The sequence below is a fragment of the Dasypus novemcinctus genome, chromosome 7, assembly GCF_030445035.2.
Source record: "Dasypus novemcinctus isolate mDasNov1 chromosome 7, mDasNov1.1.hap2, whole genome shotgun sequence".
NCBI lineage: Eukaryota > Metazoa > Chordata > Mammalia > Cingulata > Dasypodidae > Dasypus > Dasypus novemcinctus.
Window position 1 is genome coordinate 127,813,203 of NC_080679.1, and position 71,885 is coordinate 127,885,087.

At 42.9% G+C, this 71,885-nt stretch overlaps 2 protein-coding genes and 1 long non-coding RNA gene across 3 annotated transcripts in view; 1 reads left to right on the top strand and 2 right to left on the bottom strand.

Annotated features, from left to right (window-relative positions):
* Positions 1–6,547, bottom strand: part of NIFK (nucleolar protein interacting with the FHA domain of MKI67) — a 9,914-nt gene extending 3,367 nt beyond the window's left edge. The window contains exons 1-6 of the mRNA XM_004460741.4: positions 6,368–6,547; positions 5,228–5,356; positions 2,473–2,581; positions 1,032–1,243; positions 129–191; positions 1–9 (exon numbers count right to left, since the gene is read on the bottom strand). The exon at positions 1–9 is cut by the window's left edge and continues 63 nt beyond it. Of these exons, the coding sequence (XP_004460798.2) occupies positions 1–9; positions 129–191; positions 1,032–1,243; positions 2,473–2,581; positions 5,228–5,356; positions 6,368–6,472 (627 nt within the window). The 5' untranslated portion in view covers positions 6,473–6,547. The remainder of the gene's footprint in view (positions 10–128; positions 192–1,031; positions 1,244–2,472; positions 2,582–5,227; positions 5,357–6,367) is intronic.
* A 31,257-nt stretch (positions 6,548–37,804) lies between these two features.
* Positions 37,805–38,159, bottom strand: LOC139439329 (uncharacterized). Its single transcript, XR_011649299.1, has 2 exons — positions 38,036–38,159; positions 37,805–37,885 (listed from the first exon to the last, which is right to left on the bottom strand). It is a non-coding gene; the product is annotated as an uncharacterized lncRNA (long non-coding RNA).
* A 241-nt stretch (positions 38,160–38,400) lies between these two features.
* Positions 38,401–48,277, top strand: TSN (translin). The gene is made up of 6 exons (XM_004460742.3): positions 38,401–38,807; positions 39,887–39,980; positions 41,386–41,482; positions 43,327–43,442; positions 44,303–44,382; positions 46,227–48,277. Exons 1-6 carry the CDS (start codon positions 38,742–38,744, stop codon positions 46,458–46,460), a joined length of 687 nt encoding a protein of 228 aa, XP_004460799.1. The 5' UTR covers positions 38,401–38,741; the 3' UTR covers positions 46,461–48,277.
* Positions 48,278–71,885: the final 23,608 nt, after the last annotated feature.

Sequence of the window (71,885 nt, forward strand, 5' to 3'; positions counted from 1 at the left end):
TGGGAAAAGCTGCAATAAATTTAAAAAGACTTAGGACTCTGCGCATGTATTAGTTATGGTAGTCTTGAAGAGACTTTACTATTTCTTTCTCCAACACCTGGTATGTAATATGATAGAAGAAATTTTACCTGGCCTTTCGTAGATTTCTGAAGAACAGTGTTTGAAGCATTTTTCTTCTCTTTCCGTAAAATCTTAAACAAACATAAAGAAATTATAAACCTATAGTCTCAAATCTTTCCTTTTCTAACGTACCATTATATCCTTATACATTCCAGTAAAGTCTCCCTAATGACTGATCATTTCCAATTTAAAAGCAAAACTCAAAAATACAATGAATGGTCTTAATAAAGGAAAAAAAAGGGGGGGGGGAGGGGCAGCTGAGGAACTGGCAGAAGCTGTTCAGGTTGAGAAGGTCAAAACCTGGAGCTTGTCATACAGAATCCTGGATGAGGAAGGTGGAAATAGATGTAGAAAATGTGAAAAGGCAGGCCCTGGATAAGTCCTGTCCTGGTTAAGCTCAGGACTGTGGCAGTGAAGCAGGCCTGTTTTTCCTGAAAGTAACAGGCCACAGGAAAAGCACTTCTCGAACGCGTTTCCAAGCTTCACCGTCTCAGCTCCTGAATGGTTCATGAATAACTGTCTTCTCGGAACCCTAATGAGCTGCACTCCGGGTTTTCAGTAAGAGCTGCAAACAGCTTTCCATTAATTCTGGCAGTCATATCTTAACACAGCAATCTGGGAGCATTGTGGTTTTTGGTTGAATCAGATCGTGGAAGTTTTACAAATCAGGTAACCTCTTTAAGGAGTTTCCTCTTTTGCATAATGGTGATAACAGGACCTGCTCTGACAGCTTTTAGGAAAAACCTAAAATGCAGTGTTTTGTTTAAAAAATTTAGTAAAAACCTAGCACTGGCCATATTCTTTACATACAACCATAACAAGATGTAGATTACATGTAATATCTAGTGAGGTAAAACCCCATTCTCTATCAAAATAAACCCACAAAAAATATTTTCTGAGGGAATATTTACCAATGAAGGAAAATCATAGTTTATTCCTTTTTGAGCTAATTTCTTCCTCAGTAGTTTTTCTTTGTTTTTAAATCGCTTTTCCATCTGTAGCTTTTCTATTAGTGTCCGTTTCTTATTATATCGTTTCACTGCTGGATGTGATGGCTTTGCAAATGGAACATCCCAGTCTTTAAAAAGTTCTTCGTGTACTTTTTCAGAAGGCATAAACTCACCTGTATTTTTAAGAAGTAATAATAATAAAAAAGAAAAAAATTATATCCAATTGGGAGGAAAGGGATTTTATTAACTTTAGAATTCACCAAATATCATTTGTTCCCCAGAGATCATTATTAAGATGATATGGCTGATCTCTTATTAGTGTGATAATAAAGGAGCCAATTCTTACCTGCAGTTAGTTAATGCTTTAGGGCAAAGTACCAAAACCCACAAATTTGGAACCAATTTTGCTGTTTTTCTAAAGTCACCTACACCTAGCATTCATCTTTCACATGGCTGATCCTTTGAGGCCACCTACCCAGCCCGTTCCTTCCTGGCAGGAGGCAGGTTTTAATGTATGATGACCCCAGCCGGGCTCCTCAGATTCTTGCTCATGAAATGCATGGGAACTGGGCAGCTGCGTGAGCAGATCCACATGAGCTGGGCATCTTGGATGGCCATACCCTGCCATGGCACAAGGAGGACAGAAACGGAGCTCTGCCTCCTGAGGCCTGAGGGTCCAGTGAGAATGCTGCTGATACCCTCTGGCAATGCAGAGTTGGTGGCTCTTCCTTCTGCAGGGCTGACTTCTAATTTGGTGTTATCACTCCTCCTTGATTCCTTACAAGCAGCTTCTCTGTTTGTGTAACAGCAACAGCCAATATCATTCAGATACCACTGGCTCTGAAATGTGAACTCCCTTCCTTTAGTGTTATCCTATCTAGAACCTATAAATGTTCCTTACAGCCCTCAGGATAAATTCTAAACACCTTAACCTAAATCATAAGACCTTTAATAATCTGACCTACTGCTTACATCTTCTGTCTGTCTCTTGCTACTAGCCTCAAATTCCTCACAGGCAAATACTGTTAATCACCTCTGGCTTGGCACTTGTTGTTCACTGAAGTCATGACTATTCTCAATCTTCAGCCCCACCCCCTTTACCTGGCTCATGCCTATTTAATCTTAAAGTTTCAACCAAAATACTTAATATGGCAAGCCTTCCATGTGTCATTAAGAGTGGTGTAGCCACTCTTCCTAAGTCCCAAAGTAATTTGCCCTGATTGTGTCTTGGATTTAAAAAATTTCCAATTAGACTCTGTCTGAAAAATGCGCTGAAATCCTTGTACCGTTCCTTAAGGGAACCATCCCAGAGATGAAGTAGGATGCCCAGGCAGCAGAGCACAGCCACCTAGCAAGCAGCAGGGGGCATCCCTGCAATCCTGCCGTAAGACAGATTACTTACACTTCAAGAGCCTTTCACCGAAAAGGTAGTTGTTCATTGTTTCAGCAACTATCTTGGCGACATCATCAGACTCGAACTCCACAAAGGCATAACCTTTGCTATTTCCAGTCTGTAATGGAAAATCCACAAGTGGGCCAATTAAATTCTCATGCACCATTAAAATCCTTACTAAAAGGTCATTATCTTAAATACTATAAATTAATTCAATTATCAAATGACATGACAACTTTAATTTCAATTTCAACTCACAGATTGGAACCTGGTATGAGAAAAGACCCCAAATAGCCGATGTCACTATCAGATTATTTATATATTCCAAATACCCAGGAAATCGTTTGATGGTGCACAAAGAATTAGGCAATAAAATTCCCATCTGTTACATAAGAGCTGAGAAGAAACTAACTCCTCAGTACTTGCCGGCTCATCAGAAAAACACTGCACATTTTCACGTTTATCAGCAACTGGCCTCCTTCATAGGTCCTGCCTGGCCTCAGCACTCCTTACCAAATGAATTTTCTCATGATCTCAGTAACAAGTGTGTGGGTACTGAAGTTCCAATGCCCAGATTCTCAGACTGAGAAGTAATGTTTATGCTCTTTAAACCTCGGTTTTTCACTCTACATAAAATAACTACTGCCATAGGGCTGTTATGAAGATATGAAATAATCATAAGAATTCAACATGACGTCTACTAAGTAATTAATGTTACCTATTAATAGTGATGATAACTAGAAATATTCTAGTCTTGCATTAAAGAAGAAAATTGTGACTACAGATCAAAATCGATGACGTGATTCTGGAGAAAAGAAACCACTTCAAAGGGGTTACACAGATTACAGAATCTAATTCCTGGCGCACCAGGAGCATCCAGCTCAGACATTCAAGGAAACATTAAATTGCTTATTAAAAAAAAAAGTGACAGAGATGGATGAATTGGGAGCCAGGAGGCTCATTCCTAACTCCAGCTACGGCACCAACTGGTAACTTGGATATGCCTGAGTCTACTTATCTGTAAGAGGAAGATTTTGATAAAAATGAAATTGCCTCAAAAACCACTCCACAATCACAACTTTTTTTTTTTAAAGACTTATTTGTATTTATTCCTCTCCCTTCCCCACCCCACTGTCTGCTCGCTGTGTCTGTTTGCTGTGTGTTCTTCTGCGTCTGCTTGCATTATCCTATGGCACTGGGAAACTGTCTCTCTTTTTTGTTGTGTCATCTTGCTGTGTCAGCTCTCCGTGTGTGCGGCATCACTCCTGGGTGGGCTGTGCTTTTTTCACGCAGGGCGGCTCCCTTTGCAGGGCGCACTCCTTGTGCGTGGGGCACCACTACACAGGAACACCCCTGCGTGGCACAGCACTCCTTGCGAGCGGCAGCAGCACTGCACATGGGCCAGTTTACCACACCGATCAGAAGGCCCTGGGGATTGAACCCTGGACCCTCCATATGGTAGACGGACACTCTTATCAGTTGAGCCATGTCTGCTTCCCAATCTCAACTCTTAACAGAAAGGAAAGATGGAGGTGTGGAAGGAAGGCACTGTAAAATCCAACCCAGTCTACCACCACTGTGAACCGACGTGAATCTTTTGAAAAGGGATTTGTAAATACATAATTAAGTGTTAAAAAAGTATTAACACTTTTACCCAGCAATTCCAAGATAGTGGAAATACCAAGCAAATAGTCAAAATTCAGATGGGGTGGAGAAGGTAGCTAAATTTCCTATCCAATAGTGCTGAAAATGGTAAATTTTATGCCTCTTCTCAATGAGAGAACTTTCTAGAAGGCAACGGGGCCCGAACTCTTCAAAAAAGCCAAAATCAAGAAAAACAAAAAGGTTAGGGAAAGAATTCTAAAAATAGCTATAGACATTTTTTGGGACAAGTGGGAAACGTCAAGATGGGCAGTATATTAATTTGTGGTTCTATAGCCCATCTTTTTTCTTAGAAAGTTTATGATAAAGTATCTAGGGGCAAACTATCATAACTGCCCTGTTCTTTCAAATGGTTCAACAAAACAGAAAAAAAGTGTGTCTGTGTTTATATAGCTGCGCAGAAAGATGAAGCCAACAGTGTCAGGACGGTAACAAGAATCCAAGGGAGAGGGGCATAGGGGCGCTCATGATACTCTTTTTGCAACTTTGCTGTAGACATGAACAGTTTCAAAATACAAAGCTGGTGGTGGGGAGGGAGCAACGGTTGCATATGGAAAAACGTTTACAAAATAATGCCCCACAAAAGATAAAAGACAACAACAATAACAAAAACGGACAAAATATTTGAGGAGCCAATTCACAGAAGAGGGCATTCCAATGGCCAATAAATAACAGACTCTCGATCTTGAGTAAGAACAAGGCGGACGTAAAGACCACGGCTCTCTCTGCTCAGTGCTCCTGAGTCTATGCTGTAAAGCAGTGTATTTTACACTCACTCAGATTTGACTTTTGGAGGATGAAAACACCAATTTAGTAGATCAGAAATTTCTCTAGGGTAGTACTTTGCAAACTTCCGACTCACAATAAGAAATTTTATAGCACAAGGCAGCACATATATATACTGTGGAATTATAACTGAAATAAAAGTTATGAAATAATACTTGATCTTATATTGTGTGATACACTTTTTCTATTCTATTCAATTAAAAAAAATACCTTTACAAACTGATGAGCAATAAAAACGCATGAAAATGCTCTGTAAATTGTCAAGGATTAAACACATTTGAAAAACAAGAGAATAATGCAATTACAGAAATTTTACCTTTTTACTTCTGGACAGTCTGAGTCTTGTAACAGTACCAAACTGGGAGAAATACTCCCGGAGCTGGGGTTCGAAAAGGCCTCGAGGTATGTGGCCCACATAGACTACTCCAGGAGTAAGTTTTTCTTGCTAAAGATATAAAGAGCAAGTAAATAAATATCTTTTAAATTAAAGCATTGTAATAAAACTGGCAAAACTCCCAGCTCTAGGTTTACCTCAGCTTTTAAGTTCAAAGAGGCCAAGAACCTACTTTGTCTTTCCCCTTATTGCAGCTGTAATTTAAAAACTAGCTGGTTCACGTCCACCTCCCCAACAGGACAATCCTCAAAGTGACAATGATCTTCCCAGCCTTAAATACCAACACGAACATAATCTAAAAACTCAGTAACTGTATACTTAAATCTTTGAAAGTGTCATTTTAAATATAAGGCCCAGAGAACTCCATATACATGTACCGCGCTTTGTTCCCTTCAATCTTTCACGTAGCTCACTGCTCACTCGCATCTAACCAAACAATTTCAAGAAGTCTTTCCCAACACAGACCTTTCAGCCTCTCAGCCACTGGGCCCTCACTTCCTGGAATAACTGTTTTCCAAGAGTGCATTTTATGCTAAAAATCAAATTATAAACTTGATGCCAGGGGCCCTAGTAAGCAAGAAGGACTTGGTAAACACTCTTTTAAGATCTCCAAAATCAACAACTGGCCGTCCAAACCTTTCGAACGGTGAACGGCATGTCTGAGGCTCCCATTTTCAGGGACAAGCCTGAGGCGTGAGAGCTCTAAACCTGGGTTTATCTGCGGTAAGGAGGGCCATTCCCACCAGCTGGCTCCCTTTTTCCTTCTCTTGCGTCAGCCCCAAACCTGCCTCTATTTCCACACGCCGGGCCCTAGCCCGCTGCGCGCAAACACCACCACTTCCGACGAGCGTCACCTCCACGCCTAGGCGAAGCCTTGACCTCCACCTCGAGCTGGAAGCCTCGGCCCACAAGCTCACGAGGTGGGTCCCGCGCACGGCACAGTGCCCAGCGGGACACCCGGGCAGGGGCCGAGGCGTGAGCGGAGCCAGGCGCTCTCGGCCGGGGACCGCGCGGCGCCCCCTCAGTCGCCTCCCCTAGCATTTCGGCCGCGGGGCCGCTCACCTGGGTCGCACGCTGGCGGACCTGCGCCACCTGCTTCTGAAACTGCGCCTGACCCCGCGGGTCGAGCGACAGGAGCGGCTTGGCCGGGCCGGAAAACTCCGCCATATCCAAATCGTCAGGGCCACGCGGCCCTCCCGGAAGCGCGGCGCCAGCAGCCGCCCTCAGCGGAAGTGGAGCCTGCGGGGCGGGGCGGGGAGGGGCGGGGCGGCGCGGGGCGGGGCGCGGCGGGCTCGGGCGCCCCCTGCCGGCGCGGCGGCCCCCGCTGGTGCTCTCACCGTTTCCATCCGCCCAAATTGGCAGAGGGTCACGCCTCCTTTTTGCCCGCCAATTTCAAAGGTGCATTAAAAAGAATCTCCGGAACAATACCCGTGCCCTCGAGGTGGGCTACGTTGTTCTTTCCTTCTCTCGTTTGGTTTTGGAGCCCCGCAAACGTGTCCCGGCTGCTACCCTTGGGGGATTACAGACCCGGGGTGCGGCCTGGAGGGAGAGCGCGGGCTGAGGACGCGACACCTCCCGGGGAGGGACACGTGGTGGCCAAGCAGGGCCTCCCAGGAGACAAACGAACTGGGCCTGGAGGCTGCGGGAAGCCCAGTGTGAGGAGCTGGAAGCCAAGCCCAGGCAGAGGGGACAGCGCGGGGGGGCGGGGAGAGCGCGGGGGGGGCAGCCCGGGCGGGGGAGAGCGCGGGGGGGGGGCAGCGCAGGCGGGGGAGAGCGCGGGGGGGGGGAGGACAGCGCGGGGGGGAGGACAGCGCGGGGGGGGGGGACAGCGCGGGCGGGGGACAGCGCGGGGGGGGGGAGGACAGCGGGGGGGGGGACAGTTCAGAGGGGACAGTATAGGTGGAGGGAGGCGGTGCAGGAGGCGGGGACAGTGCGGGCGGGGGCACCGCATGGGGGGGGACAGCGCCTCAAGCAGGAGCTGCAGTGCGGTGGGCGAGGGTGGGCGGCGGGCAGGCCGGGGCTCCAGGGCTGCGTGTCGGTGAAAGCTGGGGTTTTCTTTCAGTGCTGGGGCCCCAGAGGGCGCTGAGCCGGGCTTCCTGACCTAGGGTGCTCCAAGCCGCGCTAGTGAGGGTGCAGGGCGGGCAGCGGCCCCGAGAGCCAGGCAGGTGGCCTGGGCACAGCGCTGTCTCCTGCGCCTGGACCAGGGAGGATGGCCTTGGGCGCCGGGGGGGGGGGGGGGGGGGGGTTGTGTGTGCAGGGGCGCGTGCCTGGGGGCCTGTGCAGGGGGCGGGGCTCCCACCCTGCGGCCACCCCCAGGGCTCAGTTCTAGTCACCCCTCCAGGAAGCCTCCTGGCCTGCGGTGAACTGAGCTCTTGCGTGGACTGTCCCTCCTGCCCTGTCTTCATGCACTAGCTGGACGTTCAGGAGGCCAGGAACAGCCACCTGATTGGCCCCGGACTGCGCCCCCTGGGCTTCTCCCTGCTCCGGGATGAACTCTTAAGGCGAGCTCATGGCTCTTCCTACGGCTCCTCAGGTATTTGCAAATCTGGTGGCCCAAATTCAAGGTCAGAAGTCTCCCTTCCCAGCTGGGGCCATCCTGGTTGGTGGCACCCCCCAAGGGGCTATCGTAGATGTGGAGAAAGGTTCAATTATTTGTAAATGGAAAGGCCAGGACTCAGTAATAATTTTGGGAAGGAAAAAAAAGAATTTATTTATTTATTTATTTTTAAAGATTTATTTATTTATTTATTTCTCTCCCCCCCCCCCCACCACGGTTGTCTGCTCTCTGTGTCTATTTGCTGCGTCTTGTTTCTTTGTCCGCTTCTGTTGTTGTCAGCGGCAAGGGAATCTCTGTCTCTTTTTGTTGCGTCATCTTGTTGTTGCTGTGTCAGCTCTCCATGTGTGCGGCACCACTCCTGGGCAGGCTGCACTTTCTTTTGTGCTGGGTGGCTCTCCTTAGGGGGCGCACTCCTTGCACGTGGGGCTCCCCTACTTGGGGACACCCCTGCGTGGCAGGGCACTCCTTGCGCGCATCAGCACTGCGCATGGGCCAGCTCCACACGGGTCAAGGAGGCCCGGGGTTTGAACTGCGGACCTCCCATGTGGTAGATGGATGCCCTAACCACTGGGCCAAGTCCGCCTCCCATTTATTTATTTATATTTATTTATTTTTTTCTCTCTTTATTATTATTTTTTAATGTTACATTCAAAAAATATAAGAGGTCCCCATATACCCCCCACCCCCCTCACCCCACTCCTCCCACATCAACAACCTCTTTCATCATAATGGGACATTCATTGCATTTGGTGAATACATCTTGGAGCACTGCTGCACTGCATGGATTATGGTTTACATTGTAGTTTACTCTCTCCCCTAGTCCACCCAGTGGGCCATGGCAGGACATACAATGTCCTGCATCTGTCTCTGCAGCACCACCCAGGACAACTCCAAGTCAGATGTGACCTTTCTACACATGCCTCTTCTGCCACTTTCACAGGACCTGTGGTTGGCACTGTGGTTGGTGTATACTCAGGAGACCTGAATCTCTGGACTGTCCATGTGACAGCCAGGCCCTGGGCCTCAGCAGACTTGTGGCTCCTACCCTCTGGTTTACTGGACTTACCCTGGCCAGCTAACAGGGAGGCGAAGGTCAACCACCATACCAGGGAGCCAAGAGTGCCTGCAACTGCAAGCAGGAGAATTGGATCCATCATCCATGTGGAATCTAAGCCCCCTCTAGATATAGAAGTGGAGTGGACATAACCATCCCAAGGTCCACAGGATGGAGGAATAGAGTATGGATTAGAGTGGACTTACTCATATTCTACTATGGAACTATTGTGATTAGTAATGGAAGAAATTGTAGCAGTGATGTGGAGAAAGTGGCCATGGTAGCTGCTGAGGGTAGGGAAAGGGAAGAAGAAAAAGAATTTATTTACGACTGGCTGGGCTCAGGAGCTTTCTGTTCAAAACCCGAGCCGCGAATAAGATTTTTGAGTTCTTTTTATACAGAGGAAGAGTTAAATGGTCCTTTGTTTCAGTGCTCAATAAGTTTGAATTAACACATATGCCCCACATTCTAGGTAAGCTTTTAGCATGAATGTCATACATTCCATTAAGCTTTTAACACATTTGGTTTGCATTTTCCCTGAATATTTAAAGTTTATAGAGTTTACGTTGCTTAATTGTTTTTCTGGCACTGGAGTTGTTGCCATGGTTACCAAGGGCAGGGCTGCAGCTCTCACCATCGGACACACACAGCTCAGGTTATCTACAAAGAGACGAACAGCCCCCACCCATAGCTTATACCAGGGCCACCATCCATGTTGTGGTTTTCCAGGCTTATCCTCTCCCCTGTGCCCAGCCGGGCAGGCCCTGGAGAGCCCAGGAAGGGCCAGGAAGGGCATGCGGTGGCGGCGGCCCTTCCGGGCACTGGCTCTTGCCCACCTGGCTCTCTGGAGCTCCCTTGGAGTGCTGCCTGGGCCTCGGCCCCCTGCCCCCTGCCAGGGCTCCCACCGCCTGCGGAGAGCCCTGCAGCCACCTGGTCATTCGGGAACGGCCACACCTTTGGGCTACCATGTGGGTGGAAGATGCCTTTCTCTCCTTGTGCTGCTGCAGGCAGTCCTGGTGGCCCCAGTTAGGCGGTCCTGGTTCCTGTGGCCCCAAAGCCCAGAGGGCACGGGCCAGGCTCGCTGGTTCTCTGAAGGCCCCTCCCTGCAGACAGGATGGAATTGTGACAGACCCCAGAGCTCCTGGGGGAGGAGAGGAGCAGGGCAGAAAGACAGCAAGCTGCCAGTTCTTTCCCAGAAGTCCTCCCTCCAATCCCTCCACCCCATGATTCGTGACCTGGCCTTATACCCTGTGATGGGGAGGCTAACGTGTCAACCCGGCCAGGTAACTGTGTCCAGTTGTTTGGTCAAGCAAGGACTGGGCTAATGGTAATACAAGGACGTTTATGGACTTGAGGCACCATTGACTTTACTACAGTGGTAAATCATAGATAGCTGATTACAATTACATCAGGGCAATTGCCATCAGCAGTGAGTGATGCTTTATCCAATCAGTTGAAGTGATTCCAGCATTGGGAGGGAATTTCCCAGCGCGTCTTTGGACAGCCAGTGTCTCCCAGAACTCGTCAAGAACCTTCACTGGACTTTCATTGCAGCACCTGGTTGCTCCTGTCTGCGGAACCTGGACTTGTGCATCCCCATGGCTGCGTGAGAGACTTATAGAATCATGTACTATTGACAGATATCCCTTGTTGATTCTGTTTCCCTAGAGAGCCCTGACAAATGCACACTCCCTAGGTGAGTGGAGCCCCAAAGCCGCCTGCCTGCTTGCTCTCCCACAGCACAGCACTTCCTCCTGGTTAGGGGAAGTGGATTTGGCTCAACGGATAAGGCGTCCACCTACCACATGGGAAGTCCAAGGTTCAAACCCAGGGCCTCCTTGACCTGTGGTGAGCTGGCCCATGTGCAGCGTTGATGTGCGCAAGGAGTGCTGCGCCACGCAGGGAAATCCCATGTGCAAGGAGTGCGCCCCATAAGGAGAGCCGCCCAGCGCGAAAGAAAGTGCAGACTGCCCAGGAATGGCACTACACACATGGAGAGCTGGCACAACAAGATGGTGCAACAAAAAGAAACACAGATTCCTGGTGCCCCTGATAAAGTTAGAAGTGGTCACAGAAGAACACACAGTGAATGGACACAGAGAGCAGCAACTGAGGGGAGGGGGGAAGGGGACAGAAAGAAATAAAAAATAAATCATTTAAAAAAAGTCTGTGTTTCAAAAATGATTGAACAAATTGTAAAGCAAACTGAGAAAATGTTAATTTTTATGTGACAAGGGTTATTAGAAATGAATAAATAAACCCTTTAATGGAAAAATGTGCAAAAACCCAATAGAGAATCCCCCAAAGAGGTTTCATGCACATAAGAAAAATCATTCATGGGAAGTAGACTTGGCCCAGTGGTTAGGGCATCCATCTACCACATGGGAGGTCCGCGGTTCAAACCCCGGGCCTCCTTGACCCGTGTGGAGCTGGCCCACGCGCAGTGCTGATGCGCGCAAGGAGTGCCCTGCCACACAGAGGTGTCCCCTGCGTAGGGGAACCCCACGTGCAAGGAGCGCGCCCCGTAAGGAGAGCCGCCCAGCGGGAAAGAAAGTGCAGCCTGCCCAGGAATGGCGCCGCACACACTTCCCGTGCCGCTGGCGACAACAGAAGCGGACAAAGAAACAAGACGCAGCAAATAGACACACACAACCGTGGCGGGGGGGGGATATTAAGTAAATAAATAAATAAATCTTAAAAAAAAAGAAAAAAGAAAAATCATTCAGGCGTACATTGAGAAGTTAAATGAGACTCCTCTATTCTATGCCTTGATCAGATTGTTAATATTTAAAAGACATTAGGGAAGCAGATGTGGCTCAAGTGATTGGGCTTCCACCTACCATTTAGGAGGTCCAGGGTTCGATTCCCAAGGACTCCTCATGAAGGTGAGCTGGCCTGTGTGGCGAGCTGGCCTGAGTGGAGTGCTGACCTATGCAGGAGTGCTGGGACAGCAAGATGATGCAACAGAGACACAGAGGGCAGACAATAAGAGACCGGGGAGTTGAGGTGGTGCAAGAGAATGATCGCCTCTCTCCCACTCTGGAAGGTCCCAGAGTCAGTTCCCTGTGCTGTCTAAGGAGAAGACAAGCAGACACAGAAGAACACGCAGTGAATGGACACAAAAGCAGACAGCAAGTGCAAAAACTAGTGGGGGAGGGGTGGAATCTTAAAAAAAACCAAAACATTAAACTAACACCAGTCAGTGTGTATCTTGTTGCAACACTTCTGGAGAGCAATTTGGCAAAGTTCATTCATTCACCAAATATCGACTGAATGTCTTCTAGGCCTTTCAATGGGGTCGGGGGCTGGGGGCATTTGGAAATGTTCATGGCATCTGGAATTTTCATTATGACTTGGGGAGCTACTGACTTTTAGCATCTAGCTGTTGTAAATGCATTGAGTGGGACAGACCACTGTGTTGATTATATCATTTGTCCCCCATTTATTCTTCCTGCCCCTCTTTGCTGTGCCTTTGCTATGGGTGGATCTGCTCTCTGGGCCCCACTGACTTTAAACCATGGGACTTGCTTGGACCAGTGGGCTCTGGGTGTCTTAGTTTGCTATAGGGCTGCTGATGCAAAGTGCCAGAAACAGGCTATTTTGTTTTGTTTTTTAAAAAGATTTATTTTATTTTGTTTATTCATTTCTTCATTTTTCATCTATTCATTTTTATTTTATTTATTCACTTCTCCACCCTTCTCATTGTTTGCACTTGCTATCTGCTCTCTGTGTCTGTTCATTGTGTACTCATCTTCTTTTTAGGAGGCACCAAGAACCGAACCCAGATCTCCTGTGGTGGAAGGAGGTGCCCAATCACATGAGCCACATCTGCTTCCTGCTTGTTGTGTCTCTCATTGTGTTTCCTCATTGCATCATCTCATTGTGTCAGCTCGCTGCACCAGCCTGTTGCACCAGCCCATTGCATCAGCTTTGCGTTCTTTAGGAGGCACTGGGAACTGAACCTGGGATCTCCCATTCAGAAGGTGGAAGCCCACTTGCTTGAGCTACATCTGCTTCCCAGGGGTTGGCTTTTATAATGGGAAATTTATTAGGGTAAGAGCTTACAGTTCCGAGGCTGTGAAATGTCCAAATTAAGGCACCATCAGAGCTGCTTTCTAACCAAAGTCAGCTACTGATAATCCTGGTGTCCTGCATGTGGTGATCAGGCATATACAGGGTTTATCTTCTCAGCCATGGGCTCCTCCATGGGCTCAGCTCCTTGGGGACCTCTTTCTGTACCCCGGTGCTCTGCTGGTTCCAGACTCCTGGACCTCTCTAGCCTCTTTGGGCTTCTCTGTTTTCCTGCCGTCCTCTCTCTCACACGGCAGGATCAAATACGGCAGCTTCCTTTCCCTCTGTGTCTCCATTTATATCAGACCCAGCAAGAGGGGGGAGACCCAACCTGAGTCACGCCTCACTGATGGACTCCAATCAAAAGGGTCCCACACCCACAGGAATGGATTAGTTTAAAAACCCATCTTTTTTGGGAGGGGGGCTTTGAGTCACAAAAGAATTTCAAACTGTCACATGGGCAGATGGCAGATTGTATCAGTTTTGAACGGAGGTGCAAAGGAGCATCCCCTGTTTCCCTCAGTCTCTTGCGCCATCTGCTGGGTGAAAAACATCCCCAAGCCGCTGCTCCCTCAGCCTGTGCCCAGGAACGACGACTAGACCTGGGGTGAAAGAGTCCACCTGAAACCTGAGCCCCACCAAGCCCAGCCGAGCCACCTATGGCACATTCCTTTTCTCTCACGGGAGATAAGCTGGCTTTGATAACATCCAATGGTTCACCTCAATTTTTCTGGAAGAATTTTGCCTTGCCTTTGACGAGTGTTCAGATCTTTACATATGTGGTCGGTCTTTTTATGTGCTTTTGAAATGTTCTTCTCTATCTTCTCTTGGGAAGTTTGCTCTAAATTGGACATTGGGTGAAAGCTTTTTCTTGACGAGATTCAAGACTGCTTTGAAATTTCTGACAGCTTCTCCCTGGTGGAGGGAGGTTTCCTCAGTTTGGAGACTTTTAATATGACTGTGAAATGCCTGGCCATTGCATTCTTTTTAAAGCGGCGTAATATGCTATATTGTGAATAGACCACAGTTTGTTTATCCATTTAGTGGTTGATGGATACCTGGGTTGTTTCCAACTTTTGACAATTGTGAATATGCTGCTGTGAACACTGGTGTGCAGACGTCTGTTCGTGTCACTGTTCTCAGGTCAACTGGGTATATACCTAGTAATAGTATTGCATGGTCACATGGCAAGTCTACATCCAACTTCTTTAGGAACTGCCATACAGTCCTCCACAGTGGCTCTACCATTCTGCATTCCCTCCAACAGTGAATAAGTGTTCCTATCTCTCCACATCCTCTCCATCACTTGCAGTTCTGTCCTTTTAATAGTGGCCATTCCGATAGATATGAAATGACATCTCATAATTGATTTGCTTTCCCCTAACCATGAGTGATGTTGAGCATTTTTTTTCATGTGTTTTTTTGCCATTTCTATTTCTTCTTTGGACAAATGTTTATTTAAGTCTTTTACCGTTTTTTAATTGGGTCATTTGTCTTTTTATTATTGAGTTGTAGCATCTCTTTAAATATCCTGGATATTAAACCCTTGTCAGACATGTGATTTCCAAACACTTTCTCCCATTGAGTCTGCTGCCTTTTCACCTTTTTGACAAAGTCCTGTGAGATGCAAAAGTGTTTAATTTTGAGGAGGTCCCATTTATTTATTTTTCATTTTCTTGTGCATGCTTTGGGTATAAGGGCTAAGAAACCACCACCTATTACAAGGTCTTTAAGACCCTATATTTTCTTCTAGTAGTTTTATTGTCCTGGCTTTTATATTCAGGTCTTTGATAAATTTTGAGTTGATTCTTATGTAGGCAATAAGATAGGGGTCCTCTTTCATTCTTTTGATTATAAATATCCACTTCTCCCAGCACCATTTGTTGAAGAGATTGTTATGTCCTGTTAAAATGGACTTGGTATGTTTGTCAAAAACCAGTTGATTTTGTATGATTTATGTATCCTAAAAAAAAAAGATAATAAATTAAAAAAGGAAAAAAACCCCACAAAAATTCAGTTGACCGTATAGGTGAGAGTTTATTTCTGTATTCTCAATTCTATTCCACTAATCAATGCCACTGCAGCTTTGTAATATGTTTCAAGGCCAGGCAGTGAAATTCCTCCCATGTCATTTTTCTTTTTTAGAATATTTTTGGCTATTTGGGTGCACTTTCCCTTCCAAATGAATTTGGTAATTGCCTTTACCAATTCTGTAAAGTAGGCTGTTGGAATTTTGATTGGTAATGCATTGAATCTATAAATCAGTTTAGATAAGATTGACATCTTCACAATATTTTTTCTTCCAATCTATGAATATGGAATGTCTTTCCATTTATTTAGGTCTTTTAAAAATTTATTTTAGCATTGTTTTGTAGTTTTCTGCCTATAGGTCCTGTACTTCTTTGGTAAAATCAATTCCTGGGTGTTTGAGTTTTTAAAAAATTGTTACTATAAATGGAATTTTTACCAAGATTTCCTCATCAAATTGTTCAGTACTATAGTACAAAAGCATTATTGATTTTTGTGAGTTGATCATGTATCCTGCCGCTTTGTTGAACTTGTGTGTTAGCTCAAGTAGCTTTGTTGTGAATACTTCAGAATTTTCTAAATATAGGATCATGTCATCTGCAAACACTGAATGTTTTACTTTGTCTTTTCCTCTTTGGATGCCTTTATTTTATTTTTTTCTTGTCTAATTGCTCTAGCTAGAACTTCTAGTACAATACTGAATAACAATGGTGACAATGGGCATCCTTGTGTCATTCCTGATTTTAGAGGGAAAGCTTTCAACCTTTCCCCATTGAGTACAATGTTGGCTGTGGGTTTTTCATATATGACTTTTAACATACTGAAGAATTTTCCTTCTACTCCTATCTTTTGAATTGTTTTTATTGAAAAATGGATGCCAGATTTTGTTGAGCACCTTTTCTGCATTGACTGAGACAATCACATGTTTTTTTCCCTTAGATTTCTTAATGTGGTGTATTACATCAATTGATTTTCCTGTGTTGAACCAGCCTTGCAGAGCAGGAATAAATCCCACTTGATTGTGATGTACAATTATTTTGATATACTGTTGGATTCTATTTGCAAGTATTTTGTTGAGAATTTTTTCATCTATATTCACTAAAGAGTTTGGTTTTTAATTTTCTTTTCTTGTAGTATCTTTATCTGGCTTTGGTATTAGGGTGATGTTGGCTTCATAAAATGTGTCAGGTAATTTTCCCTTCTCTGCAACTTTGTGAAAGAGTTTAAACTGGATTGGTGTTAATTCTTTTCAAAATGCTTGTTAGAATCCACCTGTGGAGCCATCTGGTCCCGGAATTTTCTTTGTTTGGTGATTTTTGATGACAGATTCAATCTCTTTAAATGTGGTTGGTTTGTTAAATTCTTGTATTTTTTGTAGTGTCAGTGTAGGTTGTTTGTGCATCTCTAAGAATTTGTCCATTTCATCTAAGTTGGCTAATTTGTTGGCATACAGTTTCTCATAATATCATTTTATGATCCTTTTTATTTCTGTGGGGTCAGTCGTAATTTCCCTCCTTTCATTTCTGATTGTATTGATTTGCATCTTCTCTCTTTTTTTCTTTGCAAGTCTAGTTAGGGAGTTGTCAGTTTTTTTATTTCAGGGTTTAAGGCTTCCTTTAATATTTCCTGCAAAAGTAGTGTATTAGTCAGCCAAAGCGGTGCTAATGCAAAACATCAGAAGCCTGTTGGCTTTTATAAAGGGTATTTATTTAGGGTAGGAGCTTACAGATATCAAGCCATAAAGCATAGGTTACTTCCCTCACCAAAGTCTATTTCCACAAAACTCCAACATTAAAAACCTTCGGCATCAAAAAGCTTCAACTCTGTCCTTTGTCACGCCTTTTATCTGAGTCCCCACCCACCAAGGGGCGGGGACTCAACACCTTACTGATGAGGGCCAATCAAAGCCCTAATTACAGTTTAATCACACCCAGGTATAGACCAGTTTACAAACATAATCTAATATCTATTTTTGGAATCCATATCTATATTAAACTGCTGCACTTCACCCTCTGAATTCCAAAAAGACATTACAATGTTCAAGAAAACCTTAAATCAGTAACAACGCAAGTACTAATCAGTCAATTTAAAGAAATACAGTTTGACTTGGGGCAAAGTCCTGCCTGGATGTTGACCTCTGAAATTGCAAAACAACTTATCTGCTTCCAATACACAAATGGACAGACAAAGGATAAACATTTTCTTTACAATAAGGAGGAATTGGGAGGGAAACATGAGTTATAGGTTCAGAACATTTCAGTAAACCTGCAGGGCATCCTCCATTTGATTTCAGTCTGAGAGTCATTCTTAAGACGATGGTTTCTTCTCCTTGTAGCCTTAATGGAACACACCCTTTCCACATGCATGCCCAGTGGCCATTTTCTTGGTTCCACTCTCATCAAGCATCTGGGTGTTGACCAAGCTCCTGACCTCACCCTCCAAGAGTGCTGGGGTGATTGCCATAACTTACCGAATCTTTGTCTTAGAGTCTTAACCCTCCTGGTACAGTGATGTGAAGACAACATTCTCCTAACATTTGGCAAACAGGCTCAACCCTCTCAGAGCGATAAGTTGACCACCTGGCCTTCCCAAATCCAAGGGGGACAAGTCCACCCCTCTCAGACCTGTGGGGTACAGACCTTAGCTGCCATAATCCTTGGGGAATGTGCCCCACCCTCTCTGAACCCTGGGGCAGCAAAACTCTCCCAGAACATCAGGTGGGAACATCTACCCTCTTCAATGCTGGGGCAAACTCACCCTCTCTGTATACATGGGTGGGGTTCCTCTCTTGGCCCAACGTGATGTCTTAATTCCAGATCTCGGCTTCCATGGTTTTTCTCTTGAGGACATTTCCCCATCAATCTCTCCTTTCCATGTCCCTTTTATTCCATGCTGATAATGGTTTTGTTCATACAGCTTTCTCGAAAAGTCTATTGGTTTAGCATGCAGGAAGCAGGGGTTCAAGCCATCAGACAGTAAGCCTTTCCACAAGCCTTTCCAACATAACTGCATCTTCAATTTTGATTTACAAGTTTCATGTTTAGTTAAGTCCTCAAATGGGCATTTCCTTCTGGGAACTTGATTTCCAGAGGTTTGGAATTTCCAGAATCAGTTTCTTTTTCCTTTGTGTCCAACAGTTCAGTCCTCAGAATATTTCTCTCATATAGCATTTTATGATAAGCTGCAAGGAGAAGCCATGCTGCATTCTCTAGGTTTATTTTGGAAAATTCTTCAGCTAAATTCCCAGGGACATCATTTTCAAATTCTTCCTTCCATAAGACATCAGGAGTTAATTTTGCTAAAATCCCTGCAACTTTAAAACACAGATCGCCTTTCCTCCAGTTCCCAATAATAATTTCATCATTTACTTCTAAGGCATCATAAAAAGTCTCTTTAGCATCCATATTGATATCAACAGTCTCTTCAAAGCAATCTAGGTGTTTTCCATCAAGCATCTCACAATTCCTCCAAAAAATACCTCGTACCCATTTATAAAACTGTGCCAGTGTTTTGGTAATTGCAAAAGTAATTCCCACTTCTTGGTACCAAATTCTATTTCCACATGTTGGAGCAAGTTGTCTGCCAATGTCTGCCAGGGTTCAGGCTTCCAGGGTTCCTCTCTTCCCAGGGCTTGCTTCTCTTTCCTCTGTGTGCTTACTTCCCAGGGCTCCAGCATCAAACTCCAAATTTAAAACCCTCAGCACCAAAAAACTCCAACTCTGTCCTTTGTCATTTCTTTTATCTGTGAGTCCCTACCCACCAAGGGGCAGGGACTCAACACCCTACTGATGTGGCCCAATCAAAACCCTAATCATAATTTAATCACACCCAGGTGCAGACCAGTTTACATACATAATTCAGTATCTATTTTTGGAATTCATAACTATATCAGATTGCTATAGGTAGTTTTTTTTGTGTGTGCAAATTCTCTTAGTTTTTGTTTATTTGTGAATATTTTAAACTCACCATCATTTGAAGGATAGTTTTGCTGGATAAAGAATTCTTGGCTGGCAGTTTTTCTCTTTCGGTATCCTAATTGTATCATATCATTGTCTTCTCACCTCCCTGGTTTCTGAAGATAACTCCATGCTACGTCTTACTGAGCATTCCTTGTATGTGATGATTTGCTTCTCCCTTGCTGCTCTGAGAATTTTCTTTTTGACATTTGACATTCTGAATAGTATGTGTCTTGGAGTATGTCTATTTGGATTTATTTTGATTGGGGCATTTCTTGAACAAGTAAGTCTATTTTTTTCAAGAGAGTTAGGATCTCTTCTGCTATTATTTCCTCAAATACTCTTTCTGCCCTGTTTCCCTTCTCTTCTCCTTCTGGAGAAGCACAACATGTATATTGTTCTGTTTCATGTTGTCATTCAAATCTCTGAGTCCCTCTTCAATTTTTTCCATTCTTTTCTCTCTTCAGTTACAGCTGTTCTATCTTCAGTATCCCTTATTCTTTCTTCTATCATTTTGAGTCTGCTGTTGTATGCCTCTAATGTGTTTTGATCTCACCTATTGTGTCTTTCATCTCCATGAGCTCTGTAACTTTCCTCATCAGGATTTCAAATTCTTCTTTACACTCCCTCAATGTCTTCTTGATGTCATTTATCTCTTTATCCATATTGTCTTTCAACTCATTAATTTGATTTTGGAAATTTGTGTGCATCTTGTTAATTTGCTCTCTCAAATCCTGCATCTCTTCTGGGGTTTTGATATATTCCTTTTCTTGGGCCATGTCTTCCATTTTCTTAGTATGGCTCATAATTTTTTGCTGATGTCGAGGCATCTGTATTAATCAGCCAAAGAAGGGCTAATGCAAAATTCTAGGAATCTGTTGGCTTTTATAAAGGGTATTAAATGGGGTAGAAGCTTACAGTTACCAGGCCATAAAGCATAAGTTACTTTCCTCACCAAAGTCTGTTGCCACTTGTTGAGGCAAATGGCTGCTGACATCTGCCTAGAGTTCAGGCTTTCTGAGTTCCCCTCTTCCTGGGGGTTGTTTATCTCCAGGCTCAGCTGCTCTGCTCTTCTGTGTGCTTACTTCCTGGGGTCCTGCTCAAAACTCCCAGAACCATCTCAGACATCTCATGTTTAATACTCTTTTCCCCAAGAACCACTCCTGGTACCAAGCAGTATTAGTCAGTGTTCTTTAGGGAAACAGAATCAACAGTAGATATCTGTCAATACTATGACATTTTATAAGGTTCTCTCACATGACCATGGGGATGCACAAGTCTGGGTTCTGAAGGCAGGCTGCAAACCAGGGGCTCCGGTGAAAGTCCAGTGAAGGTCCTTGATGAGTTTTTGGAAGATGTTAGCTGTCCAAAGATGATTTGGGAAATTCTCTCTGAATGCTGAGATTGCTTCCCCTTTTAAGGCATTCAACTGATTGCATAAAGCATCACTCATTGCAGATGGCAATCTCCCTGATTATTGTAGATGTATTCAGCTATCTATGCATTAAACTCACTGGTGACTGAAGTCCATAAATGTCCTTGCATTACAATTAGCCCAGCACTTGCTTGACCAAAAAACTGGGCACAATTACTTGGCCAAGTTGACACATTACCCCAAGCATCACAGCATCTGATTAGGACATAGTTTACTCAGATGCTCAATTTCTTTTTCCTTTTTAGGGATTTAGTGGTGGAAGGCTATGTGTTACCACTGCTCTTTGACTCTTGCCTTGACCAGGATTGTTAGGATTGTCTCTGAGAGTTGCTCAAAACTGAGTTCTGGACACAGTAATTGGTTACAGATCCCTTCCTAGTGCCTTGGGGAGGATAGCTTTAAAGGCCAGAAACATCCACTCTTTTTTATTTTAATTTTCTCATGTGCACTTCCTTGGTCTGTCAGAAGATGGCACTCTTTGGCAGCTCTCAGTTCAATGCCTGGTCAGAGTGTACTTATTGCAACACAGACAGGGACAAAGTGATAGAGTTTCCTTCCTGGAGGCTAAGAGCCTTGTAATTTAAACTTTGTCCAGACTTCTCTGGCAGGATGGAGAAGGTCTTTCCCTTTTCCTGTGTAGAAAATATTTCCACTTCATTCTGAGTCCTCAACAACCAGCCCCCATTAGTACAGGAGGAGATTGTATCTCTTTAGGCCCTTGCTGGTTCCCAAGGCAAACAATGGTACGGCCCCACTCAGCTTGGAAGGGCTCCTGGGACTCAGGAGACCAAATTTGTGAGTCAAAGCTAAGTCTGCTTTAGGCTGTGTCCTTCTCACTCCCCTGTCCTGGGTAGATATGTCCTCAACAATCAGTCCTGGTTAGAAGAGAGGGATATTGAAATTATCAGATTTCTCTAGTCCTGTGCTGGCTCCCAGGACAAACCACAGTGTGGTCCCACCCAGCCTGGAGGGGGTGGTGGGACAAAGCAGACCAAAATTGTGGGTAGGAAGCTGGCTCAGCCTCTCTCTCCCCTTTTCTGAGGTAGTGGATTCCTGGGGCTCCCTTTGTCTGTAGATGCAGGCCCGGAGACCTGAGAAGTCCAACCTGCTGGCAGCGGCAGCCACTGGTTTCAACTTACAGTTCTGCCATTGCTATTCCCCGCCCCCTCTTGTCCCTCTCTCCCCTGGGCAGTGTCCAGCCTTTGCCTGGTGTCCTAAGCCCTAGAAGATCTCTTTCCAGGCTGTTTCCACCTATCCTCTGGCTATTTTTTGGAAGAGAAGAGAGTCCCATGTCTTTCTAGTCCCCCCTCTTCCTAGAAGTCTCCTGAGAATTCTTTATCCAGCAAAACTCCTTGAAATATGAAGGTGAGTTTAAAAAAGTCACAAATAAACAGAAATTAAGAGAGTTTGTCGAAAAGAATCCACATAGTAGGAAGTATTAAAGAGAGCCCTAGAGCCTGAAAGAAAAAGATAGAAGAAAGAACTTGGAGGAGAGTGTAGAAGGCAAGAATAGCAGAAAGGATAACCAAAAGAGTAAAAAGACAGATGAAAATAGGATATGGCATATGAAAACAAAAGAATAAATAGGTAGAAGTAAATAATGCATTTGCAGTAATATCACTGAATGTGAATGGATCAGAATCCCCAATCAAAAGACATAGGCTGACAACTGTACACACAGGGCAACACCTATTACAGTGATGAAGGGCAAAACATCAAAAACAAAGTTTTATGATTTTTTCATTTTTAATACCCCAATTTATTCTTACTTTATTTTAGTTTTTCTAAATTAGTATGTATTCTATTTCTAATCTTTAAACCTATCATTACTATTTCATTTTCCTAGTAATTGAATTTAGCAATATGATAGGCTTCATTTTTGAAGAAGTTTTGGACCACAGAAGGGTTCAACTATGGCAGGGGTGGAACCCTGGTGTGGGGTGTTATTGATGGGGGGCACATGGTTGGGAGGGAGTTATCCAGGACATGTATATAGGGTATACAAAAATGTTTGAATATTCATTGGGTATTTTCATAGTAGTTACAGTTACAATGACAACTGAAGGAGTGCTGAGTTCCTAGCCAGGGGAGCTCTGTCACATTCCCAAATGGAACAGCAACAGTCCCCCAAGTGCAAGGGCAAAGACCAGCAAAGAAGGATGGTCCAGTGATGAGCCATTGATACTGATGACTATGCTTATGAGCCTGTGTGCCTGAAATTTCTACTAGGCCTAGAGCTGCAGGGTGCATAAGAGTTACCTCCTGAGAGCCTCCATGTTGCTCAAATGTGACCACTCTCTAAGCCAAACTCAGCATGTAAATGCATTACCTTCCCCCTAGCATGGGACATGACTCCCAGGGATGAGCCTCTCTGGTGCTGAGGGATTACTACCAATCACTAGTTGAACTGGGTATTCAACTAGAAAAAGACCTTGAATAAAAGGGGGAAATGGTAAAGACAAATGAGTTTATATGGCTAAGAGTCTTCAAAGTAGAGTCAGGAGGTCATCAGAGGGGCCACACTTACACACACCTCAGCAGGATCCCAGAGACAGCCGAAGTAGATGCAATCCCAGATAATGGCGCTGTGGAGGGCTACAGAGACACACAGGTTCTACAGTCATGGCAGATGGCTCTAGAGTTCAGTGCCTTGTCAGTGGGCCCCACTTTGTAATTTGTGTTCCTGAGTGTGATGGAGTTGGACTCAGATGTGACCTTTCCACACATGCCTCTTCTGTCACTTATACTGAACCTGTGATTGGTGCTGGGGTTGATGTATACTCAGGAGACTTGAATCTCTGGACTGGCCATGTGCCAGCTGGGCCCTGAGCCTCAACAGAGTTGCAACACCTACTCTCCGGTTTGTTGGGCTTACCCAGGTCAACTAACAGGGAGGTGAAGATGGTCAACCACCACACCAGGGAACCAAGAGTGCCTACAAATGCAACCAGGAGAATCACATCCATCAGCCATGTGGGATCTAAGTCCCCTCTTGATATAGAGGTGGAGTGGATATCACCATCCCAGGGTCCACAGGACAGAGGAATAAAATATGGATTAGAGTGGACTTACTGGTATTCTACTAAAGCACTATTGTGACTAGTAATGGAAGAAACTGTAGCATTGATTTGGAGAAAGTGGCCATGGTAGTTGCTGAGGGCAGAGAAAGGGAAGAAGAGATGTGAAGTGGGGGCCTTTTTAGGACTTGGAGTTGTCCTAAATGATATTGCAGGGACAGATGCTGGACATTATATATCCTGCCATAACCCACTTAAAGTACTGGGGGAGAGTGTAAACTACAATGTAAACTATAATCCATGCAGTGCAGCAGTGCTCCAAAATGTATTCACCAAACGCAATGATGTGCTACAATGGTGAAAGAAGTTGTTGTGGGAGGAGTGGGAAGGTGAGGTATAGGGTATATGGGAATCTCTTATATTTTTTATTTTTATTTTTTTAAAGATTTATTTTTATTTAATTAATTCCCCTCCCCTCCCCCGGTTGTCTGTTTTCTGTGTCTTTTTGCTGCGTCTTGTTTCTTTGTCCGCTTCTGTTGTCGTCAGCGGCACGGGAAGTGTGGGCGGCGCCATTCCTCGGCAGGCTGCTCCCTCCTTCGCGCTGGGCGGCTCTCCTTATGGGTGCACTCCTTGTGCGTGGGGCTCCCCTACGCGGGGGACACCCCTGTGTAGCACTGCATTCCTTGCGCGCATCAGCACTGCGCATGGGCCAGCTCCACGTGGGTCAAGGAGGCCCGGCACTTGAACCGCGGACCTCCCATGTGGTAGACGGACGCCCTAACCACTGGGCCAAAGTCCGTTTCCCTCTTATATTTTTTAATGTAACATTTTTTTTTTGTGATCTATGTATCTTCAAAAAAAAAAAAACAATAAAAAATAAGATATAGGCCAACAGAATAGATTAAAAAACATAAGCCACCCATATTCTGCCTACAAGAGATTCACCTTAGACTCAGGGATACAAACCAGCTGAAAGTGAAAGTTTGGAAAAATAAGCTCCATTCAAACACTAACCAAAAAGAGCAGGAGTAGCTATACTAATATTGGACAAACAGAGTTTAAATGCAAAACAGTTATAAGACATACAGAAGGTGATTATATATTAATAAAAGGCACAATCCACCAGGAAGAAATAACAGTCATAAATATCTTTGCAATTAACTAGGAGGCCCTAAAATACATGAGGCAAACTGGCAAAATGGAAGGGAGAAATAGACATTTCTACAGTAACAGTTGGAGACATCAACACCCCACTCACATCACTAGATAGAACTAGACAGAAGATCAAAAAGGAAACAGAGAACTTGAAAAATATGATAAATGAGTTAGACCTAACAGACATATACAGAGCACTGCATTCCCAATCAGCAGGTTATATATTTTTCTCAAGGGTTCATGGATCTTTCTCCATGTTAAATCATAAGACAGGTTTTCAATAAATATAAAAAAGATTGAAATTATACAAAGCACCTTTTCAAATCACAATAGAATGAAACTGGAAATCAGTAATTGATGGGAAAGAGGAAATTTTGCAAATATGTGGAGGGTAAACAACATACTCCTAAAACTTCAGTGGGTCAGAGAAGAAATTGTAAGTGAAATTAGTAAAGACATCGAGACAAATGAAAATAAGAACACAACTTACCAAATGTATGGGATACAGCAAAGGCAGTGCCGATTGGGAAATTTATAGCCCTAAAACCTATATTAAAAAAGAAGAGCAAAATTCAGTGATTTATCCAAACAACTGGAGAAATTAGAAAAAAACTCAGCAAGCCATTCCCAAAGCAAGAAGAAGAAAAGAAATAATAAAGATTTAGAACAGAAATAAATGAAATTGAGAATTAAAAAATTGAAAAAATCAACAAAATCAAAGTTTGTTCTTTGATTAGATCAATAAAATTGAAAACCCTTAGCTAGACTAAAAAGAAAAAAAGAGAAAAGGTACAAATTATAAAATCAGAAATGAAAAGGGGGAAGTTACAACTGACCCCACAGAAATAAAAAGGATCATAAGAGGATATTATGAGAAACTGTATGCCAACAAACTAGACAACCTAGATGAAATGGACAAATTCCTTGAAATGAACAAACAACCTGTACTGGCACTACAAGAAATCTAAGAACTTAACAAACCAATCACGTTTGAAGAGATTGATTCTGTCATCGAAAATCTCCCAACAAAAAAAGTCCAGGACCAGACAGCTCTATAGGTGATTGAGATTTAACGCCAATCCTTTTTAAAGTCTTCCAAAAAATTGAGGAGGAGGATAACTTAGCCAACACATTTTATGAAACCAACATCACCCTAACACCAATGCCAGATAAAGATACTGCAAGAAATCAAAATTACAGGCAATCTCTCTAATGAACATAGATGTAAAAATTCTCAACAAAATACCTGCAAATAGAATCTAACAGCATATCAGAAGAATTATACACCACAACCAAGTGGGATTTATTCCTTGTATGCAAGCATGGTTCAACATAAAATCAATCAACATAATACACTGTTATTAACTAATCGAAGGAGAAAAACCATACCATCATCCCAATCAATGCAGAAATTGCTTTTGACAAAATCCAGCGTCCTTTCTTGAAAGATAGCAATAGAAGGAAAATTTTCAATATGATAAAGAGCATTTATGAAAAACCCACAGCCAACATCAGACTCAATGGGGAAAGGTTATTAGGGAAATACAAATCAAAGCTACAATTAGATATCATTTCACACCTTTTGGGATTGCCACTATGAAAAAGACAGAAAACTACAAGTGCTGGTGAGGATGTGAAGAGATAGGAACACTTATTCACTGTCATGAATGTAGAATGGTACAGCCACTGTGGAGGATTCTATGGCAGTTTCTAAATAAGTTGAATATAGTTTTGTCATGTTGTCTGGCAATACCACTAGTGGGTAAATACCCAGAAGAACTGAAAGCAGTGACACAAAAAGACATCTGCACACCTCTGTTCTTAGCAGTGTTATTCATAATTGTTAAAATATGGAAACAACCCAGGTTCTATCAACTAATGAATCAATAAACAAACTGGTTTATACACATGATGGAATATTAGGCAGCTGTAAGAAGAAATGAAGTTACGAAGCATATGACAACGTGGATGAACCTGGAGGACATTATGTTGAGTGAAGGAAGCCAGACACAAAGGGCAAATACCGTATGATTGTGCTATTTTGAACTGAATATATTTTATAAACTCATGGAGTTAATAACTAGAATATGGGTCACCAGAAAATAGAATGAGGTTAGAGAATGGAATGCTGAGGGTGAACTTGTGCAGAACTGGTAAAACGTTTGTTAATCTTTGGAAATGAATAGAAAAGTTGAAATCACAATATAGTGCTTGTAACCAGAACTATTACATAGGTATGACAGTGGTTGACGGGAAATGTCTGAAGGTCATGTATATTGCTAGAAGGAAAGCTAAAAAATGTAACAATGTAAAAATGTAACATGGGACTGTACAGCATAGTAAAACCTGTGAAATATGAATGTGTAATAATGCATATGACTTTTTCTTTGAAACTGAACAAATATTATGTATGTCAAGTTAAAAGATGTCAATATCAGGCAATAAAAAAATATATTATGTTAAGTGAAAGAAACCAGACACAAAGTACTACATATTGTATGATTCCATTGAAATAAAATGTAAATATAAATCATTTTATAAAGGTGGAATTAGATTTAGTGGTTATGTATGGCTGGGGAAGGATACAAGGATTGAGAAGTGACTGCTGAGGGGTATGAAGTTTTTCTTTTTGGAGTAATGAAATAGTTCTAAAATTCTTTCTGGTGATGAATGCACTATACTGTGACTATACTAAAGTCACTGTACACTTTGGATAGATTGTATGGTATGAGAATATATCTTAATAAAACTTTAGAAGGTGTGTAAAAATAGTAATTATAAAATGTCTGTTGCTAGTATATAGAAGTACAATTGGTTTTTGTATATAGATTTGCTCTATTGCAAAATTTCTAAACTCACTTATTAGTTCTGTTAGCTTTGTTGAAGAGTCCATTGGTTTTTTCTTTTTTCCACACAGACTATCATGTAATCTGCATAAAGACAACTTTACTTCTTCTTTTCCAATCAGATGGCTTTAATTTCTTTCAGATCGAGGATGTTCCCTTTTATTCTTAGTTTTCTGAGCGCTTTCATTGTGAATGGGTGTTGATTTTCTGAAATGCTTTTTCTGCCCCTTTTGAAAATACCACATGGTTTTTCTTATTCAGTTTGTGAATATGCTGAATTATATTATTGATTTTCACTATTAAACCAACCCTGCATTCCTGGGATAAATGCCACTTGCTCATATTTTCATATATATTTTTTAATTAGAGAAGTTGTGAACTTACAAAACAATCATGTACGATGCGCTGAATCCCCACACATCACCCCTCCACCAATGCATTACATTGTTGCGGAACATCAGACTATTACTATAGAAATGCCTATTGCATAGATTTTATATTTTCTTTTTTTTTTTAAGATTTATTTCTCCCCCCCGCCACCCCCCCCCCCCCGTGTCTGCTCTCTGTGTCCATTCACCGTACGCTTTTCTGCGTCTGCTTGCATTATCCAGCAGCACTGGGAAATTGTCTCTTTTTTGTTGCTTCATCTAGCTGTGTCAGCTCTCCGTGTGTGTGGTGCCACTTCTGAGCAGGCTGTGCTTTTTCCATGTGGGGGCGGCTCTCCTTGTGAGGCACACTCCTTGCATGTGGGGCTCCCCTACGTGAGGGTGCCCTTGCGTGGCACAGCACTCCTTGCATGTGGCAGCACTGTGCGTGGGCCAGCTCACCACACAGGTCAGGAGGCCCTGGGGATCGAACCCTGGACCCTCCATATGGTAGACAGACACTCTATCAGTTGAGCCATGTCTGCTTCCCTACATTTTCTTTTAATACATAGTTGAACTTGATGTACTAACATTTTCTTTAGTATTTTTGCATCTATATTGATAAGGGATATTGGCCTAAAGCTTTCTTTTTTTGTGTGGTATTTTTCTGGTTTTGCTCTCAGGGTAATGCTTCTCATTGGGTGACCAAGGATGAAGCTGATGTGTAAACTTGTGTGGCAAAGGGAGACAGGCAGAGGGTTGCGTGGCTCCTGGCAGAGAGGGAGAGGGTAAAAGGGAGAGAGGGAGGGACAGAGAGAGAGAGGGAGAGAGAGATTGATTTTCTGTTCTGGTGTCAGGAGCCTATTAAGTTAAAAAATAAAAAGTATAGAGGCCCTCAAAGGGCTTTTGTTTATGTGGATTATATTAGACTTTTACTGTATTAGAAGTTAAAAAATTATATGGAATATTAGGTGATGAGTACCTTGGAAAAACAAAATGTAGAGCAGGGCAAAGTGGGGAGTCAACAGTATGGGGTGAGGGCAACATCTGTACCCAACAACTTTGGGCTTTCCTGCACGCCTAATCCATCTCTCAGACACTAAGCTGTTTTCACCTCCTAACATTGATTGTTTCTCTACCTGGAATATTCTCTCCCTTCTTACTGCCCGTTACATATTCTCATGCCAGGAACCATCACTTTGATAACATTCAACAATGCTTATGAAACACTTATTCCATGCTGGTTGCCCAGTAGATTTTTATTTATTTATTTATTTGTTTGTTTGTTTGTATTTCTCTCCCCTCTCCCCACCCCCCGCCCAGTTGTCTGCTCTCTGTGTCCATTTGCTATGTGCTCTTCTGTGTCTGCTTGTAGTCTTATCAGCAGCATTAGCAATTTGTGTCTCTTTTTGTTGCGTCATCTTGCTGCATCAGCTCTCCATGTGTGCGGTGCCACCCTGGGCAGGCTGCAGTTTTTTTTGCGCTGGGCGGCTCCCCTTACGGGGTGCACTCCTTGTGCATGGGGCTCCCCTACGCGGGGGACACCCCTGCGTGGCACGGCACTCGTTGCGCACATTAGCACTGTGCATGGGTCAGCTCATCACATGGGTCAGGAGGCCCGGGGTTTGAACCTTGGACCTCCCATGTGGTAGGCAGATGCTCTGTCCATTGAGCCAAATCTGCTTACCCCCCATAGAGTCTTTATCTGTTCTCACCTGTACATGACAATATACTCAATAGTTTTCATTTATCCTAAATTTAGACTATTTAAAAATAAAGAGGGGGGCACCATGGTAGTTTTCTACACACATTATTGGTATTTATTGGTAGACATAGGTATTACTAACCCAAACTTGACAAACAAGAAAAGACACCCACAGGGGATGCTTTAAAACACTTTGCAGACTCCTGTTCCTGCGAGAATTGTAGAAGTCACAATCTTTGTTTTGAGTTGGAAGGAGAGACAGGTTGCAGGTCCTGAAAAATGAATTTGCATTTGTATGAAGTCATTAATACATAGAAAGTGATGCTTGGAACATTTTTATCAAGTACTAAAGCTCAATAAATTTCAGCTCTTGTCACTTTCATCTTTTTTTGTGAGTGGATTGTGAGATTCTATGCCTAAATTCTTGGACCACAAAATAGCACATGATCTCAGAGGTGCACAGTAAAAAAAATACTTTTCTGTCTTTGGAAAATCCGCTAAAAACTGAGCTTTTCTAGAAATGTCTGTCACATTAAAGGTTTGGGATCAAGTTAGATAAGGTATTTAAAGTGTTTAACAATTGTTATTATTAAATAGTAGGTAGAGGATAATTGCACAGTGATTTGGATTCCACTTTCAACATTCACTAGCTGCATATCACCTTAGGCAAATCAATCTCTTCATATCATAGTTCATTCATCAATGAGATAACGATGGTACCCATCTCCCAGGATTATTATGATAATTAAATATGGTCTTTCCTGTAAATTGCTTAAAACTTGCCTGGCACAAAGCAAGCACTAAATATTCATTAGTGCTTACCATTTGGTTGATGAGCAACACTTAAATTTATTCTGAGTGCACCATGCACACACACACATATACATACATTTGTATTTGTATGGAATAATTCTGGAAGGAGAAACAAGAAACTGTTACAGTGATTATCTCCAGAATTTGGGGACAGAGGTGCGAGTTGAGTAGAAGAGAAACTTGCAGTCCACTGCACACATTTAAAAATTTCATGTAATTTAAAAACTGGTACTACAATTTTATAGATCAGCTTTCTTAAAATTAAAAACCAAACATGCATATAGAGAAAACTTTGGCTCCCAATCCATCTCCCATTCACTCACTTTCCCCACACCCCATCCATTTTTTTTGCCCTGTGTATTCTTTGCAAATACACAGGCATATTGTTCCAACCCAACTCCTCGAGGGCATGAATTTGGGTGGCCAAACTCAAAATTTAGTTTGGTTTGTGAGACCAAAGCACACACCAGGCACTGAGTCAGACATTAGCTTTATTTGGACTTAAGAACAGGGGAGAGTCTCTGGTGGCAGCTGTCTGGAGAATGGAAGCAGCACTCCACAAAGAGGCAGGAAAATAAGGTGTAATATAAGGGTTTCAGAACAAAGCCTTCCCATAGGGTATGAGAACAGAGCTCCTACCGGGGTCCCGTGATGGCACATATGGGGTCTGGAGATGTTCTCACCACTTATGCAGGCATGAAGTTTTCCTGCTCCGGGGAGATTATGGTTCATGATACCATATATACCTCCTTTCCTCTCTGGGAGGGTTGCTAACTTTAACTTATGTCTAGGTCACGTAGGCAGCTATGTGCTATGGGTTTAAGGGCAGCCTGGGCCCCGGGTCCCCACAACCCACCCCCATGCAGCAGCCGATGTTGGCCGTAGCACAGGCACTGCATCCACATTCCGCAGCAGCAGCTTAAAAGACAACAGAGTAATAGGAGTCCTTCACCAAAAGCTATAGACCTACAAAAACATGCCACCAGGGCCAAGAAAGAGAATTAAACCAATTGGCTAGGGGGTCAGTAGTTAATTTATCCATGTGCTGTATGTGCTGTTCCATAGGATTGAGTGCTTGTGAAATATGGGAGTGATCAGAATATCTACACAACACTGAACACTAACGAGGGCACAAGTCCCACCTGCCGCAAGAATATCTAAAGCCATCCTATTTTGTAAGACTGCCTCTTATTTGTCTAGTTTCTTTGTTTAGTAAGGAAATTGCTACTTTGGAGTCATTGGGGGCCTGAGCAGTGTGATTGGCTAAAGCCGTTACGTGGTTTTCAGTGACAACTGCAGCTCCACCTGGCACAAAAACGGCCAGGGGTAGAACCACCAGGGCACGCGCTTTACTCCATATCTAGCCTTGACCATTTCCCAAATACTAGGAGCATGGGGTAATGAGTCATACAGGGTGGTGGAGACATACGGCTGTCCCATGTGTATCATTTGGTCCAGTTACAGGGCAGATATGACTGCCCATTTTGCCTGCAAGCCCGTAGCCATCCTTTAGGGGATGGGAAGGCCCCAGCAAATAAATGGTGAGAGGCCTGCCCTTGGAAAAGACTACTGTTTTCTAGTTTGATAGTAAAATTACATAACTCAGGGGACAACCACCCCACATCATGGATTCCCTCTTGTCATTACATGCAGACAGGGGCAAGGCGATCTAGGGTGACAGCCTCAGCTGTTAACCACCCCAAACCATCACGTACAGCAAATCCTAATAAAGGAGCAGGGCTTATTCACCCATCCTCTTACAAGGGAAAAAATGTAATTACGTCTTAAATGAGGTCTTGTTCCAACCTTATCAAGAGGTCACGTTCTGCCGGGCCAGCAAGGTGTCCCCCATCGTCCAGCTTGCAGGCGTTATGGTCCAAGGAGGTCAGCAGCACCCCAGGATGGTGAGACTGCACAAACCCAACACTGGGTTTGATCGTGGGAATGGGTTCCTGCCGAGGCCCACTGCAGAAAGGTATTGGCTAGGTGCTACGGATGAAAAGAGACACTTATGGGGAACAAAGGGCAGATCGAGCTGGTCTAATAGTATACAAGCAACATTTCCATTAGTAGATAACAAAGTAGCAGGTAGGGGAGTCCTGTGAGGAGGCTCCCAAGACCATAAATTTTCCCCTTTTAAATTCTCTCAGTTTTCTACAGTGACCTCAAAAACTAGTTTAGGCATAAGAAGAGTCCACACAGACACACACAGAGTTCCATCCGAATAGGAGACCCTGGATTATTTATAAAGATTTTTACTGTCACTTTTTAATATAAATTGTGGTCTTACAACAATGTTCTGGGTGCCTCCTGTTCTCCATGGGCTTAAGATTCCCAACCAACTAGGCTGCATAGACCAGTGCCATGGCCAAAGGACCTCATTTCCCCCAGTTTATCTAGTTTGAGGCACAGGCAACCGTAGATTATTACTTCCCCTTTTGAGTTGTAGGTCAGCTGACCCTTTAACTTGTAATCTTTAATGCCTGTGTTGGTTCTGCTGTTAGCATTTTAATTGGAGCAGGGGCTGCAGCCCACCAGCGGTGCTGATTTTAAACAGGTCAGAGCTGGATACAGCCTTTTAGTCCATTGTTGTTAAGATCCCTTATCATCTTTTATTTGACTCTTTAAAAGGCCTTTCATTCTTTCTATAAGGTCTGCACTGGTGGGGTTATAGGGTAAATGGAAAGTCCATACAATATCCTGGTCTATAGCCCAAGGCTGCTTGAGGTGACCAGTAAACCGAGTTCCTTGGTCATGTTAATTTGGGCTGGCACCCTGTATAGGACACTTACTTTTCCTAAGCAGCGAAGAGTGACTGGTTGGTTGGTGTTTCCTACTGAGAAGGCCAGCAAGGGTCCTGTGGCAGTGTTCACAGCAGTGAAAGCATGTCTTGCCCCTTCTCAGAGTGGGAGGTGGCTGATGTAATCCACTTGCCATCGTGCTACTATAGTCTGCGCTCAGCCACTTCGTCCCATCAACTGAGGTAATCGCTGCGGTGGTTGGACTGAGGAAAATGGACACTCATGGGTGATATCTACACGCTGCTGGTGACAGGCAGCTGGAACTGCTAGGCTAAGCGCTACAGCGTTTGGTAACCATGATGTCTGCGTTTTTTTGTGGAGCCATTTCACTGCTTCTCAGGTTTCATTGGTATGACTCCAGACCTTCGCAAGGGCATCTGCCTCAACATTCCTGAGGGGTATTAGAGGAGTGGGCAGGGACATGACAGGCAGTTACCTGTCACTGCTGGTAGGTGTCCCAGATGCCCTCCCATAGATCTCTCCCCCACAGAGGGTGGCCATGTCAGTGCGTTGCCTTGTTTTGAAGTTGCCACAGGTGGTAAGGCCTGTGTACACTGCCCAGCCATCAGCACAGATTGTTAATGCATTCCCGGGCTCATGTGCTAGAACCATCTCACAGCTCTTAATTCAGCCCATTGACTGCTTTGCCTGGTGCCCATTCTCCACCAAATAGTGTCAGCGCTGGGCTGCCCAGTCCACGTGGGAGGCTGTCCACTAGCTGAGCCATCGTGTACCATGCCTTCTCTGGAACTGAGCCCGTGCCTTCCTTAGTGGGCACTTCAACGGCCACCTTGGGGGGCTGAGGAATCACCCATGTAAGACACTGGACCTAGGATCTCATGCATTTTGGTACTTAAAGGGCTAGTATTGAAGACACTGTGCTGCAGCAGGTAAGCTTTCTACTTGAAGGTACTTAGCTGCACACCGCCAGAGCAAGGCTTATTCCCACTAGACGCGATCCACCCTTGAACAGGGATGCCAGTCTTCAGGATGACAGGGCACTTTTTTTTTTTTTTTTTTTGAGGTACTGGGGCCCGGAGATTGAACCTGGGACCTTGCATGTGGGAAGCTGGTGCTCAACCACTGAGCCGCATCAGCTTCCCTGAGCTGATCCTCCCGCCTGTTTCGCCTGTTGTTTTTGTTTTTTCAGGAGGCACAAGGAACTGAACATGGGACCCCGATGTGGGAGGTGGGCACTCAGCCCAACAGCTGAGCCACAGTTCACTGACTGGGCACTTTGGGGCTAAGTTCCACTAGCATCAAGGCACTGTATGCTGTGCAGTTGCTTTTCTAAGGGGTTATATCAAAATTTGGTCCTTTCCATAACTGTGACCAAAAACCAAGGGGTACTCGCTTAGAATGCTGCCTTTGCCACAGACCCCACCCAAAGCACATATTGGTGCTGGCCACGTCCAGCTCACAGGGTGAGTCAGGGCCCACCTCCCAGTGCTCGAGCCTGTGCTGTGCCCTCTTTGCTTCCTTAAAAGCAGCCTGCTTGGGGTCCTCCCATTCCAATTCCCATGCAAGACCTTTTCTGATTAACACATACAGTAGTTCTAATATTTGAGTTAAGTGAGGGATGAACGGTCCCCAGTACCCCAACAACCCCAGAAAGGCCATTACTAGCTTTGGAGTTTGTGGTGTGGGAAAACGTTGTGCTTTATTGATTACAGCAGAGGATGGAGATTCTGCTTTACTTGACCAAACAATACCCAAGAATTTTACAGAGCAGCCAGGGTCTTGCAGCTTGTCCCGATTGCTTGCCCACCCCCAGCCCTCAAGATAAGATACTCTTATTTCTGATACTCCCTTTAATTCTGAAAGAGAATTACTGGTTAACATAATATTACCAATATAATGGTATGGGGTTACAGCCACTGGTTTCTTCCATGTGGCCTCATCCTTTGCCACGAGGTCATGACAGAGGGTCGGGCTATGCACATAGCCTTGGGGAAGCACCGTAAGAGTCCACGGTTGGCCTTCTCACATGAAGGCAAATGCAGGTTGGCCTGACTTGTCTAAGGAGATACTATAAGAAAGCATTAACAAGATCTAAAACAAAGTGATAGTGACATAACTGGGTACTAATGTCTTCCAATAAATCAGCAATGTTTGGGGCTGCTGCATACAGTGGTGGTGTTTATTTTATTCACGATAATCTACTGTCATGCACCATGTTCTATCAGGCTTTCGTACCAGCATACAGGACTATTGAAGGGACTGTTGGTAGTTTTATTATCCCTACCCTTTCTAATTCCTTAATTGCAGCAGTAATTTCCTGGTGCACTCCCCTTTCCCCAGGAGTTTGTATTGTTTGGTTGCCACAATTCTTTGGGGGTGAGGGCATCTTCACTGGGTACCATTTAGCTTGTCTGCTTCGCACTTCCTTTATTACTCTGCATCAGAGGTGGAATTCTCCTATGGTTGTCTGTAATGTGGCGTTCTGGACAATGTCAGTTCCTAAAATAAATTCACATATAGGAGAAATTGACACTGTGTATCTTTGGGGAAGTAATCATCCAATTTGTAAAACTAAGCATAAATTGTTTTCCCCCATCTATGTGAGCATTGGTCCGTGGAACTACTTTGCCATGAATTAAAGTACATTCAGGGAAGCAGATGTGGCTCAAGTGATAAGGCCTCTGCCTACCATGTGGGAGGACCCGGGGTTCTATCCCTGGGGCCTCCTGGTGAAAAAGAAAAAGAAAAAGAAAGAGTGTGCCTGCACAGGAAGCCAGTGCCTGTGTGGCAAACTGAGTGCCCACACAGTGACTTGAGTGCTAACATGGCAAGCTGAGTGCTCGTGCAGCAAGCTGAGTGCCCATGTGGCGAGCCAGTGCCAGTGCAAATGAGTCACAAAGCAAGACGATGATGCAACAAGAGACGAAGGTGAAGTGCAGCAGATACCAGGAACTGAGGTGGTACAATGACAGGGAACCTCTTTCCACATCAGAGGTCCCCAGGATCAAATCCTGATGAATCTGAGAGGAGAAAGATGAGAAGACAAAAAAGAGAAATAGATACAGATCACACAGAGAATGGGCACAGACAGCAAAAACAGCAGGATGGGGATGGGGGAGGGGAGAGGAAGGGGGAAAAAAGTACATTCCGCTCCCATGTATACCTAGGCTAATATTCTTTGTTGATTAGTAGGGAGCCAATAAAGAGTTAACTATACAGGTAGCCTGGGATCTCCAGTTATTGTTCACCTAGAGATTTGACTCCTCTATTACGGTGGGGAAGAGTCCCTGCTGGACTTCTGCCAGGGGAGTGGAAAGTGTATGGAGTTGGGGGGACAGCTTTTTTCCTGTCCTTAGGGAGCTTGCTACTATGTTTCACTAAAAAACAGCCTTGGGCTGCCTATCTATTGTTTCTAGCTTGGTGCTTGTGGCAATAAGATCTACCCACATGTGTTGTTGTGTCCTCGGGGTGTCTCCCCTGCCCACCCCCCCAGCTCTCCTTTTCCACAGCCTTTCCCATTCCCCAAGGTCATATAGCCTGCATAGCTTGTCACACAGTTTGCCTCACTAGAAGGCTCAGGATTAACACCAGAGGTCCAAAATAATAATGGTTGAGAGCAGTATGTAGCACAGTATTTTTTATTCTTGCAGTAAAAGCTATGGTGTCAGGCCCCATGAAGTTGGTGGCATAAATAGCATGTTTCATCCCTAATCCCTGAATTTCTCCCATGGATTGTCAGTGAGGAGTGGCATGGGTTATGTCCCCTTCGTTAGGCTGGACAGCTCAACATCCATCAACCAACCATACTAACAGCAGCGTTGTTTTTGTTTTTCTATAAGTAGTATATGAACATTGACGTAGAGAGGAGTGAGTGGTAACAGGTGCCAATTTACTCATTTCCACCCCAGCTGGCACAAGTCCCTCTGCTCTGCCATCCCATAACCTTAGAAGCCAGTTAGGCAGGGACTCTCTAGATCTCTGCCTGTACCTTTGCCCTAAATTGTACCACTCGGCAGCGGTATAGTCCCATGTGGTTATATGAAACTTCAGCTCAGGGGGTTGGAAGTGCTGGACCCCAGGGGTTTGGTCTTGTAACGTCTTCCACTTCTGCTGTCTCACAGGATGCACACTAGGGGGTTCCTCATCTTCTTTCATTTCCCATTCTTCCTCTGTGTCCTCATCTAAGGAGGGGTCCATAGGATCCCATACCATAGGGTCCCATCCATGGGTGTTTAGTATCTTCTGGACCTGGACTTGAGTCTATCCATCAGTCAGGGTCTCTTAACTGGTGTTCAACGGCACAGGTGATCGGTTGAAGAATCTTTCCTCTCTGCCTGTGCCAGGCGCACAGAGGCTTTTGCCACTTCTTCTGCCTCAATAGTCACCTGCAAAGCTCCTAACCCGAGCCACAGCATAGCTGCCGCTATTGAATGTTCTTCCTTTTTCTTATTTAAGTGGAGTTGCTCTGCTACCTGCTGTAGCACAGCCAATATACCTGCTGGAGTTTCCAGGGCGTCCCCACACTTTCAGCGGTCCTCACTCATACAGGAGGGCAGCCACCCCTCCCCACATGGACCAATCCTGGATTTCTCCCACCAATTTTCCTTTCCCTGAGCTCATGCCCACTGCTGCTAGGGGTCCTTCAGTCTCCTGCCTGGCCCGCCAGTTTTTTCCAACCCAAATCCAGGAGGGCACAAGTCGGGGGAGCCGTGAGACCAAAGAATGCACCAGACACTGAATCACAACGAGCTTTATTTGGACTTACAGACAGGAGAGAGGCTCCGATGGCAGCAGTCCGGAGAATGGAAATAGTGCTCTGCAGAGACAGGAAAATGAGAGGATACTATACAGGTTTCAGAACAAAGCCATTTCACAGGGTATGAGAAGAGAGTTCCTGCTGGGGTCCCGTGATGGCACATTCGGGGTCTCATGATGCCATCACTATGTACGGGAGAAGGAAGCTTACCGTTCTGAGGTGATTATGGTTTATGATATTATCTGTACAGTCTTTCCCTTCTAGCGATGGTTGTTAATCTTCAAACTCAGTCCGGGTCACGTAGGCGGCTCTGGGCTGTGGGGCGGCTAGGGCCCTGGGTTCCCACACACAACATTTTAACTCCTATTTTACATACAGTTTGCACTCTCTCTACCTTCCACTGCACCTGGCTTTTATGCATATGCTACAGTACTGAAGCATTTTCCCCAGCCGCCGGTGCATGAAATAGGTACGTGTAAGCTAAAAGCGGGATGGCTCGGGCCACTCGCAAGCCGGTCTGCTTTCTCGCCAGCCCACTAGCTCCTAAGGACCCCCCACTTCCCCATCTGTTTCCCGCGATGCCTAGTCAAAGGCCCCAGGCGGAAGTCTAAGGACCGCCCCCTTCCAAAGCTGTTTCCCGCGATGCCTGTCCAAAGGCCCCGGACCGAAGTCCCTCCACAAGCCCTTCCACTACTTCTGGGCGGGCTCGCATCACGGCCTCGGCGGTGGCGCCTCAGGCATTGCGACGGGCAGCCCGGCCTCCGGCGCGCCGCGGGCCTCGGAGGGCCCGGGCGACGATCGTGGCGTAGCGCCGAGTGGACGCGGCGGCGGCGGCGTTGCTGTTGATTACCCTTTGGTCTCGGGAACTTAGTCTTGTGGCCGGCTTCGCCGCACCGATTCTTTTGCGGTTAGCGCCATGTCGGTGAGCGAGATCTTCGTGGAGCTGCAGGGCTTTTTGGCTGCCGAGCAGGACATTCGAGAGGTGCGCCCCCTCCCTCTCCATACCCTTTTTATCGGGGCTACCTCTCCCGGGCCGCCCCAGACCCTCATTCTTGGGAGGTGGGGAAACCACAGGGAGGGGTTGCTGCTTCTCGTCAGGGGGTGGGGTGCCTCCTCCTAACCCCATGTTCCTTTATGCTGAGCCCATGTGCTCGGGCCTCGGCTTCTCCGCATCATCTGCCTTATTTGAGGGTCAGTTTTCTCCTTTTCTGCACCTATGTTGAAGGCTCGGTGGGCGCATGAGACTTAGACAGCTCGCGTTTCATATCTTTGTTGTTGATCTCTTAAAAGCACACGTGAGTCATTCTCTTGTTAAAAATTCTCCTTTGGTTTCTTATTCCACATAGGATAAAAGTCTAGATTCTGCTGTGGCCCCGAAGGTCGGTCTGTCGGTTTCTCTCTCCCCGCCCCCCCCCCCCCCATCTCATTTTACGCTCCTCTCTCTTTGCATAGTCCGTTCAGTTTTCTTTCAGTGCTCCAAATAGTTTTCTGTCGCAAAACTCTTGCATATACTGTTTTTCTCATATTCATCTCCTTGATCTCCAAGTCTAAATTATGTCTTTTCTCTGTTATATTTTCTCTCAGTACTTAAACATTTTTTATTTGTGCGATTATGATTATTTTTAAGTGTTTGCTTCCCCCATTGTACTTTAAACTGCAAGAGGGGGAGGACTGTCGACTTGCTTCCCCCATATTTACACAGTAGCACACAAGTGTGCTTAGTGGATATTTGTAAAGTGAATGGAAAGATATTTAGTACTTGTATTGCATTTAATCGTTCATAAATTATGTTCATATACCTAATTTGCTTTAATTTTTTAAGACTGCAGGTAGAGAAACCTGAAGACTTAAGTTACTTGCTCAGGGTTCCTTATAGGAAGCAAGTGAAAGAGTCAGGATTCTGACCTGAATGTTATGGGTATAAGTTCAGTCCTTGCGAATCATTAGTGTTTTGGATATATGGGAAGGTGTGGTAGGTCAGTTATGCTATCTCATATAACGGGTTTGAGACTATGATAATACTTTGGTGGATTTATCTTATCTTTTTATTTTTAATTCCAGGAAATCCGAAAAGTTGTACAGAGTTTAGAACAAACAGCCCGAGAGATTTTAACACTACTGCAAGGGGTCCATCAGGGTGCTGGGTTTCAAGACAGTAAGTTCTTTGTTTTAATTTTGAAAGTTTTTATCAATTTAAAAAATGTCCTATTAAGAGAGTAGATTTTCATTCAAAAGACATGTCAGGTCTGTATTATTTTATTATGAAAAATGTCCATAATGCTTTATGGTGCATTAAGAATTGGAGGGAAGCGGACTTGTCCCAGTGGATAGGGCGTCTGCCTACCACATGGGAGGTCCGCAGTTCAAACCCTGGGCCTCCTTGACCCGTGTGGAGTTGGCTCACGCGCAGTGCTGATGTGCACAAGGAGTGCCCTGCCATGCAGGGGTGTCCCCCACATAGGGGAGCCTCCCGTGCAAGGAGTGCGCCCCGTAAGGAGAGCTGCCCAGCACAAAAGAAAGTGCATCCTGCCCAAGAATGGCACCGCACGCACAGAGAGCTGACACAGCAAGATGACACAACAAAAAGAGACATGGATTCCCATGCTGCTGACAACAACAGAAGCGGACAAAAAGAAAAACACGCAGCAAATAGACACAGAGAACAGACAACTGGGGCGGGGGTGGGGGGGAGAAGGGGAGAGAGAAAAAAAAAAAGAATTGGAAAAATGGGTGAGTTGACCATTTTATAGGTTTGTAGTGTTCTATGTGATTTAATTGCTCCGTTTCACATAGTGTGATTCAATAAACATGTTTACTGATAAAATTCTAGTGGTGATAATTAAAATTGTTAAGTAACTCTCATGTGTCTAGCAGCTTTTATATGGTTTTCTCTCTAAAAAAATCCAGTGTTTCAGTGATTGAATATAGTTTAATGTTCGTGGATAATAAGATGGTCATTATAAAATGTTCTCAAATCTAAGTCTTTACAGTGAGCCCTTGAATAGAAAGTATGTCAAGTACACGAAACCTCCATTTTAAGATGTAGCCAACTTGGCTAAAATAGCTGAGATATATTTTCAGGTAGAGATTGATGTAATAATGTAACTTAACAGGCAAGTTACTATGTCATTTTTCGCAATGGTAGGGAGTTCATCAGCCAGATCAAGAATAATTATTAAGGGCGCTTTTGATCAAATCAAGGGAGCTAGAGACTATTTAATTTCTAGGCATCCTCTCATGTAGTGGCATGAGATGGCAATGGCAGCTGGCACACAGCCCCTTATATATAAGGTAATTTATGATAGTTTACCCATGTTTTTCCTAACATACTCTGTTCAGCATGTTTTGTTTATTCTTCAGTAGTGTTGGTTAATTTGTAGGGAAATTTGAGATACTTTGAGAACCAGGTGGAAAAAACAGTATTATGTACTCTATACTTGGTAATGAAATTTTTAGAAAAAGTTCATTTCCATGGAGACTACATATGTTATTAAACCATAACTGTATTTGAAGTTTTCTAAATTTTTCACTCTTATATTTGATTCTCTTTTTGTGATCAGTTCCAAAGAGATGTTTGAAAGCTCGAGAACATTTTGGTACAGTAAAAACACATCTAACATCTCTGAAGACCAAGTTTCCTGCTGAACAGTACTACAGGTTTGTAAGAAAAGTAACATTGTAAGAGAATAACTAAGGAAAACAAAAAGGAGACAATTATATGTACTGAATGATTGCTTACAAAAGGTAAAAATCTTTGCATAGAAGGAACAACAAAAAGGAAATGGATCAAGCTGTTAATGAGGGAATTTTAATGGTGACAAAATTGGTGGTTTTATCTTTTTTCTTTTCCTTACTTTAAACATTGTTTTAAGGACCAGGTATTAATTTTGCAGTGAAAAATAATTGAAAAGTAAATGTTGTATGGAAAACATAATAGAGACAGTCTCTTTGCTTTATTCGAGTTACTGGTGAAATTGTATAAACTATAGGTTATGGGTACAATATATTTAGAACTGAGTTTTCTCTCAAAGCCAAGTGACGTATTTAGCCAGTATTTTATGCCGTACTTGGTTGAGTCTGCAGTGCCATTAATTTAAGCACACCATTTTATGAACCACTTAGAAAGAGAAAAAATATTGCCAGGTAAAATTATGAAACATAGTTTATAAAATGTGTTCTGATTTCAGAGATGCTAAACTGAAGAACTGCATATAGGTACTGACAAAATACGGTAGATGAGAAGCCAGAATTTCTACTTATTTTATTTTCTTGCTATGTGTATGGTCAGTAAATAGGGTGAATATGTGGAAAGGTGCATAGAGTCATCGCACAAGAAGAGTCTTTAAAGCAGGGGTCAGCCAACTACTCCTGGCCCATTGCCTTGAGGGGCTCAGAATTTTAAAGGGTTGTTACAAGAATAACACCAAAGAAGTATATGTGGTGGAGACCACATGTGTTAAGTGTCTGGCCTTTGCAGAAAGTTTGCTGACGCTGTTTTACAGTAGTAACTGGAACAGAGGGAAGTAGGAAAATAGGATTGGAAGGGCCTTTATTTATTCCCCGCCCCCAGATGTCTCCCTTGCCTGCCTGCTTGTTGTTTATGCTTATTGTCTGCTTGCTGCCTGCTCGTTGCTTGTTGTGTCTCCTTGTCTGCTCGTCGTCTTTTAGGAGGCACCGGACACCGAACCCAGGGCCTCCCATGTGGGAGGTGGGTGCCCAACCACTTGAGCCACGCCTGCTTCTCTAGAAGGGCCTTTAGAGGTCATCTGGTCTGGAGGTCACACACAGGCTGCATTCTGGATGGATTTGGCCTTTGAGAAGTATTTTGTTTGACCTACGTTGTAATGGAAAGGTTTTATATTGGTCACTACATGTGGAAATCAGGAGGCATAGCATAAATAGCCAGTGGTTGTATAAAATTCCCTATTGTTTCTTTTATAATCTTTTGTCCAGTTTAACTGCAGTGTCCTGAGGTTTTAAGTCCATCTGTTTAGTGATGCATATGGTAATTAATTCTTAAATGTGCAAATCAGGATTTTTGTGATACCGTACTCTCAAATCAAAGTGTAGGGGTAAGTAAATATTGAGGCAGATAATACAGTGGTACTTGTCATCCATGATCTTTGTTTGCACATTTAAATTTTTCTCAGAACATTATTGCTCTTATTGATGAAACTTCCAGAACTCAATTGCTGTTGTTTTCCATAATGTTTAGTTTTAAGTTTTTGTAGTCATCAAAATCTTCTTTGATCATGCTTCTTTAATCAGACTTGTAATAAGTAAATTTATAAATTTGAGCTTGCAAAACCTTAAATTCATCTAGTGTGTTTGAATATAAAACGCTCTTATGTGTTGTATATATTGGGATTTCGTGCAAAGTACGATTTTATCTGAAAAAGGATTATATTTCTAAAATGTTTGAATGTGACTGTACTAAACCTGTCTTTCTCAAGACCTCGAAATCTTAAACCTTCAAACTAAACGCGCTTACATTCATACAGATTTCACGAGCACTGGAGGTTTGTGTTGCAGCGCTTGGTCTTCTTGGCAGCATTTGTTGTGTATTTGGAATCAGAAACACTAGTGACTCGAGAAGCGGTTACAGAGATTCTTGGCAGTAAGTGTTTTCATTAGTGGTGATCTGCATAACTAGGCATGGCATTTTAATTTTTGGTGGGAATGGCTGTTGCTTATGCTTTCTATTTATTAAAGAAAAATAGTGAGAACAAAATGGAAAACGAATTACTCGGAAATACAAAAGCTGAAAATTAATAGTGGCCTGCTCTTTTTGCTTGGGTATTTTTTTTTTTAAAGCAGTTTTATTGAGATATATTCACATACCTTACGATCTCCAAAGTATATAGTTATTTGCTTTTATTTAATCACAGTGTTGTGCATTCATCACCACAGAACAATTTTAGAACAATTTTGTTACTCCAAAAAGGAAAACTTCACGCCCCTTAGCGGTTGGGTATTTTTAAAGTGTTTTTTCATTGCAACCTCCAGTTTTAAATTCAGAGACTACAGAAAACTTGAAAGACTAGGCCTTTGAACACCTGTGTACACCCCCAAGCTTCACCACTTACTAACATCTTGCCACGTTTGCATAGTCTCTCACGCTATTTTGTGTATGTGTCTACCATTTGAAAGTCATAGATATGACTTCTCCTTTGCATTCTCCTGCGTGCATCTTCCCAAAACATAAAACAGGAACATTCCCTGATGTAACTATAATACCATTCTTAGCAAATTACTATTTAAGAGAGGACTAGAAGGGAAAGTTGAATTTTTCTTAAAAACTTGAAAGTCTCTATGAGGTCTCGTTGCCAGGGTTGTGAAATCATTAAGAAGCCAGTTTAAATGATATGTCTTTCTTTATTTAACTTTTCTTTATATTTAGATAGATAAAAATGGAGATTCTTAGGCCTAAATTGCATACATACCATGACCTTATCTTTGCTTTGATAAATTTTCCAGTTGAGCCAGATCGGGAGAAAGGATTTCATCTGGATGTAGAAGACTATCTTTCAGGAGTTTTAATTCTTGCTAGTGAACTGGTAAGAAGCTCAGTAATTTGCCTTTTGCTGTTTTGATCTTCCTGCTTCAGTCTGTTTTTTTGAAATGGATATTGAAATTCAGGAAGTCTAATTATCTGTTAGTTACCAGGGAGTCATTGACTGTGCTGTACTATGTTCCATCTTGCTGGTGATAAAAAAAATGCCAGTGCACATGACGAAGTAGCTGTGTTCTTACTGCCATGATGTAACTCTTCCTTCAGAGTAGTGGTGAGACAGAAATATTGTTGGTAGCTGTGTTAATTCATATAAGAGTTTTGAGGAACAATTTAACTGTATAACTGTTAACGTTATTCTTGTCCATTATCTGCTTAGTCTCTCTTCTGGGAAATTGTCCTATAAAAATAATTCAAAAGAAGAAAAAAAGCTGTTAAAAAGATGTTCACTATAGCTTTCTTTATATTTATAAAAAGAATTGTAGGCCACTGAAACTTCCATAAAAGGGGAATGATAAGTTATTAAGTAAGTTAATAATATTAAGCAGTTGTTAACATGGATATTTTGAAGACTGGTATGGAAAATTTTTCTGTTTATAATTAGGATTGTATCTGTGTCCATGACAGATTGAAAATAAAAAAGCTTGGTCCTTCTCCACTGGTAGTTTGAAAAGCACTGCTGTAGAGCCGGGGTCAGCAAACTGGCTTGTGCTGCCTGCTTTTGTAAATAAAGTTCTGTTGGAACACAGCCATGCCTGTTGGTTTACATAGTGTCTGTGACTGCTTTTCCCTGTGAGAACAGAGTTTAGTAGTGATAGCTCTTAAGGCCCACAGAGCAAAAACTTTTTATAGTCTGGTGCTGTAAGAAGAAGTTTGCCACTCCTTGCTTTATAGAAAAGCTAGTGCAGGGCTGGTATGATGATTCCTTGACGTTCAGCCCCGGGTCCTTCTGGCTTGCAGCTTCTTCCTTGTGTTCCAGGATGCTGCCCTGACTTTGGTCATTCACCTATGTTCCAGCTACTAGGAGGAAGAGATGGGGAAAAGGGCAAGCCCCTCCCTCTAAGGACATTTCTTTGAACTTGCACACCCAATTTCTACTTCCTGTTCCATTGGCCTGTCTGCATGGGTGTTGTATGGCTAACATTTGAGGAATTTTCACTGAGGAGAATGGAGCGAGGTGATACTAGGGCCATCCTGGGTCACTTGCCTCAGGCTTCTTAATCTGGCTAGAGAGACCTGACCAGTAAACTTGAAGCACCTTTGTCAATGCTGGTTGTCAAACGTGAGATGTGTTTTAAACCACACGTTGCAGGAGGGCAGGGAAGGGCTAGCTTAGGGAGTTTGGAAGAGCTGTGGCGACAGTTTTATGGAGAAGGGAGGTCTTGTTATCTGGGTCTTTAAGTCAGTCTTATCAGTCCTTCATGACCGTGTTGTGTGACTTAATTTTAGCTGCTAAAGTCATTTCTGTTTTTACTGCTTTTTTGGTGACTGGAGTTACAGCTCAGGTAGGAGAGCTCTAGAATTGTAATCATTTGGCCTAGATTTGAAAGGATTAGAATTGCAGTGATTACTGTGGCACTTCTCTTATACATTAGCAGAAATGAGCTGTAAAGTTGACATGTACATAATTTAACATATTTTATTACACAACAGCCAGTTTATAAACTTAGAGAAATTTTAGAAGACGTTAGTTATATTGAGCTTGTATTTGGCTGACATTGTTGCCTTAATTTCACTGGGGTTCTTTTCATTTGAGGCTCTTGTAATTTGTCTGGGTTCACACACAGCCTGCGCTGGTACTTCAGCGTAGCTGTCCAGGCCTCTGGTTTCTTCTCTTAGTTGTGGTTTGCCACGTTGTAACGGTTCCCCTGCTTCCCTTTCCTTGTGTAGTCGCGGCTGTCAGTCAACAGTGTGACCGCTGGAGACTACTCGCGGCCGCTCCACATCTCCACCTTCATCAATGAGCTGGATTCTGGTTTCCGCCTTCTCAACCTGAAGAATGATTCCCTGAGGAAGCGCTATGATGGCCTGAAGTATGATGTGAAGAAAGTTGAAGAGGTGGTCTACGATCTCTCGATCCGTGGCTTCAATAAGGAAACGGCTGCTGCTTGTGTGGATAAATAGGCGGCTTTCCCCTGCCCTTGGCCTTGTTTGCCTCAGTGGTTGCCAGAGGGGTGAGCACAGTGCCTCTTATGGTAGGCAGGGCGCCCGGTTGCTAAACACTGCGCTTCATTTTCTTAACCAGTTGTGTGGTGTGAGGATCAGAAGTGAAACGCTTTTTTGGGGGAGTAAAAAATGCCTTCACAAAGACAGACTTTTCTTTGTTGTTTCAGTGGACTTGCTCTGTGATCAAGTATATTTCAGTTCTGTCCAAAAGTGTAAATGTCAGTCTCTTGGTAAAGTTCTTTTGCTTATCCTGACTGTTGATGTATTGATTGAAAAGTTTATTGCCTTGTTTTGTGATGATTCTTTCAGATGTGACCTTTGATGTTTTCTATTTCCTAAGTTAGCTGTCCATACCCAGGTATAGCCTGGTTACAGTATAAAAATAGATAATTAAAAGGATGGTTGCCAAGCAAACATTATAGTTTATTATTACATTCTTCCATGTTTATTTTTAGCCTTATGAGTAAATCAGATGTTGAAAGTCTTTGCAGGGGAGTTATAGCCCCAGGGTTCTCTTTCACTGCCATCAGTATATAAAGGATTTAAACTGCACAGTCCAGCTCAGTGGATGATTTTGGGAAGTTTTTGTATTAAGGGATTTAGTAGTGTTGTCATTGGCTTTATTTTCAGGAAACATTTTACAAGGTGGGGAGGAATACTTAATATTTTAAGTCATTTCTACTTTAGGATATTGTCTTCGCATGCTGCTATTGCAGTGAACTTATCTTAAAAATAATCTTCACGCACATCTGGCATTAACACTTCATGTGATATATTTCTAAACTATGAAATCTTTTTTCCAGCAGCTAGCTAGATGGTTTGGTCTGGGAGAATAAAGATACCCACATAACTTAATTAGCAATACCTTGTCTAGTATGTTTTTGAGAAAAATGCTGTGCTTTATATGGAAAAAAATGAATCTGTTTTTTTTTTTAATTTAATTTTTTAAAACTTCGCTGGATTTGGTAATGTTTTTTAGGATAAGAAATTTCAGATCGTTGATGGCTATCCCAGTAGATATAGGTTTTAAATTTACAGTTTTGGACATGTCATTGAAAGTTTGTTGTTTTTCCCCAGAATCTCCATCCCCATTTTTTCAGGTAGTACTAAGAATACTCACCAGGTAACTTGTGCTGTTGAATTGAAATGGTTATGATGGTGACTTAATCCACAGTCACCTGCAGCTCATTTCAAGGAAGGTGCTAGTGTTTCTAGAATAATATGAACTATTTCATGCTTCATACCTGGTTTGGACTCCCTGTTTGTATGATAGGATATGTGGCATTGCCATCAGAACTTTTTATCTCAGGCTGAGTTAGAGGCCGAGTAATTTTTCCATCATGAGGAAAGTAGAAATTAGGTGCAAGTTGCTATGCATTGTTGGATTTTTGAACAATTTTCTTGACCATTTTTTTTCTGCAGAAAAGTTTGTAGAAAGAAAAGAGTGTCAGGTTCCTCTAAATGCCCAGGATAGTCACCAGAAATGGGTATTGAAACATGCCTGGCTTGTGCATCCAAGGCTTGCCAATGACATCATCAGACATGTACCGGAAAACTCCCATAACTGTTTCCTTTGCTTCTGTATTGATTTTGCCTGAGAATTTTATATAAGTTCTTGGTAGAAGTTGTTAACAAATGCATTTTAATTGGAGGAGCACATTTTGGTCTTGTCACTCTGTTTGAGAATTTAGAAGTGTTATGTTTATAAATATTCAGCTGTCTTTGTTGCTGGCTTGTTGTAAAGCAATAAACATTTTTTTGGGGTCTGTTTGTAATCTGGTGTAGTGCTGTGAGAACTTGTCTGTGGAGAAGAGGCTGGAAAAGAGCAGGGTGCTAAGTACATCCTGCTGTGTGATGTTTTCCACGTAATCAAAGGATACCAACCACTCAGAGCACTTTACTGGAAAATGCAGGTAACATTTGGGTAGCCTAACTAATTGGAGAATTAATATATTTTAACTGAAGATGTTGAAAAATCTTGGCCTGTGGTTTTAGTTTGCCAGAATTGGCAAATCTATTTTAGATCGCAATTTTAGGTAAATTGGATTTTTCTTAGCTTGAAAATTCCCCAGTTTGGTCTTGGCTGCCAGGGTTGTGGATCATTAAACACCAGTTTAAAGGAGTCATCCTTGCTTTAGACTGGGTGGAGTTGCATCATGTTTGCCTTGGGAGCTGGCAAGGGGCTAAAGAGATAACGACCCTCCCGAGCTCCTCTGCTAACTGGGGCTGATGCTGAGGATGTCGAGGGGAGTGGAGTTAATTCCTACTTGGGAAAAGGGAGGGGGGTGCCAGAGAACGCTGGAGAACTGTCTCTGAGAAAGTTTGAATTACAAGGCTCTATGCCTCCAGGCAGGAACCTCTACCATATTTATCTTGTCAGTGTTGAAGCAAACACACTGACTAGGAATTGAACTGAGTGGGCTGTCAAAGGGCACCATCTGCTGGTAGACCAAGTAAGTGCATGTGAGAAAATTAAAAATAAGGCTTTTTATGGCCTTTAGAGCCTCCCCAGGGCCCTTGGAAGTGAATCTGCAACCCATTACTGGGTCCAGAGCCGAGTTTTGAGCAACTAATGGACAATCTTAATGATCCAGGTCAAACCAAGAATCAAAGAGCCTCGGTAACACCAGCTTCCCACCCCTAAATCTCTACGAAAGAAAGAAATCGAGTGTCTGAGTAAACTGCCATTGTAATCAGATTCTTAGACATTGACAAAAAATTATGGGCTATGCTAAGAAGATGGAAGACATGCCCCAAGAAAGGAAATATATCAAAACCCAAGAAGAGATGCAGGATTTGAGAGAACTAAAATAATTCAAATTGAGTTGATTTCTAAAATCAAATTGAGTCGAAAGACAATATGGCTAGAGAGATAAATGACATCAAGAAGACATTGAGCAAACACAAAGAAGAATTTGAAATCTTGAAAAGTAACAGCTCATGGGAATGAAAAGTACAGTAGGTGAGATAAAAAACACATTAGAGGGAAGCGGATTTAGCCCAATGGATAGGATGTCCACCTCCCATATGGGAGGTCCAGAGTTCAAACCCAGGGCCTCCTGACCTGTGTGATGAACTGGCCCACGTGCAGTGCCGATGTGCGCAAAGAGTGCTGTGCCAGACGGGTGTCCCCTGTGTAGGGGAGCCCCATGCGCAAGGAGTGCACCCTGTAAGGAGAGCCGCCCAGCATGAAAAACGTGCAGCCTGTCCAGGAGTGGCACTCCACACATAGAAAGCTGACACAGCAAGATGGCTAAACAAAACGAGACACAGATTCTGGGTGCCACTGACAAGAATACAAGCAGACACAGAAGAACACACAACAAATGGACACAGAAAGCAGACAACTGGTAGGGGGAGGGTGGTGGGGATGCAGAGAGAAAAAATCTTAAAAAAAAACCACATTAGAGGCATGCAACAGCAGATTTGGAATGATAAAAGAATAAGTGATACTGAAGACAGAACAGCTGGAATTGAACAGAGGAAAGAATGGAAAAAATTGAGCAAGAGCTCAGGGAGTTGAATGATCAGTATACCCTGATCAGAATAAATTTAAATAGATCTATTCCAAGACACATACTACTTAGAATGTCAAATGTCAAAGATGAAAAAAAAACCCCAAAAACTCAGCAGCAGCAAGGGAGAAGTGAACCAGTTATATACAAGGGACACCCAAAAAACAGGGTAGTATTTCTTATCAGAAACCATGGGGGTGAGAAGACTGTATATGATACAGTTAGAATACTGAAATAGAAAAACTGCTGTCTGAGAGTTCTTTATCTAGCGAAATTGTCCTTCACATATGAAGGTGAGTATAAAATATTCACAAGCAAACAGTTTGTAAAAAAGAATCCACCTTTGCAGGAAATATTAAAGGAAGCCATGGAGCGTGAAAGAAAAAGACAGGAGACAGAGGCTTGGAGGAGAGTAGAGAAGAAAGAATAGCAGAAAGGATAACCAAAAGAATAAAAACAGATGAAAGTATGATATGACTCGTGAAAACCAAAAGAGAAAATGGTGGAAGTAAATAATGCATTTACAGTAATAGCATTGAATGTGAATAGATTAAACTCCCCTATCAAAAGATACAGGCTGACAGAATGGATAAAAAACAACAGGAACCATCCATATGCTGCTTGCAAAGACTCACCTTACACCCAGGGATACAAACTTGGCTGATAGTGAAAGGTTGGAAAGAAATATACCACGTAAGTAGTAACCAAAAAAGAGCAGGGGTAGCTATACTAAGTCGGACAAAACAGACTTTAAATGCAAAAAGTTAGGAGATACAGAAAGCCATTACATATTAATAGAAGGGGATCTACCAGGAAGATATAACCATCATAAATATCTATTGATCCTAACCAAGGTACCCCAAAACACGAGATATGCTGTGACAAAACTGAAGGGAGAAATAGACATCTCTACTGTAGCAGTTGGAGACTTCACCACTCACATCATTAGATAGAAAAATTAGAAGATCAACAAGGAAACAGAACTTGAGCAATACGATGAATGAGTTAGACTGAAGAGACATATATAGAATGTTGCATACAAACTCAGTAGGTTATACATTCTTCTCAAGTGCTTATAGGTCTTTCTCCAGGATAGACCACATGTTAGCTCACAGTGCAGCTCTGAATAAATATAAAAAGACTGAAATTATACAAAGCACCTTCTCAGGTCATAATGGAATGAAACCAGAAATCAATAATAGATAGGAAAAAGGCAAATTTGCAAATGTGTGGAGACTAAACTACACACTCCTAAATAATCAGTGGATCAAAGAAGAAATTGCAAGTGAAATCAGTAGCTACACTGAGACGAATGAAAACGAAGACAAAACTTATGGAATACAGCAAAGACAGTTTGATAGAGAAATTTAGAGCCCTAAACACCTGTTTTAAAAAAGAAGAGCTAAATTAAAGATTAAGCTGAACAACTAGAGAAACTAGAAAAAGAACAGCAAACCAATCCCAAAGCAAGCAGAAGGAAAAAAAAAATTAAGATTAGAGCAGACAACAACAACGACAACAAAATAGAGAAAATCAACAAAACCAAAAGCTGGTTCTTTGAGAAGATCAATAAAATTGACTAACCTCTAGCTATACTAACAAAAAAAAGAGAGAAGATGCAAATAAATACAATCAGAAATAAAAGGGTGGGAGTTATGACTGACCCCACAGAAATAAAAGGGATCTTAAGAGGATATTACAAGAAACTACATGACAGCAAACAAGACAACCTAGATGAAATGGACAAATTTTTAGAAATTCATGATGCACAAACACACTACAAGAAATACAACAACTCAACAAACCAATTGTATTTCAAGAGATAGAATCTGTCATAAAAAATCTCCCAATGAAAAGTCCAGGACCAGATGACTTCACAGGTGGATTCTAACAAGCATTTTGAAAAGAATTAACACCAATCCTGTTTAAACTCTTCCAAAAAATTGAGGAGGAGGGAAAATTACCCAAAACATTTTATGAAGCCAACATCACCTTAACACTAAAGCCAGATAAAGACACTACAAAAAAAAAGAAAATTATAGACCGATTTCTCTAATGAACATAGATGCAAAAATTCTCAACAAAATACTTGCAAATGGAATTGAACAGCATATCATAAGACTTAGATGACATGACCAAGTGAGATTTATTCCTGCTATGTAAGTCTGGTTCAAAATAAGAAAATCAATCAATGTAATGCACCATATTAACAAACTGAAGGAAAAAAACCACATGATCATCTGAATCAATGCAGAAAAGGCATTCTACAAAATCCATCATCCTTTATTAATAGAAACTCTTTACAAGATATTAGTAGAAGGAAAGTTCCTCAGTATAACAGGCATACATGAAAAAACCCACAGCCAACATTGTACTCAATGGGGAAAGGTTGAACGCTTTCCTAAGATTGAGAGCAAGACAAGATGTCCGCTGTCACCATTGTTGTTAAACATTGTACTAGAAGTTCTAGCTAGAGCAATTAGACAAGGAAAAAAATGTAAAGGCATCCGAATAGTCAAAGAGGAAGTCAAACTCACTATTTGCGAATGACGTGGCCCTATATTTAGAAAATTCTTAACTGTCTACAACAAAGCTACTTGAGCTAATAAATGAGTTCAGCAAAGTGGCAGGATACAAGATCTACATGCAGAAATCAGTAATGTTTTTGAACACTATTACTGAACAATCTTAGGAAGAAATCAAGGTAAAAATTTCATTTACAATAGCAACAAAAAGACTCAAATACCTAGGAATCAATTTAACCAAAGAAGTACAGGACCTATATGCAGAAAACTACAATACAATGCTAAAAGAAATCAATGAAGACCTAAACAAATGGAAAGACATTCTGTGTTCTTGGACTGGAAGACTAAATATGAAGATGTTAATCCTACTCAAACTTTTGTATAGATTCAGCACAATACCAATAGAAATTCAAACAACCTACTTTACAGAAATAGATAATGCAATTACAAAATTCACTTGGAAGGGAAAGTGCACCTGAATAGCCAATAGCATTCTAAAAAAGAAGAGTGACATGGGAGGAATTTCACTGCTGGACCTTGAAATATAATACAAAGCTACAGTGATAAAAACAGCTTTGTACTGTCATAAAGATAGACACATCGATCAGTGGGATAGAACTGAGCGTCCAGAAATAAACGTTCACCTCTGTGGTCAGCTGGTTTTCGACAAACCTACCAAGTCCATGTTAACAGGACAGACCAGTCTTTTCAGCAAGTGGTACTGGATATCTATAACCCAAAGATTGAAGGAGGACCCCTATCTCACTCCCTATACAAGAATCAACTCAAAATGGATCAAAGACCTAAATATGAAAGCCAGGATAACCACAGAACTACTAGAAGAAAATGTAGGGAAACATCTTAATGAACTTGTGGTAGATGGTGGTTTCTTAGACCTTACTCCCAAAGCACGTGCAACAAAAGAAAACATACATAGATGGGATCTCAAAATTAAATATTTTTGCACCTTATAGGAGCAAAAGGGGGAAAAAGCAGCTAAATCAATGGGAGAAAATATTTGGAAACCATATGTCTGATAAGGGTTTAATATCCAGGATATATAAAGAGATTTTACAACACAGTTAAAAAATGGGCAAAACAGGAGACTTGAATCTCTGGACTGTCCATGTGTCAGCTGGACCCTGAGCGTCAGCAGAATTGCAACACCTACTCGAGTTCGTTGGACTTATGCAGGTCAGCTAACAGGGAGGTTAGGATGGTCAACCACACCAAAGAACTAAGAGAGTCTATACCTGCAAGCTGGAAAATCCCATCCATCAGCCATGGGGGATCTAAGCCCCCTCTCAATTTAGAGGTGGAGTGGACATCGCCATCCCAGGATCTTCAGGAGGAATAAAATATGGATTACAGTGGACTTACTGGTATTCTACTATAGAATTACTGTGACTCTAGCAATGGAAGAAATTGTATCACTAATGTGGAGACAATGGCCACGAGTTGCTGAGGGCAGGAAGAAGGAAAAAGAGGTGTGATATGGGGCATTTTTGAGACTTAATGATATTGCGGGGACAGACGTAGGACGTTATATATCCTGCCATAATCCACTGAAAGTACTGGGAGAGCGTAAACTACAACGTAAACTATAATCCATGCTGTGTAGTAGCAGTGCTCCAAAATGTATTCATCAAATGCAATGTACCACACTAATGAAAGAAGTGGTTGATGTGGGAGAAATGGCGAGTGGGGTATATGGGAACCTCTTAAATTTTTTAATGTAACATTTTGTGTGATCTATGTATCTTTAGGGGAAAAAAGATAATAAAAAAACAAACCAAAAGGGCAAACGACTCGAGTAGACATTTGTTCAAAGAAGATATACAAATGACAAAAAAAAAAGCTTCATCACACATGATTTGGGAACTGCAAATCAAAACTACAATGAGATATCATTTCACATCTATCAGAGTGGCCACGGCCACTATTAAAAAGACAGAGAACCACAAGTGTTGGCAAGAATGTGGAGAGATAGGAACACTAGTTCACTGTTGGGAATGCAGAATGGTACAGCCACTGTGGAGGACTGTTTGGCAGTTCCTAAAGAAGCTGAATATAGATTTACCATGTGACCCTCTAATACCTCTACTGGGTATATACCCAGAAGACCTGAGAGTAGTGACATGAATAGACTTCTGCATACTTATGTTCTTAGTGGCATTATTCACAATTGCCAAAAGTTGGAGGCTACCCAGGTGTCCATCAACTGATGAGTGGATAAACAAACTGTGGTGTATTCACATGGTGGAATATTATGCAGTGGTAAAAATAAATGAAGTCATAAAGCATATGACAACATGAATGAAACTTGAGGACATAATGTTGAGTGAAGCAAGCTGGGCAGAAAATGGCAAATACTGTATGATTGTATTACTATAAACTATGTTTTGTAGCATATTGTATGACTATAAAATGCAAATTAATTACATTTGTAAATGTAGGTTAATAAAGAAATTAGATTATTGTTTATATAGGGCTAGGGAAGTCATACTAAGGGGTGTGGGGTTTTTCTCTTTGGATTAATGAAATAATTCTAAAATTTTTTATGCTAATGAATGCACAACATTTTGATTATACCAAAAGCCATTGATTATTCTCTGTAGATAGATTGTAGGGTATGTGAATATATCTCAATGGAACTACTTAATAAATAAATAAATAATTGTGCAGGGATCCCCAGAAATAGCTGCTGTGTACAGCAGGGTAACAGAGAGACTGAGATGTGAAGAATTTCTTGTTTGTCTGTTTTTGTTTATTATTATTATGGAAATAATGAAAATGCTGTGATGGTGATTGAAATGATAGTTCACAAATATTTGATTATGCTAAGTACCATTAATTTTACACGTTGCATGAATTGTGTGCTTCATTAGTACATATCAATAAAATTGCTTTGTTTTTTTTTTTTAAAGAAGTTAGACCCAAAACCAATACAATTAAGACAAAGACCCATATTCAGTTTTAAAACTTAGTAAATGTTTAGGATTTATTTCTTTTTAGCCAGAAACTAACTCTTAAATCCTAATGAGAAAGAAAAAGGATCAGCAGTGATGGACCCTGGTTCTCCTTCATCTGTGCCTGAGAAAACTTGGCACTGAGTCTTGGGACCAGTCCCGGAAGTGAGTATTAGGAGAAGAACAGGCATCCACTGCCCAGGAGGCTGTGTGGCCCAGTGCGCCTTCCCTGTCATGTCTATAGTCCTACTCGTCAAAGGACAAGGAAATGGGGAGCAATGTAATTCAATTGGTTGAGCACTTGCTTCCCATGTAGGAGGTCCTTGGTTGGATCCCCAGTACCTCCTAAAAACAAACAAAACCAAACAAATGAAAAAACCAGCTCTCATTGGGGAGCGGATATAGCTCAGTGATTGAGCGCCTGCTTCCTATGTACGAGGTCCTGGGTTCAATCTCCAGTACTTCCTAAGAAAAAAAAAAAAAGGACAAGGAAATGACTTTATGTTGTTCGACAAAACTGGCCAAATGGCACCTGTGCTCTTCCCCATTCTTGGGAGTACAGCCTGCTTTGCAACATCAAGCAGGCTCTAACCTTTTCATAAACTGAAAACAGTCTGCAGGTAATATTATTTTCTGAAATACCTCACTGAGCAAAAATAAAAGGGTACAGGGCTGGCATGCACATTTTGTGAGTTGACTCCAGAAGGAGAACTCTGATTTTCGTCTTCATGTATTTTATACACATTGGAAGGAAGGAATAGTTGACGCTACCTGATGTTAAATCAAGGGCATGGTAGAGGCCATGGACACAGTTTTTGGGAAATGTTTAGTTGTGCATACTCTTGTTTTATAGTAAGTTTTGTACATTTTACTCTTCTTTTGATTTGTGTTGCTTTTTTGGTTATAAGAGGATTATGTAATCATTAAAGAAAATTGGGAAATTACAAAAAACTATAAAGACTATTTTCATTTCCTCGGCTGCTCGCGCAGATCCCATGAAATGAGTTAAACAATGGGGATTTATTTATTGGTGTACGAGGCTGGGAAAAAGTCCAAATCAAGGTGATGCTTTCTGCCTGAAAACGAGCATTCTGGGGCTGGCTGCTAGTGGATTCTTGGCCCTTAGCTTGTTTCAAAGCAGGGCACATGGTGGCGCCTCTTGGTCTCTTCCTTCTCTTTCGCGTTATGTTTCAGCTTCTTGCTTTTGTGGCTTTCTCTGCCTTTGTCGGAATTTCATTCTGCTTATAAAGGACTCTAGTAGTAGGATTAAGACCCATCCTGATGGAGGTGGGCCACGCCTTAACTGAGTAGCCTCCCCAAGTGTCCTTCTTACAATGGTTCACACCCACATGAATGGATTACGTTTAAGAACATGTCCTGAGGTACATGCAGATTTAAATCACTGCAAAGATGCATATATATGTGCATATATAAAGATGTATTGTGGTTTATCCAAAATATACTATTAAATAGCTTTTTTTACCCCAACCATCAGTGGCATTTTAATTTGGAAATGTCTATATATTACATATGTAATAACTTTGTTCCTCTTATCCCTACCCCTCCACAAACAAAACAAAAATTGAAAAAACGAAAACAAAAATGTAGCATATAAAAACCTTTTTATCTAGTTCCTCTAAAGTCTTAGGTTAAAAAGAACTAAGTGGTGCCTTTCTCCTTTATGACAGAATTCAGTCTGTCCTTGTGCTCACTACAGATTTCTGCTCCTTCCTGGGGAAAAATTGGTCATTGCTTCTGCTGTCTTTTAATAAATTGAATTCTTGACTAGTACACGTTATCATTCCCCACTTGACACTTTCTCAGAGACCTGATTGCTGGATGCCCTTTTCATTTGGCAAAAATTCAATGTGGCTTTTGCATGGAATGTCCAAGTATCAGAAACAAGAGTGTTGAAGCTCTGGTTTTGAGAGGGAAAATTGAGAGATGCATACTTTCCCTGCAAGAACAAACGTAGGAGACTGAAAGAGGGTGTGCACAGAGCTAAGAAGGCTGATAGACACTACGTGGTTTTGAATTCCGTGGCTGTCAGCCACCAGACTACAACACAGGCCAGAATCTAACTTTCCCCGGGAAGAAGTTTGGTTAGACACCTCAGAGAGACACATCCTGCTTCGTTTTATTCCAAGTGAATCAGTGTAGATACACACAAGAAGGAGCAGTAGGGCTACTTTGCAGTGAGCAATAACTTACATGGACATTTCTGCAAATGCTCTGTCAATGTCGGCACTGGGAGAAAAGAAAAAAAGCATTCTGTTAAAATACGCTTCCATCTCAAACTCACCCCCCAAGAACCAGGCTTCCTTACCTCCGTGATTTGCAAGGCCAGAAGGATGTTTAGAATTTTGTACCCTTCTAGGTCATCTGGAAGCTGGTTCAAGGACCATCTCAGAGGACCCAAAGATCTGGCCAAGAGGGCAGCCAATCTACCCTGAAGGGTATGCCTTGATGATCTTCCCATTGTCCACAGGGTGGTTCTGGGAATTTGTTTCTACCATTCCCCCTGGAGTCACCATTCCTATGCCCTGGCAGGCCAGCCAGAAATGGTGTGTTTGCCATGAAGCCACCGGGTGGGGGACAGGGCCATAAAGAATTGGCTGCTTTTGGTGTCTGGTCCTGCATTTGCCATTGTGAGAACTCCACCCCCCTTGAGTTTCAAGCCCGGATGGGGTTCATCTTCAAACTGCTCGCCATAGATGGATGCATCTCCTTGACCTGTCCCTGTTGGGCCACCTCCCTGGGTCAAGAAGTCTTTGATGACCCTGTGGAATTGGGTGCCATTGTAGATAACCTTAAGGAGCCAACTCCAGGTCTTTGGAGCCTGCTTCCAGTACAATCCTAATTCCCATGACGCCTGGAGAGATTGCAATCATGGTGAAGTTGGCTGAGTGCTCCCCTAGCAATCCCTGCCAGCTTTTAAGAACTTTATATTTTGAGATTATTATATAGATTCTACCATTAAGATTTTTTAAACCATTACCTTTTTAAAAAACTTTGGGCCATTTATTTACTTATCCACATCCCAAACATGGACTATGTATGACTTGTGTCAGTGAATTGGCTATATTTTGTATCTCCCTCAAGAAAAAAGCAAAGCACTGCACAATTGTGTCTGTGTCATCCTATGGAGGACTTCGAGCTTTGGTCATAGCATTAAGAGCTCCTGGTTTCAGTCCCACAAGCCCTTTTGAAATGACTTGTCTACCATCTACCATTACCCGCCCCCCCCCTCTTTTTTTTTTTAGAAGTGCTGGGAATTGACCCAGGACCTCAAATGCAAAGCAGACACTCATCCACGGAGGTGCACCCACTCTCCTACCATTACTTTTTGGTCAATAGTATTTCCACTTAGCTAACTGGTCCAGTGAAAGGCTTTTCTCTTCACTGGGCTTCTTCCACAAAGGAACAGGGAGATAGGCTGGTCTCCAGTTCTCAGCAAGCTCTGTGGAGGGGCTCAGGTCCTATGGTCCTGTGTCTTTGGTCCTTTAGCAGCACAGTTTTCGTTGCTCCATTTGTACAAAGCCAGCATTATTGAGACAAACATGCTGCAATTGGGTATTTCTGTGGAGATTAGAAAGCATTTTTATGCCACTTTCTGCTTTGTCGGAGTGCTTTTACCTTCATCCCATCAACTGACTTTCAAAGTAGTCCTGTGAGGTGAGTTGAGCAGGGCTTGCATATTCCATTAATCCTCAGGAAGGGCAGACCCAGAGCAAATGAAGGAGGAAGTTTTCCCAGGGGTCTCCTGTGACTGTGACTAATTTCTTCCTTAGCCTGTCTTCTCCTCTCTGCCATCATCCTCTTGCAAGCCTTGTTCTCTGGTCTTGAATTTTGATCTCTACTTCAACCCCTCAATATCAAGGATTCAAAATTCACCTTGTGCTGCTTTGAAAAACAGTTTGATGGTTCCTCCCAAAGATAGACACAGAGCTACTGTAGGATCCAGCAATTCCACTTGTATGTATGTACCTAAGAGAGTGAGAAAAATATGCTTATACAAAGACTTGTGCAAAAGTGTTTCGAGTAGCGTTATTCATAATAGCCAAAAAAGTGGACATAACCCAAATGTCGATCAACAGATACATTTACAACCTGGGTTGTTTCCATCTTTTGGCAAATGTGAACAATGCTGCTATGAACATCAATGAGCGTCCTTTGCCCATTTTATTTTTTTTGTCTTTTTAAAATTATTGAGTTACAAGAATTCTTTATATATACTAGATATAATTCCCTGTTAGATACAGATTTGCAAATATATTCTCCCATTGTATGGGCTGTTTTTCATTTTCTTGGTAGTGTCCTTTGGAGCACAAAGCTTTTAATTTTGATGAAGTCCATTTTATCTCTTTCTTCTTTGGTTGTTTGTGCTTCAATTTTCTTTTTGAAAAAATATAAATAAATTTCTCCCATGTGTAAACAAACTATAATGTACTGTTTACCTTGTATGCACGTAGCTCATTTTTCTTAGCAATATCCTTAAGCTACTCCATATCATTAGTAGATAATGCCCTCATTCCTCTTTACAGGTACGTGGTATTCCATTGTATGAATGTACTGTAGTTGGATCTAATTAGTCTATAAATAGTGCTATAATGCACAGCGTTGCACACAGATACTTTTTTTTTTAGGCAGTTCCAGGGATTGAACCCTGGACCTCATACATGGGAAGAAGGCATTTAACAACTGAGCTACACCTACTCCCAGACAATTACTTTCTTGTGTGTGTGTTTGTGTGTGTTTCTTTGGGATAGAAGTGAGACACGGTTGCAGAGGGTAAATGCATATGTAATTTTGTTAGATATTGCCAAATTCACCTCCATAGGTATTCTACCATTTTGCTTTCCCATCAGCAATGTATTAGAGTTTCTGTTTCTCATTGCCATACCATCAGTGTCTTTTGTCATATTTGTAGATTTTTGTCAGTTTGGTAACTGAGAGATGGTATCTCCTTGTGATTTTAATGTGCATTTCCTTTGTTGTGAGCCTGGTTGAACATCTTTTCATACAGTTAAGGGTCATTGTATTAGTCAGGGTTCTCTAGGGAAACAGAATCAACAAGAGATATCTGTCAATAGTGTGTGGTTCTATAATAGTCTCTCACGCAGACGTGGGGATGCACAAGTCCAGGTTCCGCAGGCAGGCTGCAAACCAGGGGCTCCGATGAAAGTCCAGTGAAGGTTCTTGACGAGTTCTAGGAGAGTTGGCTGTCCAAAGATGAGCTGGGAAATTCTCTCTCAATGCTGGAATCACTTCCCCTTTTAAGGCATTCAACTGATTGGATAAAGCGTCACTCATTGCTGATGGCAATCTCCCTGATTGATGTAATTGCAATCAGCTATCTATGATTTACCACTGCAGTAAAGTCAATGGTGACTAAAGTCCATAAATGCCCTTGTATTACAGTTAGCCCAGTGCTTGCTTGACCAGACAACTGGGCACAATTACCTGGCTGAGTTGACACAATAGCCTAACCATCACAGTCATTTATATATTTTTTTCTATTTTTTGCTATGAGTTAACCTGGATTACTTTTGCTCTGCTCTCCAATTACAGAGGCTTATTAATTCTACATAATAATGTCAAACCGGAAGCGGACTTGGCCCAGTGGTTAGGGTGTTCGTCTACCACATGGGAGGTCCACGGTTCAAACCTCGGGCCTCCTTGACCCGTGTGGAGCTGGCCCATGCGCAGTGCTGATGTGCGCAAGGAGTGCCGTGCCACACAGGGGTGTCCCCGCATAGGGGAGCCCCACGCGCAAGGAGTGCATCCCGGAAGGAGAGCCAGCCAGCGCGAAAGAAAGTGCAGCCTGCCCAGGAGTGGCGCCGCACACATGGAGAGCTGACACAACAAGATGATGCAACAGAAAGAAACACAGATTCCCGTGCCACTGACAACAACAGAAGCGGACAAAGAAGAACACACAGCAAATAGACACAGAGAACAGACAATGGGGGTTGGGGGGAAGGGGAGAGAAATAAATAAAATAAATAAATCTTTAAAAAAAAATTATGTCAAACCATCACTTTCTCTTCACCAATCTGCCACGATCTCTTCTCTGATCTCTGTGTTAGCTTCCATATTTATCTCCCTAATTACTCTCTTGACACCTTCTAATCTCTCCTCCTTGAAGCCACTTTGTGTGAAACCTTTTAATGCATCTGCCCTGCCCTTAGAGCGAAGCCCTTGCCCAGGCTGCAAAGCCCTGTGCACACTGGCGCCTGCCTTCGTCTCCAGCCTCCGCCTGAGCCCTTCCTTACTGTGCTTCGCAGGGGTCATTCAGCTCCTAGAACATGTCCAATTTTCCCCATCCTGGGGCTTCCGTCACATGCTCTTTTGCTTGGAATGCTTCTTGCTTAACTGCCTCCTAACCCTCTGTTCTCAGGGTAAACGGTCCCTCTTCACAGAAAACCTCCAGGCCCTTCCATTCTAAATTAGGCCTGAGTATAATGCCCACTGTTTTAGTTTGCTAAATGCTGCCAAAGCAATATACCAGAAATGGGCTGGGATTCATCAACTTCAAAACTTACAGTTCTGAGGCTATAAAGGTGTCTAAATCAAGGCATCAGCAGGAGTTGCAGATGTGGGCGATCAGGCACGTGATGGTGCCTGCTCATCTCTCCCCTTGGCTCCTGGCCTTCTTGCTCTCAGCTTCTGGCTGAGGTGGCCTCCTCTGTGGCTTCTGTGTTCCATTGATCTCAGCTTCTGGCACCTGGAGCCCTCTCTTTCAGCTTCTGTGTTCCTCTCTGTCTCTGCAGCTTTCTCTGTATCTGCACCTTTTTAGTCCTCCTTTTATAAAGGACTCCAGTGAGAGGATTAAGATCCACCCTGGGTCATGAAATCTAATCAAAGGGCCTTGACTAAAGTAATTTACTCAAAAAGTCTCACTTATAATAGGTTTACATAAACAGGAATGGATTAACCTTAAGAACAGGATTTTCTGGGGTCCAAAAAAGCTTCAAACTGCCATACCTACCCTTATACTTTTTTTTTCTTTTTTCTTTATTTTTTTAATGTTACATTAAAAAAATATGAGGTCCCCATATACCCCCCCACCCCCCCCACTCCTCCCCCCATAACAACAACCTCCTCCATCATCATGAGACATTCATTGCACTTGGTGAATATATCTCTGAGCACTGCTGCACCTCATGGTCAGTGGTCCACACCATAGCCCACACTCTCCCACAGTCCACCCAGTGGGCCATGGGAGGACATACAATGTCTGGTAACTGTTCCTGCAGCACCACCCAGGACAACTCCAACCCCCAAAAACGCCCCCACATTACATCTCTTTCTCCCACTCCCTACCTCCAGCAGCCACCATGGCCACATTTTCTTCGATTACTAATCACAATAGTTCATGAATAGAATATCAGTAAGTCCACTCTAATCCATTCTCTATTTCTCCATCCTGTGGACCTTAGAATGGTTGTGTCCACTCCACATCTATATCAAGAGGGGGCTTAGATTCCACATGGATGCTGGATGCAATTCTGCTTTCAGTTGTAGCCACTCTTGGCTCCCTGGTGTGGTGGTTGACCTCCTTCACCTCCATGTTAGCTGAGTGGGTTAAGTCCAATAAACCAGAGTGTAGGAGCTGAAGTCTGTTGAGGCTCAGGGCCTGGCTATCACATGGTAAGTCCAGAGATTCAGGTCCCCTGCCTACCCTTATACTTTTCATAGCCACCCATGTTTTCCCTTTAGAACAGTCATTACAATTTATTTGTGTGGCTGTTTTTTGTTTGCCTCTGCTTCCCTCCACAAGGGGAGGGACCAAGTCTGTTTGTTCACATAGTAGATGCTCACTAAATGCTTACTGAATGAATGAGTGTTATGGAGATGTGGAGAGCTACAGAAATGCTTCCACATACAACATAGTAAAAGAAAGGGACATATGTTTTTGGATTAGCGAGGCTTTCCTCCCCCCACCCTCGAATTCAGAGGTCACAATTCAGAAGCAAATGCCTACTCTGCTAAACAGAAATAATATTTTCACATTTCTAGCTTTGTCTTTTCCGCCCTTTCCAAACCAGCAAAACTAACAACCAGGTCCCCAGCTCCAGTTGCTATGGGAACCTCTCCCATATTTTGAGGTAAGAAGCCATTATTGTGAATAAGGTTTGGCTAAACATAATTTCAGCTTCTGGGTATAGTGAAATTTCCCATTGGGCTTTGCACACTTCCTGCCTAAACATCCCCTGCTCAGTTCCAGATGACTGTCTTTGCGTGCATGTGGCCCAGGGCACCTGGGCTCCTGGTTTTTTTTTTCTAACAGTTTTATTGAGATGTAATTTGTATGCTATTACAATTCAGTGGCTTGTAGGATATTCAGAGTTGTTCAGCCATTACCATGATCAATTTTAGGATATTTTCATCATTCCCTGAAAAACCCTGTACCCATTCACTGTCTACCCCCATCCTGCTCCAGCCACCGGCCCCCAGCCCTAAGCAACCATTAATCTCCTTTTTGTCTACAGATTTGCCTATTTATGTACATTTCATGTCAATGGAATCATACTATATGTGATCTTTTGTGTCTGGATGCTTTCATTTAGCATGTTTTCAAGCTTTATCCATGTTGAAGGAATTTTTTCCCCCTTTATTTTAAAGAAGCTTTAGGTTACATAAATGTTACTTTGAAAATATAGGGGTTTTCCATATACCCCACCCCCTCCTGCTCCCCCACTTCCACCCAACAACAACATCTGCCATTAGTGTGGTATATTTGTTACAGTTGATGAACTAATAGTGAAGCATTGCTGCTAACCATGGTCTAGAGTTTATATTATGTTTTATACTTTGCACTGCACAATTTTATAGGTTTTGTCAAATGTATCGATGGTGTATCCATCATTGTAGTCTCATGCAGAACAACCCAGTGTCCCAAAAATGCTCTATGTTTCACCTCTTCTTCCTTCTCCCTCCCCTCAGAACCTCTGGTTAGTACTGCCTTTATATCAATGTTACAAGTTTTTCCATTACTTGAATAATAATGATTCTGATTTGGTCCATGGCTGCATCCCCCCCCCCCCCATGTTTGTTCCTTCCTCAGTCTTGAGGATGTGGGGGTGGTGATGCCCACTCTGTGTCTCATTGAGAGGGGGCTTAGATCCCATGGGGCAGATGGATGGAACTATCTTGTTTGCAGTTGTAGATACTCTCTGTTTTTTAGGGGTGGGCATTGTCCATCATCCTTTTGTTGTCTTGGGTGAGTCTGATGAACAGAGTTTCAGTGTTGGCTGAACCTCTGCTGAGATTCAGGGCTTAATGGGCATATGAACAGCTGGAAGATGTTAGTCTCCTGGACAAACCTTTAGAAGGGGGGATTCTTTATTTTATTTTTAATCAATAACTTAAAATTGACTATTTAAAAATTATTTTTGAGGGTACAATTAGTGATATCAAGCATATTCTCCATGTTGTGAAATCATCACTACTATTTCCAGAACTTTTTCATCACCCCAGACAGAAACCCCATGCCCTTGAAACATTTGCTCCCCATTCCACACTCCTTCTAGCTCCTGGCCACCTAATCTACCTCTGTCTATATGCGTTTGCTTATTCTAGATATTCTGTGTAAGTGGAATGGGACATGATTTGTCTCTGTATCCCTGGCTTCTTTCACTCAGCATGATGTCTGTTTTAGCCAAAAGGGTGCTGATGCCAAATACCAGGACTCTGTTGGCTTTTATAAGGGGTATTTATTTGGGGTAGAAGCTTGCAGTTATCAGGCCATAAAGTGTAAGTTACTTCCTCACCAAAGTCTGTTGCCACGTGTTGGAGCAAGATGGCTGCTGACGTCTGCCAGGGCTCAGGCTTCCTTTTCCTCTTAAGGCTCGTGGCTCCAGCTTCTTCCTGTCTTAGCTGCAGGCTGGATAAGTTTCTTCTCTCTCTTGGGGCTCGTTCCTCTCCAGGCTCAACTGCTCTGGTCTCTCCACAAGGTCAGCTGTAGACTATCAGACCCTCTCTCTTCCCGGAGCCTCTGCCATATCTATGGGGCCCTCTCTGTTCCTCTGTGTTGTTCTTCTGTGTGTCTTCTTCCTGGGGCTGCAGCATCAAAACTCTCTCTCCCCTGCTGTGTTGTTTTCTCTGTGAGTCCCCACCCACCAAGGGGGCAGGGATTCAATGTCCTACTGACTGGCCCCATAAAAGCCCTAGTCATAGTTTAATCAAGTAAAAGTGAAACCTCTGAAATTAATCCAATCTAATGTGCCCAGAGGAACAGACCAGTTTACAAACACAATCCAATATCTATTTTTGGAATTCATAAACAATATCAAACTGCTCCAATGTCTTCAAGGTTCGTCAGTCTCGTGGCATGTAGCAAAAACTTCAGTCCTTTTTATCAGGGTTCCTGAGTTTTTGAGAGCAGCTGCCAAGTTTCTAATATTGGCAAGGAATTCAGACTGAAACACTGCTGCAGCTGACACTGCAGAGGTGACCCAAAAACCTCTCTGTGGGCCCCCAGCCTGTGACCCCCCCTGCGGTAGGAAGAGGGAGGCTCCATCCGCAGCCCCCCAGGACCAGCCTGCTGCAGTGGCCTCCCCTTGTGACAGACAGGGCGCCTGGCCCCCGTTCCTGCGCGCTCCTGAGAACAAGCCCATGCGTGTTCACAAGCCGGGCATCGTGGGGTCGATGGGCCTCCTGCCTGAAAAAAGGGGACTTTGCTTCCTGGAAATTGAAGGCCTCAAGACAAGGTCTGAAAGGCTGAAGAATCAGGTGAAGACACTTCCCTGCACAAATGAAAGAAGGCTTGTTTTAAAGCTGCTCACCACAAAGAGAGCACTGAGGGTAGAGTCTGCAGAGAAGACGTCACGGGGAGGCCCAGCGTGCTCAGCCTGCAGTCGCACAGCTTTTCTCCAGCACCCACTTCCCCGGCTCTCCCAGCCCCCTGCTGGCTGGCTCAGCTCAGCCCTTCACCTCTGTCCAGTGCCTCACAGAGCAAACCCCACCCCTGGCTGCGAGGTCCTCCCCGGGGTTGGGGGGTGCTGCTGCGTGCTGGCGTATCTAAGTCCCTGCATTCACTGGGTGCAGCTTTTCTCCCACGTGACTGTTTACCTCCCGGAGTGGATCTCTTTTTCCCTCCGAGAGGTCGGTGGGAAGGGGACGAGCACAGTATTTGCTCGTGGTGGCCCATCAGTTGGAAATCTTGCTGGGAGGCGACAGAAATGGACTCCGGCTAGCCTCAGCAGGAAGGGTATCTCTTGGAAGGATGTGGGGTAATATGCAGAATGGACAGAGAAGCCACAGAGCCGGACTTGGGAAGTGGGTGGGAGCCAGGGAGGTGGGCCGAGGTCACGATGAGCCAGCGGGCTGGAGGGCAGCCGGTTTGGATGCTGCACAGCAAGAGAGGACAAGCATCCCCGACTTCCAGCTCAAGCCCCTCCCTGCACCCAGCGCTCACACTCTCTGTTCCTGCTACAGGACGGGGCCTGACTCATTCCGATTCATTGCTGGAGACGAGGTTTCGTTATATATTGAAAGGGGACCCCAGAAGGCTGAGGCTCTCCAGCAGAGGCGGCCCCTTGGGTCCCAGTCCCTCTCACATGTGAGGATGTAGCTCAGCGCCCTGGCCTGGACCCCAGCGGGAGACCACCGCAGGCTCACCCAACAGCCAGGCCCTTCCACCGACCACGCGGCCCCTGCAGCTCCACCTCCAACGAAGGGACTCGGTCAGCGCAATCAGCTGCCCAGGTCCGGGCAATGCAGGACAGGACAAGGAAAACAAGCGTGGTCGAGGGTGCAGAAGGCCGCTGCCTTGGGGTGGTCCGTGCTGGCTTCTGTTTGGTTATATTCTTCCTGATGTTTTCTGTAGATATGGTTTTAGAAAGCATTTCATTATGAAAAATTTCAAACATGCAGAAAACGTTGAAAGCCTTTTTTAAAAAAACTTATTTATTAGGAAGTACCAGAGATTAAACCCAGGACCTCGTGTATGGGAAGCAGGCACTCAACCACTGAGATACGTCTGCTCTCCCGTAAGAGTTGCTTTTTTCATTTGTTTTGTTTTTAGGAGGTACCAGGGATTGAACCCTGGACCTTATACATGGGAAGCAGGTGCTCAACCACTTGAGCTACATCTGCTCCCCCATTGAAGGACTTTCACAGTGAACACCTATTTACCCACTACCTCTACTTGCTTTATCTTATATCTGTCTAGAGATATACTTTTCAAAACAGAAACTTTAATATTTTCCTGAAATTTTAGGCAAGATCTCTCTCTACACACACATATATATAACATATAAATCAATATACACATATGTATATTTTATATTATGTAAATATATATAATATACATATTAATATGTATATAATACCTAACAAAATATATAGTACAGTATCTATGTTACATATGTATATATAATATATATATATGTATGTGTGTGTATGTGTGTTTATGTCCACATGCAGGGCTCTCATCTAATACTATTGTACTGCAAGCTGGTGTAATTTGGAAAGCAGTGTATCAAGTGCCTAAAATGTATAATACCTTTTATTCTAATCATTGCTTTCCTGGGATTATAGCCTACGGGTATAATCCTAAATATTGAAAAAAATGTTAATTACATAGATGTTTACTGCATTGCCAAATAGATTATGGTACAGCCACATGATGGAAAATTATGAAGTTTATGAAGATTTTATAGTAAGGTAGAAAATCACTTATGTTTCACAATGCTATGTGCAAAAACAGGATGTGCCATATGTGTCCTCTGTGATAAGCCTTGGACTTCCCTGTGGAAGTCTAGCTAGCAAGAAAGACAAAACTTAACACTCTCCCTCCCTTTTGTTGAGTGTGGACAGAACACAGAGTGATTATGAAACTGCTACAGGAAAGAGGGTGGGAAACGTACAAACTGATGCCAGGCTGTATTGGAGGAAGTAACTCTTTGTATTACAGTCTCAGAAAATACTTGGTTTGAAAAGTCAATTTTTGTATTATAACTTTGGCAGATATTTCCTGTGGATTTCCTGCAAATAACAATATGGGCCTTGATTTAAAGGAAACCACAGCCTTGTGTAGAAGATGTGGGAAAGAACAGAATGGGATGGTCAGTTGAGGGTTTTCACTCGTTCCTTAGGTGGAAGCACTGAAAATTAATGTCAGGATCCTGCTATATATTTAGTATGTGTGTACTGATGCTCAGTTTCCCATAGTTCCCATTTCATAGCATGAGTTATTCATAACGAATCCTTTTGTTGTTTTCATGGAGTCTTGTGCTAATGAGCTCTTCCAGGTATCATTCTAGAAATGCATTCAGAGCAGCTGGTTGAGATTCCTCCTGCGTGCAGAGGGCCAGGGTGATGGGGGTGAGACATGCTGTATTTGCCTATCAAATTTATTAGGTGCTTTGACATTTTATGTGAAGATACAGCAAAAGAAAAAATATCAAGCTGTGACACAGAGGAGGATGAGATTAGTGATTTATGTGAAAATTGGAATTTTGAGGGTGTTTCTAGTTGGTTATGTGAATAATTTACACAACAGTATTTGTCATTTCATAAAAAAGAACTCGTGTTTATGTATTGTATTAGTCAGCCAAAGGGGTGCTGGTGCAAAACACTAGAAATCTGTTGGCTTTTATAAAGGGTATTTATTTGGTGTAGAAGCTTACAGTTACCAGGCCGTGAAGCAGTTACTTCCCTCACCAAAGTCCGTTGCCACGTGTTTGAGCAAGATGGCTGTCGTTCAGCCTTCCTCTTCCTTTAAGTCTCCATGGTCATGTTCTCTAGGATCTCTCTCTCCCCAGGGCTCTATTCTCTCCAGGCTCAACTGCTTTGTTCTCTCCACAAGGCAAGCTGTGAACCATCAGTTGAATGGCTTGTTTCTCTTCCTGGGGCTTTCTCTCCTTCCTCATGACCAAGCTCCTCTGTGTGCTTACATCCCAGGGCTCCAGCTCAAAAACCCTAACCTCCCTTTTTTGCAATGCAGTTTTTCTGTGAGTTCCCACCCACCAAGGGGACAGGGACTCAACATCCAACTGATGTGGCCCAATCAAAGCCTTAATCATTATTTAATAGAGTAAAAGTGAAACCTTTGAATCCAATAAAATCCAATATGCCCAAAGGACAAGACCAGTTCACAAACATAATCCAATATCTATTTTTGGGATTCATAAATAATGCTGAACTGCTACATATATGCTTTAAGATTTTATTTTTTTTGGAAAAGTAAGATTTTTTTTGTTGTACACGTGGGCCAATACCAGGGCACTTTTTTTTTGCATTCTTAAAAAAATTTTTTTCCCCCTTTATTTTAAAGGAGCTTTAGATTACATAAATGTTATGTTGAAAACATAGGGGATTCCCATACACCCACCCCCTCCTCCTCTCACAGGGTTCCCCCATTAGCAACACCTTTCATTTGTGTTGTACATTTGTTGCAATTGATGAACACATACTGAAACATTGTACTAACCATGGTCTGTAGTTTACACTATGGTTTACACTTTGCACTGCACAATTTTATAGGTTTTGACAAAATGTATAATGGCCTGTATCTGTCATTGCAGTGTCATGCAGAACAATTTAAATGTCCCAAAAATGGCCAGGTCACTTTTTAAGGAATGATTTTAGCCTTGTTGTTTGGGTGGTCATTATACCCCTATTTTCAATAACTTGTGTCTGTTTTGGTTCACTAATTCCATGGCAGTATCTTTCTTTTCCAGATCTGATATAATTTTCCTTCTTAGACATAAAGCTAGTCTTTCCCAGAGAAATGCTGCAGAAGGGTCTTCATATTTGACTCTTGGACCAAATTATCTCCTTTCCTTTCAGATAGAACAACATGTGCCAAGAAAATGTGAGAAACAAATTCAGATAAATTTGGTGGTTCTGACCTTGCTATGTAAGTAAAAGATCACTAAACACAGTTTAACATTTAAGGCCTGGTAGTAGAGGTAAAACAGATTTTCATCTTATGTCCTGAAGTCCAAATAATAAATTTAAAAGCATTTTTAAATGAAAGCATTTGTGAAATAGTGGGCATCACAGACTCACAGCTTTGGAAGAGAATTTAAAAAATTTCTTTTATTTATATCCCCCTCCCTGCCCCCTTGCTGCTTGCTTGTTGCCTGCTCTCTGTGTCCATTTGCTGCATGCTCTTCTGTGTTTTTACTTGTCTCCCTTTCTGTTGCTTCACCTTGCTGAGTTGGCTCTCTGCAGTGCTTGCGGGCTGGGCGGCTCTCTGTGGTGCGAATCTGTGCCACGCCTCTCCAGGATGTATACCCAGGGCCTCCCATATGGTAGACAGGAGCCCAGCTGATTGAGCCACAGCCGCGTCCCAGAAGAGAATTTTAAGAGGATAGGTTATCCTATCCAGTTCCTACCTTTGGTTGGCCAAGACATGAGCATCTCCATTTTACTGATGAGGAAATCAAGGCCCATTTCAGCTAAGTGGTATGCACAAGGTGACCCAGGAAAAACATTTTTTATTATTGTTATACCTTGTAGAAGGCATGTAGCTGTGGTAGATGCATTACAAAGATGGTGCTCAAAGATCTATCCCTATGTGGGTGTGTGGTAGATGTACTACAAAGGTGGTGGTTAATGAGTCTATGCCTGTGTGGGCGTGTGGCTAAGGTACGTAGCTGTGGTAGATGCACTACAAAGGTGGTGCTCAATGAGTCTGTCCCTGTGTGGGCATGCGGCTAAGGTATGTAGCTGTAGTAAAGGCACTACAAAAAATGGTGTCCAATGAGTCTACCCTTGTGTGGGGATGTGGCCCCTCTGCCAAGAGGTGGGGGTCTCTTTCTTCTCTGGGCTGACCTTATGACTTCCTTTGACCAAGAGAACATGTGACTCCTTGACTGATGCCATCAGATGCCTTGCGATGTCTGTCTGGGCCACCTTGAGTTCTAGTAGCTTTGTCAAGAGGCTGAGTCCAGTGAACCCACAGAATCATGAGAAATAATAGATCATTGTTTTAAGCCACCAAGTTTCGGGTTAGTTTGTTACACAGTCACAGCTAATCAAGAGAGTTGCATTCTCTTGAACATCGTAGCCTACTGTCATTTAGAAACTTGTATGCATTTGGTATTACTTCTTTCTTTGGTAATACTTCTGCCTGAAATTTTTGACGATTAGAGGAATCCTCTCTAATAATTATAGCTGTGGTAGTAATAGTAGTAACCATATCCTTATCATGACACATGTATGGAGTATGAAGCGTGATGGAAAAAAATCACAAAAACAAATGAGAATATAAATGACATCACAGTTTTGTAAACTATGAATCTCACACAGAAGTTACCTATTTCCTCTGCTCTGAGATGGGTCAAGGAAATGGTCCCTCCTTGTCTGTCATGAAATGTATACCGAAGCAGTAATTACCTTTAAAAGACAGAGGACCTT

Bases quoted from the DNA above. Each gene is read 5' to 3' on its own strand.
- TSN (XM_004460742.3), top strand. From the start codon at position 38,742: ATGTCGGTGAGCGAGATCTTCGTGGAGCTGCAGGGCTTTTTGGCTGCC. The intron at 38,808-39,886 runs GTGCGCCCCCTC...TTTTAATTCCAG, and splicing joins CCGAGCAGGACATTCGAGAG to GAAATCCGAAAAGTTGTACA. The intron at 39,981-41,385 runs GTAAGTTCTTTG...TTTTGTGATCAG, and splicing joins GGGTGCTGGGTTTCAAGACA to TTCCAAAGAGATGTTTGAAA.